Source organism: Diceros bicornis, chromosome 36 (assembly GCF_020826845.1).
Source record: "Diceros bicornis minor isolate mBicDic1 chromosome 36, mDicBic1.mat.cur, whole genome shotgun sequence".
NCBI classification, from domain to species: domain Eukaryota; kingdom Metazoa; phylum Chordata; class Mammalia; order Perissodactyla; family Rhinocerotidae; genus Diceros; species Diceros bicornis.
This window is the reverse complement of record NC_080775.1, coordinates 5,524,450-5,596,538: the sequence shown is the minus strand read 5'-3', so window position 1 is coordinate 5,596,538 and position 72,089 is coordinate 5,524,450. Positions and strand designations below refer to the sequence as shown.

General features: G+C 38.4%; 1 protein-coding gene and 2 pseudogenes across 1 annotated transcript; all 3 read left to right on the top strand.

Annotated features, from left to right (window-relative positions):
• The first annotated feature begins 6,285 nt into the window (after positions 1–6,285).
• Positions 6,286–15,599, top strand: LOC131398884 (aldo-keto reductase family 1 member C23-like protein; annotated as a pseudogene).
• Positions 15,600–29,961: 14,362 nt separating this feature from the next.
• On the top strand, positions 29,962–47,866 carry LOC131398715 (aldo-keto reductase family 1 member C15-like). The gene is made up of 9 exons (XM_058532349.1): positions 29,962–30,045; positions 35,936–36,103; positions 36,998–37,114; positions 38,492–38,569; positions 39,364–39,486; positions 41,366–41,475; positions 43,522–43,687; positions 45,569–45,651; positions 47,824–47,866. Exons 1-9 carry the CDS (start codon positions 29,962–29,964, stop codon positions 47,864–47,866), a joined length of 972 nt encoding a protein of 323 aa, XP_058388332.1.
• An 18,446-nt stretch (positions 47,867–66,312) lies between these two features.
• LOC131398717 (aldo-keto reductase family 1 member C23-like protein) overlaps positions 66,313–72,089 on the top strand; it is a 20,532-nt pseudogene continuing 14,755 nt past the window's right edge.

Genomic DNA, 72,089 nt, shown 5'->3' with positions numbered 1-72,089 from the left:
GCTTCCAAGTCTTGGTTATTGTGAATAATGCTGCAATGAACACAGGGGTGCATGTACCTTTACTCATTGGTGTTTTCCTGTTCTTTGGGTAAATACTCAGCAGTGGAATAGCTGGATTGTATGGTAGTTCTATCCTTAATTTTTTGAGGACTCTCCATACTGTTTTCTATAGTGGCTGCACCACTTTGCACTCCCACCAGCAGTGTATGAGAGTTCCCTTCTCTCCACATCCTCTCCAACACTTATTGTTTCTTGTATTGTTAATTATAGCCATTCTGATGAGTGTGAGGTGATATCTCATTGTAGTTTTGATTTGCATTTCCCTGATAGTTAATGACATTGAACATCTTTTCATATGCCTGTTGGGCATCTGTATATCTTCTTTGGAGAAATGTCTGTTCAGATCTTTTGCCCATTTTTTACTTGGTTTGTTAGTTTTGTTATTGTTGAGATGTATGAGTTCTTTATATATTTTGGAGATTAACCCCTTATCAGATATACGGTTTGCAAATATAGTCTCCCAATTGTTATGTTGAGTTTTCTTTTTGTTGATGGTTTCCTTTGCTCTGCAGAAGCTTTTTAGTATGATGTAGTCCAGTTTGTTCATTTCTTCTATTGTTTCTCTTGCCTGGTCTGACACGGTACTTGAAAATATGTTGATAAGACCAGTGTTGAAGAGCGTATTTCCTATGTTTTCTTCTAGAAGTTTCATGGTTTCAGGTCTTACATTCAAGTCTTTAATCCATTTTTTGAGTGAAGATTGTAACTTAAATGCGGTTGTTCTGCCAAATATTATTTAAGTCATCAGGGACATGTGAAGGACTCCAGGTGACTACCTTGCAGGTATTGATTTGGCTACCATGTTTTACTCCATACCTGTATCCATTTGCCCTCCTGTTGGAAGGCACTCAATCAACCTTCTTCCAGCCTCCCATGGGTACTCAGTAGCCTTGCAATGTCACAAAACCTCTGCCACTGGGACTGAAAAAGTTAAATAATATCACATTTTGGCATTACATGGACAATATCTTTTTGTGGGAACTTGCTTTAGAACAGGTGACCAAGGACTTCAGTCTCACAAGTCATTTATAAAATAGAGGATGGGCCATTGCCCCTCACAAAATTCAAGGGCCTTCCCAACTGGTCAGATTCTTTGGGTAACTTTATGTGGCCCTCTGTAGGGCAAACAATTACCAAGGCCACCAAGTAACTTTCGTTACTTAGGGCATCTTATTTTTTGTGACACTTATCTCTTTATTTCATCCTCTTTGGCAGTTAAGGTTTAGATTGCTTACAGACACTAGTTACATCTTAACTATGATACTCTATAGAGTCTCTATTCTTTTTTTTCCCCCCAGAGGCCCCAGTAGATAGTTGTATGTCATAGTTGCACATCCTTCTAGTTGCTGTATGTAGGACGTGGCTTCAGCATGGCCAGAGAAGCGGTGTGTCAGTGAGTGCCCGGGATCCGAACTCGGGCCGCCAGTAGCAGAGCGCGCACACTCAACCGCTAAGCCATGGGGCCGGCCCTGCTTAGACTACCTTGAACCTGAAAACAAGCACAACAGCTCCTGGTCTTGTTCATCTTCAGAAACAACACACTTCCTTCTTGTCAATTTTAGCACACCAATTTCTCAGATTACTAGAGAGTCTGCTTCCTTCCAGTGGGGGGACTGCAGCAGTGTGCCTTGGGTTAACACACAAGATGTCCAGCAGGCTTGGTCCCAGGTTCCAACTTTCCACTGAGGCCTTGGCTACCACCACAATGCTTCCTGGAATTTATTGACCAAGCATGGCCCTAAGGGGTTTTTGGAGCAAACGGCTACCATAAGGTACCTTGAGGAGACACTTTAGAAAACAGATACTTGAGCCTACTGGGATCTTGTAGACTGAGGTTCTGTGCTCCAGTTAGTGGCCTGAGAACACAGATTCCTCTCTGCCAAGGAGAAGAGACCCTTCGTGTGGGCAGCCTGGCCTAGACACAGAGCCTCCTTGGTTAAATGTCAATAGCTCCTTCAGGACTGGACCAAACTCCAGGAGAAGTTCGCTCAGGCCTTCACCTAAAACCATGGAGTAAATGAAGATGCCCATGCTGCCTGTCCCATTGGCAAAACGAGCAGCCCCTTGGGACAAGGACAGTGATGTGATTACATAGAATAGAGCTCACGGGCCATTGGTGCCATTCCAATCAACTGTAGCACATCCCTGACTGGGATGGGACAGAGGGCTCTGCTCAGTTGGCATGGTTGAACTCTATCCATTTGGCTCTTCCAAATGTGCTGAAGGATCTACCTGAGGTCCGTGTTTTTACTTATTCATGGGCAGCTGTTAACAGTCTTGGTAAATGGCCTGGAAAATTGTAAAATCTTAATATATTATTACAAAGGAAACCACTTTAAGTAGTCCACGTTTGGCAGGCATTGGTGGATTTTCTCTACCCATTTAGGCTATGCATATCTTCATTTTCACCATGTATGATTGGTACAAGGACAGATTAAGAGGTGAAAGAGCCAGGAGACCTCACCTAGCACTGATATGCTTAAAGGAGAAATGTAGAGAGAATCAGTGGAGTCTGATTTACTTCAATTTAATTTATTACTTACCCTAATTTGAATATGTAATCTTCTATGGGAACTGAAATGATTAAAAGGAGATAAAAAAGACTCAGTGATAACAATTATTGGTGAATAAATAACTTCATGGATTGAGGCGTAGTCAACACTACAGAGTAAGAGAATTGATCGAGATGGACAGAATTAAAGTTAAGATTTCAGAAATGAAGCAGTTCTAAAAAGTAAACTTGGGAGTAGTTACCTCATGTAGTGTAGGTACAGGTAGAAACTCTTCAGGAGTTGAGGGTGTCAGAACACTGAGAAGCTTAAGTTGTCTGCATGAACAAAGATGATGTTGACATATCCTTGGAGGGAATTATAAACTTTATAAACATATAACACTATAAAGGCAACGAAGGAAGTGTATGAAGAAGTGGGTAAGATAGTAGAGTCAAGATGATGTCAGTGTTAGAATAACAGTCACCTACTTCTCTCGTTCTAAGGAATTTAACATCCCTTATGAAATGTGCTATCATCTGACCATTCCCTGTTCTAACGTTTCCCTCAGTCACACTACATTCTGAGTATTAGGTTCTGAATAAACATAAGAAGGAAGCACTGGTTGGAATGAGGTCCTAATATTACCAATTACGAATATGGTTCCATAGCACTGGGGTGTAGAGTGTGAGTAGGGGTGCTTTGCTTAGTTCGTGCAGGCTTTGTGTCTCAGACCTTGGCACTGACAATGATAAAGGCAGAGCAGCTTCCCACTAGTTCCCCCAAAGCCACATCTGTTCTCGTTCAAAGGTTGTAGTTCAGGACACTGAACTTATTACTTTATTTTCATTAAAGCTGTAATCAGAAATTCTATCTATTCTATTTTATTAGAAATTATACCTAATATTATTCATTCTAACTCTTGTACATAGTTAACTGATGTCCATGATTCATAAGGCAGTCCTAAAATATCCTCTTGTCTATGTATAATGCTGGAAACTTAATTATCAATATAGCTAACTAGGAGCAAATCTGTTCTATTCACACTATCATTCCATAGAAAATAAAGAGAATAGTAACTATGATCTTTCTTTCATTTCAGAAATTTAGTAAAAGAACAACCACCATCCCATCTCAGTGCATGGTCAACTGACCATGACTCAGGTTTGTGAAGGTGTACAGAAAAATATAAATAATTTTAATATTAATCCAGACACTTTCAAAGTATATACTTCAAAACTACAATCAGCATAGTTTCTGTCGGTTTAGGACCTCATCCCAACTAGTGCTTCCTTCCCATGTTTATTCAGAAGCTGATTCTCTGAATGCAATGTGACCAGAGCAATGGTTAGAACAGAGTTATGGTTAGACGATAGCCCAATGCATTGGGAATGTTGAATTCCTTAAAAAAGAGAAACAGAGAACTCCAGACTGCTACTAGCAGCACTATAATTCCCTTTAAGTTTGTCTGGATATTAAAATTTAACAACATTCTGACAGGACACCTGCCTTTTGAATGAGTGACTTAAGTGAGACAGATGGGAGGGGAGTCGAATCAGAGGGCTGACTATGGAAGAAAATTCAGCAAGTGAAATTCAGATAACATCCGCAATCAGAGGGGGCACAAGGGAAGGTTGGGCTCTGGAATACCAACTAGTATATCCTTGATCTCAATGTCATCAATTTGTGGTCTCTGTAATTCAGATCATGGAGCAAATAATCTCTCCGCCTCAGTCTCTCTCACTTCTCCTTCTGGGATTCTGGTAATGCTTACATTAGTCCACCTGATGGTGTCCTACAAGAACTTTAGGGTCTGTTCACATTGCTTCATTTGTTTTCATCCTATTCCTTAGGCTCCATAATTTCTATACTGTTTTGATATTGTAATTTTATTATTATATGATTTACCTGGTTTCCTTTAGTTGTCAATTTTTTTCCTTTAGCAATTTAAGTATATATAAGACAATTGTTTTAATACTTTGGCTACTAGTCCAAAGCCTATGCTTGTTCAGGAACACTTTCTGCCAATTTATTTTCTTCTTTTTAGTGGATAATTTTTTTTTGTATGTGTGTTTTATTAGGCATTTGAAATAACAGTCACCTTTCCCACTCTTTGCAGTTTTATTCTATGTCCTGACAATCCTTCACCCATTAACTTGAAATGATCCTAGCTTTTGGATCAGATAAACAGGAAAGTTCAATGTCTATTCAGGTCTTTTCTGAGCATGCATCTTGCCTGGCTTGTGTGTGGCTTTTTTTTTTACCCTGAATAAATGGCTGCTTTTGGAATGCCTTAACATCACAAAAGTTAACAACACAGCCTCTACTCAGGGCTTTATATGGTCTCATTTATGTCCTCACTCTTAATTTCTTGCCTCTGGAATCTGTGCATCTGTAGTCATCCTTCAGCTGTAAAGAGCCATTCCAGCTGCTTTTCAGTTCAAGATTTGAGTTTGGTGAAAAAGATAGCAATCTTTCAGGAAGCCCCAAAGAGGTTAGAACATTGAAAATAAGATCTTCTCTGATCATTTTTGTTTGAGAGAGTAACTGGGAACTGGGCTAATGCCTCTTACAGACCAAGACTTCACTGTACCAGGCAGGGGGAGGAGCAAAGGTGAGTAAAATCATGACAAAATTTCCTACTACTTTGAATCTTGCTTTTTCCTACCTAGATGTTCACTTTATTGAGGTAGATCTTTGTTTGATTCGTTTCCACTGTGCCGATAAGATTATTTTAGCTAGTTTATTGTTGTTTATTTATGTTTCCATGGAAGAACTTAGAGCTTCTTATTCCACCATTTTGTTGACATCACTCTATGTCTTTAATTTTCAGTGGCTTCATAATATTCTATTGGAACAATTCATCATAATTTCCCATGTTTATTATAGTTTAAGTTGTCCAACTTTTTCTTTCATGAGTACTGTTCAGTAAGATAATAAATTATACAAAATATTCATCAGTTTTTTTGTAGTTACTAAATGATAGTTTGCTGAATGTTAAAGATATAAACTAAAAGATATAAACTCTCTAAGATTCTATTTGCTTACTGCAAATGATATCCAAGAAGTGTTAATAATTAATACTACAATAATAAATTTTCTGGAGTGTCTTTTTTTGTCACCCTTTGGAGAACTGCACCCTTGTTAGAACTGGATATTGTTTGAATAAAGCAACAACAAAAGAAACAAAAATAATTTTGCTGATGGGAAAGGTAAAAAGGCAAATTTTCTTTCAATGTGAAGTTTTAATTTTTCAGTGAGGGTCAGTTTTTTGAACAATGATCATTAATCATTCCTCTAACTTGTGTGTGTGTGTGTGTGTGTGGTGTAAGATAGTTAATTGTTTCAAATGATGTGTGATCAGGAAGGGCATCATCATGGCAAAAACAAAAAAGAGACAGATATCTGGAGGTTTCCAGTCTAACATATGGTAAATAGTTGTTCAGCCAATCTCTTCTAATAATTTACTAATGTATGTGGATCCTAAATAAAAAATTTATTTTGAAAGAAATCCCTATGCAATAATTCATTACGTTTACTCAATGATAATAAACAAAGTAGTTAACTGGTTCCAATTCTCTTCTCACTCCATAGGTTACTGCTTTAACCCTCCTCCTCCTACAATCCATTTGCTAATAGTTGGCCAGTAAAGTTGACTGTTACCCTCCTGTTATTCACACAAACTGTGGAGGCAGAAGAATAAAACAGAGGCTGCTTAGACAAGGAGCAACAGGCAATGGATCCTAAATGTTGGCACATGGAATTCAATGATGGTCACTTCATTCATGTACTGGGATTTGGCACCTATACACACGAAGAGGTAGCAATAGTGGTCTTGTGCTTGAGAATTTGAAAGAAAATAGACCTAGCATGAATCTAAGCCAACCTGTGTTGTCAAGTCACTGAGTTCCTCTGTGACTCTGGGAGGTTCTCTTCATCCTTGTAACCAGTCTAGAACCATTCCTTGTATAAAGAGACAAAGTGGCAAGTGTTCACTTTACATTTGGATGTGACCATGTGGTCACCTACAGATTATACTGGGCTTTCCTTTAGTTTCCATCTATTTCTCAGGTTAGCAAAAGAAAGGAAACTCAGCAGTCAAGAACACTATCAGCTGCATTGCTTTGAGTGTGATTGCACGGGAGTGGTTTCTCAGTCTATTTCTGCAATTCAAGAAATCTTTCTTCCCACCAAGAAGAAATGATTCAGAGAAATATTTGTGGTAAAAGATCCTGGAGATGAGATGAATGGAAAATTATGGGCGAGAGTTACTGTTCTATGGGGTTGCCTGCATGGTGCCAGCAATAAATACTTCATCTGTAGTTCTTGGCAATTTATCCCAAACGAAGGGGAATCCCAATTGTATTTCCAAATGAAGAATACAATATCATTTGAGGGAATAAGCTACAGTCTTCCAGGCTAGGTTTCAATTTTTGGTTCTTGTCACTACTTTCAGTTGAAGCAAATAGGTAGCACTGGACCTTGAACATAAGAGGGAGCAAGATGGACAAATCAGTAGACTGGAAGCCAGAAGTTTGCCTTCCAATTATGTCTTTAGACTATTTAGTTGTATGAAAAAGGACTAGTACTTAAATTTTGAGCCTCACTTTCTCATCTGTAAAACAGAAGTGATATTTCAAAGAGAAATTTTGAGAGATATTAGATGACTGTTTACATTTTAGCTCAAATTTGGATGAAGGAGAAGGAATGGTCAAAGATACCACTGAAACTTATGCTTCAGTAAACCTTTGAACATTCCAGCACCTAAGGAAAAAGCATGACCAATAAAGGGCAGTTAGACAAAATATCTAGTTCCTAGCTATATCATTGCGAAAATAAAGCTTCTGAAATACATAAAAACAAATGGAATATTACTCATCCCTAAAACAGAAGGAAATCCTGCCATTTGCAACCACTTGGATGAAGCTGGAGGGCATTAAGTTAAGTGAAATAAACCAATACTGTACAGACAGAGAAGGATCAATACTGTATGATCCCACTTTTATATGTAATGTAAAATATCAAACTCATAAAAGAAGAGAGGAGAAGGATGCTGACCTGAGGCTGGAGGAGAGGGCAATGGGAAAAATGGGAGGATGTTGGTTAAAAGGAACAAACTTTCAGTTATAAGATGAATAAATTCTGGAGAACTAGTGTCAGCACGGTAAGTATAGTTAATAGTAATGTATTATAATCTTGAGGTTTGCTAAGGTAGTAGATCTTAAGTATTCTCACCACACACAGAACAAAGTTGAGTATGTGAGGTGATGGATATGTTAATTACCTTAACTTTGGTAATCATTTCACAATGTATACATATATGAAAATATCACGTTGTATAACTTAAATATATACTTTTTTAATTCCAATTTTTATTTAGTGTATTCTGTGTGGCCACCCTGTTACAGGACTCTTAAAATCTTTCACCTTGTTTCTTGAGACTTGGTTCCATGTACCTTTTCCCTTTGTTGCTTTTGCTTAGTAAACTCTCACAATATAAATCATATCCATGACTACAACTAGATGCTTAGTCCTATGAGTTCTTTTAGCAAACCATCAAATCTTGGGTGGTCTTGGGGACCTTTGATCCTTGTGATCAACAAGTGATTGCCCAGGATTTAAAGGGTTCCTGAGATGCCTAACTTTTATTACTTATCAGGAAAGACCCAGGCAAACTGCCATGGGTTGATCACCACACATTCAGAACTAACCTAAGACATGAGGAAAAGTTGATTCTTGGCAAGGACAAAGTTTGTGCCTTAGCTTTCTCTCAATCATATGGATATCAAACTACTACCTTTGGTTGCTCATCTGAGTTCTTAAGAGCAAAGCTTTAGAGTTCACGAAATTAGCTACAGATGCTGGGATTTTCTGTATTGATTCCTCACATTTGTAAAATAATGAAAAGGAGGTTGGACCAGCCATCCAAAGCAAAATTGAAGATGACACTATGAAGAGAGAAGACATATTCTACACTTCAAAGGTGCTGTGTATTTGGGGTGTGTGTGTGTACAATTGAGTAAATGTGATTGTGTTGTAGATGACAATTATATGATAGGATCAGTAGTTGTTTGGTGAATTGTGCTTATCGGTAGAACTTTTTCACACATATTCACATATTAAATCTAGTATCAAAAATGATGGTAGCTTTCTCATCATTGCTTTGTTCAAATTTTATGATTTTAACATAAAGCCAATTTACTTTTCTGATCCTCAGACAATATCAGTGTGATTTAGCATTGACTACTGAATCAGAGATAACTGTGATCAGTTTATAGCTTTTTGTGTCATCTGAGTGACTTACTAAAATTTCTTAACATTCTGTATCTCAATTCTCACCTCCATCAATAAGAGAGCAATATAACAGGCACTTTGAGTTTAAACAAAATATAGCTAAACTGTTTTGAATCCTATTCAGCACATATTAATATGTTCAAACCATTTTTTCCCTACAGTTATCTACACAAAAGAGATGCCTAATATTCTCCATAAGATTGAACATTTGATAGAATTAGGCTATGTTTATGAACTGTTTTGTAAACTCCATCAAACGTAATTCAGATAATGGGCATGGTTATTATTTGCTAACACATTTCATCTCTTGGGTTATTTCCTTCCATTGTTAATTGATGTGCCAATGATAAATGCAAACAAATAATATAGTTTCTATGGTTAAGTCAGATTAAAAGGGAACGCAATAATTTTCCTCTGTGGTCATCAGTTTCCAGCCAGCAGAAAAATGTCAAATTCTTTGGTGAAACAAGAAAAGCAAAACTGACTGAAGTATTAATCCAACACAACTTACATTCTGTATTATCTGCAGGCTTGGGTCAGTATCCTTCAACCAGATTTGGTCTGATCAGCCTTGGAAAAGGCTCTAAAGAAACTTCAACGGGACTATGTCAATCTCTATGTTATTGATTTTCCAATGGCTCTGAAGGTTGGCAATTTGCGTGGTGACATCTGTTTTACTTCTTGTGTTAGAATGTCTATTGGATTGCATAGATGTCTGAATCAAGTGTTTTTCTTATAAGAATGTAGAGCTTATTACACTAAAGAAGAATCCTCAAAATGGTAATTCCTGATTATATTTTTATTGACTTTTTATAAATCCTTAATTTCATTTCCTGGCCTCCAAGAGAAGAGTTCAACAATCTCAAATCCTCTGCCTCAAAAACTTGAGGAAATAAAAATAGGCATGTTCCTGAGTCTCTTGGGGATGTCACAAACACAGATTTTCATTCAGCTGTGGTGAGCAATGAAATTACCTTACACTTGTGCATAATGAGTTGATCTCCTCTCTCACCATTTCAAGTGGAAAGCAGATTTAGTGGTGCTCCCTCTAGCGTGGTCTAAAACTAGCAGCCTTCATAGGGACTTGTGAGAACTTGCCTATACCGTTGGGTATTTCACAATGATATTTTGTAGGCTATACTTAGCCAGTAAGGACTGTGTTATGTAGAATTCTTGATTTTAGTTCTAGAAATATACTCAAGATGTCCTATGCAAAAGACTTTATTGGACTATGTAAATATGATGTCCAAGCCAGAGATAGATACAAGGATTTGGAATAGTCTTCAGAAATGTCCATTTTTCTTTGCATTATTATGGATTTGCTTTATTCTTGTCTCAACATTTTTTGTTGCTGGCAAACATGGCCTTGGGGCTGTTCAACGCTCAAGATCATTAACACTTGAGAGAGTCTCTGGGTCTTCCATCATCTGTATTAATCCTAAAGAGAGCCCCATTTGACCCTGTTTGTTTCATGTGTCTGCCCTTGGACCATCAAAAGATCAGAGGGATAAGGATCTCTGATCGTCTAGCCTGGGTCAAGATTGCAATAGTTATTTCGGAAATAAGGCCAGGTAACTTACTGTCATTCCCAGTGCTAGGAAGGACTTTTGCAAAAGGAAAGTATAGGGGTTAGAGAAAGATATATAAGTCACTGTGAGTCCCAATTAGGACCTAGGAAAATGGTATTTATTAAAACATATAATACGTGTAAGAGATTAGAGGAAGCCTGTGTCCTAAAGACGTTCCTTGCAACTCCATATGCAAATCACCTGAAAATATTTGTATCTAGAATGTTGCACCACCTAACTCATGGAGGTTTAGTGTCCTGGCCCTAGATGTACCTGGAAGCCTGGATAAGTGTGGAGAAATTATTTTGTGACACTACTAAAATGACTGCTTCTGTTCCAGCCTGAGGAGGAACTTGTCCCAAAAGATGAACATGGAAAAGTCATATTTGACACAGTGGATCTGTGTGCCACATGGGAGGTGAGAAGATAGAGGAGGAAGCCAAGAACGGGGGAATCTGGTTCATTTGTTCCTCTTGTGACAATAGACTATGGATTATCACATTCAACAATTCATGAACTTTAAAAGTGCTGGTATGCTGTATTGGTGCGGAGGAAATCATTACTGACACGTTTATAGAGAGAAATGGAGAAGAAGAATTTGGTACAATGAAGATAGACATCTCTTTCCTTCAATGTGTAATACTCTCTCGCATTTTCCAAGAAGAAGATAGTAACTTTTATTCTTGCTCTCACTACATTCTTCCCCTGTTTAATTTACCACTTTTTCTCTCCTTGGTAATCATGTCAATTGGCTTCATTGTCATTTCTTGACAATTGCTTCTTTTAATAGATGAATTCCACATTTATTCCTGATCTATAGCCATTGGTAGAAATGATTCTTCACCACCCCTTCCTCCACAGGCCATAGAGAAGTGTAAGGATGCAGGACCGACCAAGTCCATCAGGGTATCCAACTTGAACCGCAGGCAGTTGGAGAAGATCCTGAACAAGCCAGGGCTCGAGTACAAACCCATCTGCAACCAGGTGAGCACCCTTGGCCTCCTCTCCTTTCTTTTCTCATCTTCATCTCCTTCTCGCATTACTGTCAGATGTCCATTTGGCCTCCCTTCCTATTCATCCTACCCTTGCAGAACAGAAGATTCTAGAGAGCAGAGCCTCTGTGTAGAAGGGTTGTAATAGAAGCCATAATTGTATCTCTGTTTTGTAAAGACTTCATGAAAAGAATGATAAGAACTTAGTATTAAATTATGTGTAAGAATTTAGGGAAAGTAAAGGAGGTTATGGAAGGCTGGAATAGTTACCAAACCTTATATGCAAGGTGACATTTACCTGAGCTGTAAAGGATGGCCAGAGATTGGATGGGTGACAGTGATTTGGATAGAATTTTGCACCGAAAAGAAGGCCATGAAAACATAGAATGGATACTATATAAAGAAATAGTAAAAAATAAGATAAGGTTAGTGTTAGGGCTTTTTGTGGGGTTTGGATGCCTGAATCTTTTGTCTTGATATCTCTGCTTTCAGGGACTTTTGAGTAATAAGCATAAATACAAGAAAAATTAACTGGAGACTATGAAAGTCATCCAGGTTAGTAGGATGAAGTGACTGGTTTCTGTTGATACTAATGGTGGATGGAACAAACACTCAGGAACATTTAGCAGCAACATAGAGCTGACTTTGTGATTTACTCAGTCTTAATCTTGTTCTCCTCACTGATTTCTACCTTTAAATTAACAGTTTAGACACATGATTCTGTGTCTTCTTCTGAACGCCTACTTTTTTTAAAATTCTATTTTGTTTTCTTTCTGTTAAGAACACTTAATATGAGATTTACCCTCTTAACACATTTTTAAATATACAATACAGTACAATATTGTTAACTATGTAGATAATATCATACAGCAGATCTCTAGAACTTATTCATCTTGCGTATTTAAGACTTCATGTCCACAGTTAACAACAACCAATTTCTCTCTCCTCCCAGCTGCTGGCGACCACCATTCTGCTCATTGATTCTATGCGTTTGACTATTTTAGATTGCTTATATAACTGATATCATGTAGTGCTTATCCTTCTGTGAATGTCTTATTTCACTTACTGTCATGTCCTGAAGGTACCACTTCTAGTCAGGAAGTAAGAGTCTTAATTGAAAAACGTAGCTTATAAAATTCAAGACTTTGACATACAGTGATATAGCACTATGATTTTTAATTATAAATGTTAAAAAATTCGTGAGATTCTAGTATTCGTTTTACTCCTAACTTTTAGTATGAAAAATTTCAGGCATTCAGAAAAGTTGAGTATGATAGAGAGCATCCGTATTTTCCCCCCTACATCCAAAATTTTTCATACTTTGTCATTGGAAAAAATATATATATGTATGCAGATCTGTCTGCATGCATATATGTGATATTTTGCTGACCCTCTTCAAAGTAAGCTGTAGAAATGACAATTAACCCCTACAGACCTCAGACAGCTTACGATGTAGTATCCAAACCATAATTAAACTTCCATGTGGTTTTCCCAATGTCTTTTGTAGATTCTTCTCTAAGCAGAAGCTGATTATGGTCTACATATTACTTTGACTCATGTTTCTTAAGCTCCCTTAACCTAGAGTGATCACTCAAGATTTTTTATACCATGAGCTCCAGATAGGTTAATGTTTAATACTCTGGATTTATCCTATTGTTATCTTGTCATATTAATTAACTTGTTTCTCTATTCCCAGGTTCTGTAAATTAGAATTTGGATATGAATGCTGTATTACATTAAAGTTAAACACTTTTGGCCAGAAAAAGCCCTTTGCTTGCTTGTGTCCCTAAAATTGCACTCCGCTAGGATGCCTGTCATGACAAGTTGTGCAATATGAGAGATGTTAGTTTTGTTTTCTTCTTCAAGCTAATGGTAGCCAGGTCTTTTCTTTGTAAATGTGTATTTTCCCATTTTACATTACCTAGCAAACTGTAGAGTGATGATTGCCATCAGGGGAAGTCACGTTGCCCACAAATTTTCACATAATATGTTGAGTATCCATCAATGATTTTACCCTGAATTAGTCCTTCCACTGGGATTTGTAAATAATTATTTTCAATTTTAAACACTCTTTAATTTTCTCACTTGACATTTATTACTGTAAAAGGAACATTCCCTCATCAACTCAGGATAAAATACAATTGATCTTATAAAGCAAGGTAAAAGCTTAGTTCCTTCCCTTTAATTATCAAAGTTCTGAGAAAGCTGTTACTGTAATATCACCATCAGTGTGCACAAATATTTTTGTTCTCTTTCTTTCTCTCTCTAATCGCTATGGACTAATGGATTTTTATGGACTCTATGTGTTATAATTGCTTTTACTCATTATTCCATTTGATGCTCAAATGTACCCAAATGTCACCAGTGGGATCCCTATCACACTGGTTCTTTTGTCCTTTAGACATCCCTTCCTGAGTCTTTGTGTAATTTGTTGCTTTCTGGCACAATTTGATGTGCCAGTTCTTTTCCTGTTCCAAATCTGGAATTAGCTGTGTCTCCTGTAGTATACAACAGTATTGAGTAACCAAAACCTGGTTCATAGAGTTGCTTGTTCTCAAGAATCTTAATTTCTTTTCTTTTGTTACCCTTTCACAGAACAGAGATACAACATTTACCTTTTAAAATTCGTTACTTGATTTGATATTTCCAGTTTAAATTGAATATTACACATGTTTTATTCAGCTTTTTTCCCTTTTAATCTTTCTCTTTCATATTAGTATTGCTTTTTCATATAATCTGACACTTTTCTATCTTTTCGTTGTAGGTCACCCTTATCTCAACCAGAGCAAAGTGTTGGATTTCTGCAAATCAAAAGATGTTGCCCTGGTTCCCTATGGTGCTTTGGAACCTAACATCTAAAAGGATGGTAATGAAGACAACAAAGAGTTTACCTAAAACTTCCTTTTGATGAAATATTTTTATTCATACCATACTCATTTTTTTGGAATTAACTGTCAACCAGCTTGGGGAAAGAGGGGAGGGATGGAAGAAATCCTTCTGCTTTATCATACCGTCAATTAGCCAATGCTTCTACATTATATATGTCTGATTGGAGATTAGTCAATAGCAAATGTCTGCACTAAAATCTGTATGTGATCCAAAAATTGAGATGAAAAACCTAAGCTTGTCATGGTTTAGGTATCTGTTAACTAATTAACATATTTATAGTAATACACTCTGTATGCCTCACTTATTTTATGTCTAAAATCTGGATAATAAAAGGTAACTCCCGGGTTTATCCTGGTAGAAAAATTTACAATCTGAAGCATTTTTATAAACTACTATAGGAACATTGCACAGTATCTGTAATTACAAAGTGAATAGTTCTCTTTTGGGGACTACTCAATTTTAATCATTATATTAGAAAAGTTAAGACAGAAAATATCCCAGTTTTTCTTCTCTTTCTCCTTTCATACTCCTGTTCTCACTTGAAGCAATGATCACAGAATTAAAAAAAAAAAACACTGAGAAGTAAAAGAGAAAAAATCCATGAGTTTGGAAGCATTGGTCTCAGCGCGAGCATGCATCAAAATGACCTGGGGGCTTTGTAAACAAAGACAGTTTGGTGCCACACCTGAGTTTCAGAATCAGGTGATTTTGGGTGAAGCCATGGAATTTGCCTTCCTAACAAGGTGCCACATGATACTGATGCTGCGGGTCCAGGGACCGCCTTTTGAGCAGCACTGGTGTAGACTGGACATACCTGGTCTGTTTGGGAAGACTCCTAACAAACTGAATACTTGTTTCAGGTCTTCAGCATTTCTGCATTTCCTTTCAGATAAACCAGAGCTCCCCAGTTCTCTTGGACAATACAGCTTTTTGTGCCATGGCAAAAAAGTATGAGCAAACTTCAGCACTGATTATCCTTTGCTACCAGCTACAGCATAAGGTTGTGGTCCTGGCCAAGGGTTACGATGAGAACCAGATGAAAGAGAACATGAAGGTGATGAGTGAGGCTGTGGGCACAGGACTCTTAAACAATATACTTCACCTTTGTTCATCTTCCCAAGGCTCTCAAGACATCTTTGGGACCAGATGAGTTACCTGTGATTTCCCACGCATGTATGGCTTATGTGTATACCTACCAGTTTGCTCCTACTGTGGCAATAGGTGAGGCAGCATCGCTGGATGGAATTCAGATTGGGCAGAAAACAGAGATTTTAGTACATGCATTAAGTCTGCAATGTACTCTGTAGCCCTGTGCAATTAAATCTCATTTTCTTTATTCTAAAACGAGGGAATTTGGTTATGTGATTTTCTTAGTCCATTTGGGTTACTATAACAAAATATTATAGACCTGGTGGTTTATAATCAACAGAAATTTATTTATCACAGTTCTAGAGGTTGAAAATCTGAGCAGGGTTGCAGCATGGTTGAGTGAGGTCTCTTTTCTGAGTCACAGACTTCTCATTGTATCTTAAGATGTTAGAAGAGGGAAGGGAGCTCTTTCAGTTCTCCGTCATGAGGGCGTTAACCTCATTCAAGAGGGCTCCATTATCATGACCTAGTCACCACTCGAGGACTGCACTGTCTAATACCATCATAGTGAGGGTTAGGCTTCCAGCATATGATTTTGGGGGCACACAAATAGTCAGCCTGTAGCAGTAATCTTCAGTCTCCAAATCACTGTGGTTTTAGTATGCATTTCCTTGAATACTAATGTAGTTTCATTTTTTATGTATTTATTCTCCTTGAGTTTCTGCTTTTGTGAAGTGCCTGCTCAAGTCTCTGTCCATTTTCATTAAGTTGTTTGTTTTTTTAATGTGTAGAGGACCATTGTTTTACCATTAGCTATAGCTCCATAACAAACTATCCCCCATTTACAGGTTTACTACAAAAGCCATTTATTTAGCTCATGATTCTGTGGTTTGACAATCAGCCCGGCCTCAACAAAAATGTTCTGTTCTTGGCTGGGCTCTCTCATGTATCTGTGGTTAAATGCATAACAACCAGGCAGCTCTGCTTTAAGAGGTTGATTTGGCTGTCGTCAGAGGTGTGCGTCCTCTCTTCCGTATAATTTTTCATATAGTTGGCTAGACTATAGCCAACTAGCCTGTTATTCATCTCATCACAGTTGTAGGATTTCAAGGCAATGAGTGGATACTTGCAAAGCCTTTTCATGTCTAGGCTCTGAATGGACTCACCACTGCTTCTGGAAAATTTTATTGTCCCATGCAAGCTAGAGTCCAGGCCATACTCAAGGGGTAGAGAATCTTACAAAAATTGTTTTTGCCTTTTCATTCAAATTTCGTCTCTAATACATCTTGAATTTATTTTTTAATACGATGTGAAAATTGGCCCAATATACCTGTGTTTAAATGCAAATCTAGCTGTCTGTATTTTCCTACACATTTTCATTGTCATTTCTGTCATACCTCAAATGCCCCTCAGTCCATTTTTGGCCTCTGTCTCTATTCAACTACGCACATTTTTTTACTGTCTAATTATAGCGGAAAATAAGTCTTGCTTTTCAGAATGGAAAAATTATTTATTCATTCCTTTTTCTTTTTGAAAAATGTCTTGTCTATTCTAGACTAGTTCTTTTATGTAAAATATAGTATGACTTATCAACATCCACGAAAAATAAGTGCGAAAGTCTTTGGTTCACATTGTATTGAAACTGTTGATAAATTTGGAGAAAACTGAATTCTTTACAATATTGAGACTTCCAATCCATGATTGTGATATGATTTTTTAATTACTTGCTTGTTCTTTATGTATTTTAACATATTTCATAAGCTTCTCCACAAAGGCATTTACATATGTTTTTGTTAGATTTATTTTTAGATAACTAGTAAGTTTGATATCCTTTTGACGACTCTTTCCTAAGTTTTTATTGTGAAGATTTTCAAATGTACTGAAACGTTGAAAGAATAATGAACTACATGCTTGATTTAGGTTCACCAATTGTGAAATTGTTGACATTTTGCCACCTATTTATCTGCATATCAATCTATTTATCTATCACCTATCTATTTGTGTATCTTCTGTATCTATCACTATTGTGGACTATTACTACGGATTTATTTGGTTAATCCAATTAGTCATTAATAGCATTCTTTTTGATGCTTAAAGTGTGCCATATTTAGATAGTGATCTCCTTCTCAAGCCAGTCATTGTGTGTTTTGAACATGATTTCATTAGTATTTGGACAATAATTGGTTTAAATTATCTTGAAAAAATTTTTTCACATTGTAACTGTTCATTGATGGTATAGAGAAATCCATCTGTATTCATCAAAATTACTAAATTATATTACGTATTTTTAAAATTTATCTCTAAGAGTGACATCAGTAACATGGAGGTGTGAGCTGTTCCCTCTGTCTCTCCCTCTTTGTTTTTTTTCTATTTTTTTTTAATTTTTTGTTTATTGCAGTAACATTGGTTTATAACATTGTAAAAATTTCAGGTGTACATCATTGTACTTCTATTTCTGCATGGACTACATCATGTTCACCACCAAAATACTAATTACAACCCATCACCACACACATGTACTGAATTATCCCTTTCACCCTCCTCCCTCCCCCCTTCCCCTCTGGTAACCACCAATCCAATCTCTGTCCCTATGTGTTTGTTTATTGTTGTTATTATCTACTACTTAATGAAGGAAATCATACGGTATTTGGCCTTCTCCCTCTGACTTATTTCACTTTGCATTATACCCTCAATGTCCATCCATGTTGTCACAAATGGCTGGATTTCGTCGTTTCTTATGGCTGAGTAGTATTCCATTGTGTATATATACCACAGCTTCTTTATCCATTCGTCCTTTGATGGGCACTTAGGTTGCTTCCAAGTCTTGGCTATTGTGAATAAGGCTGCAATGAACACAGGGGTGCATGTACCTTTGCAAATTGGTGTTTTCAAGTTCTTTGGATAAATACCCAACAGTGGAATAGCTGGATCATATGGTAGTTCTATCCATGATTTTTTGAGGAATCTCCATACTGTTTTCCATAGTGGCTGCACCAGTTTGCACTCCCACCAGCAGTGTATGAGAGTTCCCTTCTCTCCACATCCTCTCCAACACATGTTGTTTCCTGTCTTGTTAATTATAGCCATTCTGACGGGCGTCAGGTGATATCTCATTGTAGTTTTGATTTGCATTTCCCTGATAGTTAGTGATTTTGAACATCTTTTCATGTGTCTGTTGGCCATCTGTATATCTTCTTTGGAGAAATGTCTGTTCAGGTCTTTTGCCCATTTTTTAATTGGGTTGGTAGTTTTTTTGTTGTTGAGATGCATGAGTTCTTTATATATTTTGGAGATTAAGCCCTTATCAGATGTATGGTTTGCAAATATCTTCTCCCAATTGTTAGGTTGTCTTTTCGTTTTGTTGATGGTTTCCTTTGCTGTGCAGAAGCTTTTTAGTTTGATGTAGTCCCATTTGTTTATTTTTTCTATTGCTTCTCTTGCCCGGTCAGATGTGGTGTTTGAAAAGATGTTGCTAAGACCGATGTCGAAGAGCGTACTGCCTATGTTTTCTTCTAGAACTTTCACAGTTTCAGGTCTTACATTCAAGTCTTTAATCCATTTGAAGTTAATTTTTGTGTATGGTGTAAGGTAAGGATCTACTTTCATTTTTTTGCATATGGCTATCCAGTTTTCCCAACACCATTTGTTGAAGAGACTTTCTTTTCCCCATTGTATGTTCTTGGCTCCTTTGTCAAAGATTAGCTGTCCATAGATGTGTGGGTTTATTTCTGGGCTTTCGATTCTATTCCATTGATCTGTGTGTCTGTTTTTGTGCCAGTACCATGCTGTTTTGGTTACTACAGCTTTGTAGTATATTTTGAAATCAGGGAGTGTGATACCTCCAGCTTTGTTCTTTTTTCTTAGGATTCCATTAGCTATTCGGGGTCTTTTGTTGTTCCATATGAATTTTAGGATTCTTTGTTCTATTTCTGTGAAAAATGTTGTTGGAACTTTGATAGGGATTGCAGTGAATCTATAGATGGCTTTAGGAAGTAGGGACATCTTAACTATGTTAATTCTTCCAATCCAAGAGCACGGAATATCTTTCCATTTCTTTGTGTCTTCTTCAATTTCTTTCAGAAATGTTTTATAGTTTTCTGTGTACAGATCTTTCACCTCTTTGGTTAAGTTTATTCCTAGGTATTTTATTCTTTTTGTTGCAATTGTAAATGGGATGGTATTCTTAATTTCTCTTTCTGCTACTTCGTTGTTAGTGTACAGAAATGCAACTGATTTTAGTATGTTGATTTTGTATCCTGCAACTTTACCATATTCTTTTATTACTTCTAAAAGTTTTCTGGTGGATTCTTTAGGGTTTTCTATATATAAAATCATGTCATCTGCAAATAGTGACAGTTTCACTTCTTCCTTTCCAATTTGGATCCCTTTTATTTCTTTCTCTTGCCTGATTGCTCTGGCTAGGACTTCCAGTACTATGTTAAATAGGAGTGGTGACAGTGAGCATCCTTGTCTGGTTCCTGTTCTTAGAGGGATAGCTTTCAGTTTTTCACCATTGAGGATGATATTAGCTGTGGGTTTCTCATATATGGTCTTTATTATGTTGAGGTACTTTCCTTTTCTACCCATTTTATTCAGAGTTTTTATCATAAATGGATGCTGTATCTTGTCAAATGCTTTCTCTGCATCTATTGAGATGATCATGTGATTTTTGTTCTTCATTTTATTAATGTGGTGTATTACGTTGATTGATTTGCGAATGTTAAACCATCCCTGCATACCTGGAAGAAATCCCACTTGATCATGGTGTATAATCTTTTTAACGTATTGTTGTATACGATTTGCTAGTATTTCTTTGAGGATTTTCGCATCGATGTTCATCAGTGATATTGGTCTGTAATTTTCTTTTTTTTGTGTTGTCCTTGTCTGGTTTTGGTATCAGGGTAATGTCAGCTTCGTAGAATGAGTTAGGGAGCTTCCCCCCCTCCTCAATATTTTGGAAGAGTTTGAGAAGGATAGGTATTAAGTCTTCTTTGAATGTTTGGTAGAATTCACCAGGGAAGCCGTCTGGTCTTGGACTTTTATTTTTGGGGAGGTTTTTGATTACAGTTTCGATCTCCTTACTGGTGATTGGTCTATTCAAATTCTCTACTTCTTCTTGATCCAGTTTTGGAAGGTTGTATGATTCTAAGAATTTATCCATTTCTTTCAGATTGGTGAATTGGTTGGCATATAGTTTTTCATAGTATTCTATTATAATCTTTTGTATTTCTGAGGTGTCTGTTGTAACCTCTCCTCTTTCATTTCTGATTTTACTTATTTGTGCCTTCTCTCTTTTTTTCTTGGTGAGTCTACCTAAAGGTTTGTCTATTTTGTTCATCTTTTCAAAGAACTAACTCTTGGTTTTATTAATCTTTTCTATTGTTTTTTTGGTCTCTATTTCATTTATTTCTGCTATGATTTTTATTATTTCCCTTCTTCTACTGATTTTGGGCTTTGTTTCTTCTTCTTTTTCCAGTTCCTTTAGGTGCATTGTTAGATTGTTTATTTGAGATTTTTCTTGTTTGTTGAGATAGGCCTGTATCGCTATAAACTTCCCTCTTGGAACCGCTTTTGCTATATCCCATAAATTCTGGCATGTCGTATTTTCATTTTCATTTGTCTCCAGGTATTTTTTGATTTCTTCTTTGATTTCTTCGTTAACCCAGTCGTTGTTCAGTAGCATTTTGTTTAATCTCCACGTATTTGTGGCTTTTCTGATTTTCTTTCTATAGTTGATTTCTAGTTTCATACCATTGTGGTCAGAAAAGATGCTTGGTATTATTTCAATCTTCTTAAATTTATGGAGACTTGTTTTGTGGCCTAATATGTGATCAATCCTGGAGAATGTTCCATGTGCAATTGAAAAGAACGTGTATTCTTCGGTTTTTGGATGGAATGCTCTGTATATATCTACTAGGTCCATCTGTTCTAAGGTGTCGTTTAAGGCCAATGTTTCCTTATTGATCTTCTGTTTGGATGATCTATCCGTTGGTGTAAGTGGAGTGTTCAAGTCCCCTACTATTATTGTGTTACTGTCTATTTCTGTTTTTATGTCTGTTAATAATTGCTTTATATATTTAGGTGCACCTACATTGGGTGTGTAGATATTTACAAGTGTTATATCCTCTTGTTGGATTGTTCCCTTGATCATTATGTAATGCCCTTCTTTGTCTCTTTTTGCAGTTTTTGTTTTAAAGTCTATTTCGTCTGATATGAGTACTGCTACCCCAGCTTTCTTTTCATTGCCATTTGCATGGAGTATCTTTTTCCATCCCTTCACTTTCAGTTTGTGAGTGTCTTTAGGTCTGAAGTGTGTCTCTTGTACGCAGCATATATATGGGTCTTGTTTTTTTTATCCAGTCAGCCACCATATGCCTTTTAATTGGAACATTTATTCCATTCACGTTTAAAGTAGCTATTGATAAGTATGTACTTACTGCCATTTTTTAACTTTTTTTTTCTCAGTCTTTTAGTAGTTCTTCTCTGTTCCTTTCTTCTTCTATGCAGAATTGATGGTCACTTTAGTTTGACCTCTGTCTGAAAGGTGTACTCTTTAACTCCCCTCCTCCCTCATGTTTTTGATATCATATCTAACCTCTTTGTTGTGCATTTGTATCCATTACCTTCTAATCATGGAAATAGATAATTTTTCCTATTTGTGGTCTTTTCTTTTCCCCTTAAATCAGTCCCTTTATCATTTCTTGTAACACTTGTTTCTTGGTGACAAACTCCTTTAATTTTTGCTTATCTGGGAAAATTTTGATCTCTCCTTCCATTTTGAATGATAACCTTGCTGGGTAGAGTATTCTTGGCTGTAAGTTTTTTCCTTTTAGCACTTTAAATATATCGTGCCATTCTCTTCTAGCCTGTAAGGTTTCTGCTGAGAAGTCAGCTGATAGCCTTATGGGGTTTCCTTTGTATGTAACTTGACATTCTCTTGCGGCTTTTAGGATTCTCTCTTTATCTTTAATTCTGGACATTTTGATTATGATGTGTCTTGGTGTGGGCCTCTTTGTGTTTATCTTGTTTGGGGCTCTCTGTGCTTCCTGTACCTGGATGTCTGTTTCCTTCCTTAGGTTAGGGAAGTTTTCATCTATTATTTCTTGAAATAGATTCTCTGACCCCTTGTCTCGTTCTTCTCCTTCCGGGACACCTATAACATGGATGTTAGTGCGCTTGATGTTGTCCCAGAGGTCCCTTAGACTGTCCTCAGTCGTTTTAATTCTTTTCTCTTTTACCTGTTCACCTCGGGTAATTTCTTCTAGTCTTTCGTCCAGCTCACAGGTCCGTTCTTCTGTATCCTCTACTCTGCTTTTGAGTCCCTCTAATGAATTTTTCATTTCCAGTATTGTATTCTTCATTTCTGATAGGTTCTTTTTTATGTCTTCCATTTCTTTGTTGACATTCTCACTGAGTTCATCTATTCTTCTCCCCAGATCAGTGAGCATCCTTAACACTCTTAGTTTGAACTCTCTGTCAGGTAGGTTGCTCATTTCTGTTTCACTTAGTTCCTTTTCTGGGGTTTTGTCCTGTTCCCTTACTTGGAATGTATTCTTTTGCCTCTTCATTTTGCCTCTTTCCCTGTGCTTGTGTCTACGTATTAGGTAGGTCAGCTACGTCTCCTGCTCTTGGATATGTGACCTTATGTAAGTGATGCCTTAGGAGGCTTCCAGTGTGCTTCCCTCAGTTCTCAATGTTCCAGGGGTGGCCCCTATGTGGGCTACATATGTCCTTCTATTGTGGCCTGTTAGCTCTCCCTATAGGTGCCCAGGGAGGCTGAGTTATGTTCCTGGCCAGCTGTTGTAATGCTCAGCTGCTTGTAGTTGTTGTGGGTCCCTCAGTCTCTTTATCAGGTGTGGGGAGCCCCAGCACAGTTGGCTGCCAGTTCTAATAGCACATTTGTGTTGCAGTATTTCTTTTAAGTGAGTAGGCCCCCAGTGTTGCAGGTTGTTAGGCTCAGGGCCTTAGAATTGCTGTAAACCTCTAGCCTATTAGGTCTCTTGTCAGCTCTCTGAGGATTGCAGCTGGGTGGGGCTGCCCTCAGGCACAGGAGCACCCAATTGTTTCAGGCTTTGGAAGGTGGGGCAAACCTCCTATGTGGGTCTTTGAGAAGCAGAAGTCTTCTGCAGCTGACAAGCCCTGTTGCCCACAGGTCCACACACACAGTCAACACAGTCCTGCCCCGTTTGAGCGCCCTGACCTCCCCAAGCGGACCCAGTCTCTCCACGGCGGGAGCCCCACACACTCTGCCACCACCCCACACTCTCCAGCCGCTCTTTGTGCAAACCCTGCCCCGCTCAAGTCAGCTCAGTTGCCAGGTTGCAGAGAATCCAGTCACCAATCTATGCAGGCCCACACGTTGCCTGAGGGTTTGTTGTTGGGTGGGGCCAGTCTCTAGGGTGGGCTGCCTGCCCTGGCTGAGCTGGATTAAATTGGTGCTCTAGCGGGTGGAGCAGACCCTGGGCTAGCAGGTCTCAGGGAAAACTCCAATGGCGTCTGTGTCAGCACGCTCACACCAGGCCACAACAATGGCCGCCGCCAATGTCCCAGTCCCTGGAGAGGTCTCACCCCTCACCGAGATGCACTCAGGGCCTATTAGGTGAGTCTCTTGTCATCAAAGCACTGTGCACCTTTCTTTCTGGTGATTTTAGGATGCTTTCTGGAATGGGTGAGTTTGTGCGCGGGCCCTTTAAGAGCCAGTTTTAGTTTCTTTGTGAAACGGGTTTTCTGGGGGTGCTCCCCAATGCTTTAGTAGCAGGCAAAGTCAGATATTATGCCGCTGGTCTCGATTGTGCTGGGTCCACAAAATGCCCACAGCGGGGGCGCTCCCCGGCTCAGGACCCCGCGCCTCCATGGAGGCTGCGAACCTGTGAGCTGCTCCCGGCGGCCGTGAAGCTGGCGGCTTGTGAAAGCGGTGTTTTTCCTTTCCGGAAGGGAGTCTCTGCCTCTTCTACCCCAGTTAGGACTGTCCGTTGTTGCAGGAGTTCTTCTTATCCAGTTTTCAGTTCTGTCTCAGGGGTAATTTTTCCACGAGTAGTTGTAAATTGGCTGTGTCCACGGGAGGAGGTGAGTTCAGAGTCTGCCTACGCCGCCATCTTGACTCCGCCCTCTCTGTCTCTCCCTCTTTGAACTACAACTAAACGGACATTCATTGATGAGTGGAGGATACCTACAAAGCACAACAGGATGCCGGAGAGACTCATGCAGCAATACCTCTGAAGATGGATAGACTACCTCAAGGTATGTGGTGGATATAGGTGAGCACTCTATGGCGCCCTAGGCAGCCCTGTGCACACACGTGACCACTCTCCCAAAAGGAGCAGAAATAGTACTGCTGAGGCCCCCAAGGTTAGCAGTGTATCTCAGTGAGACTGTGGAGACAGGTGACATCAGCCCTGAGACCCCACATGATCACTTTCCTGTCCAGTGTGAGAGCCCACAGTGCCACCATAGTCGAAGGGAGTGGACCAGGTTTGGACCACATTGGGAGGTCTCTCTCAACAAGCACAGAAGCTGGCATGACTGGAGTAAGAGGGGGCAGCTGATCTGAGTGCCCAGGGGAATGATTTCTTGGCTGCCATAAATGCCCATAGTACCACTGTGACCCCAAAGAGGGGAATGCATCTTGGAGCAACTGTGGGAGCAGGCAGTGGCAGCCCTGAGTCACCGTATGATTACTTTCCCAACTGATGGGAGAGCCCACAGGGCCGGGCTCAGACCCTGTGAGGAAGCCCCACCCACCAACCACAGAGCCTGGGGCAACCCTAAGAAAAGGCAGCAGCAGATCTATGTGTGGAGGTGAACACATTCTTGGCTGGTGCAAGCACCCATAATACCCCACAACTTCCAGCAGACAGAATGGGATCAGAAACACAGTTCTTGCTTCCCTCCAGTGGTAGCAGGTGGAATCTGCAACCTAATACCACCACAAGTGCCCCAGCAAAAGATTAGTTCATCAGACACCATGGGAAACTACAGCAACAATACAGAGCAGAAGGAGAATGACAAATCTACAGAAACCAAACCTGAAATCACAGAAATTTACAAAGGATTCAAAATAACTGTCAAAAAGGAACTCAATGAAAAACAAAAAAAGAAACTCAATGAGTTACAAAACTCAGAAAGATGGTTCAAAGAGCTTGGGAATATAATCAATGAAAAGAAGGGATACTCTACCAGAAAGATTGAAACTATAAAAGAAAATCAAGCAGACATTCTAGATATGAGGAAGACAATTAATGAAATAGAAAATAATCTAGAATCTTTAAAAAATAGAGGTGAAGTTATGGAGGAAAGAATCAGTGATTTAGAGGATAGAAATATAGAATTGCTTCAAGTGGAGGAAGAGAGAACAATTTTTTTTTAAATGAAGGAATTATTTGAGAAATATCTAACACAATTAGATAAAACAATAAAAGGATTATAGGTATTCCAGAGGGATAAAGGAACAGAGAGCTAGTTCAAAGAAATAATAGCTGAGAATTTCCGAAACCTGAGGGAGCAACCAGGCTTACAAATACACAAAACAAATAGAACTCCTAATTATATCAATGCTAAAAGACCTTCGCCAAGGTATATAGTAGTAAAACTGGCAAAAGTCAAGAACAAAGAAAAAATATTAAGGGCAGCAAGGCAGAAGAAAATAACCTGCAAAGGAACCACTGTAAGGCATTCAGCAGCTTTCCCAACAGAAACCTTACAGGCTAGGAGAAAATGGAATGATATATTCAAAAGACAAAATCTTTCAGCCAAAAATACTCTATCCAGCAAAATTATCCTTCAGATATGATGGAGAAATAAAAGCCTTCCCAGATAAACAAAAGTTGAGGGAGTTCCTCACCACCAGACCTGCCTTACAAGAAATGAACCCATCCTACCTGAAACAAAAAGGCTAAGGTTTACAAAGCTTTGAGCAAGGAGATAAATGAAGAGACAAAATAAGGAAATTGCAGCTGTCTATCAGAACATGATTGTTGCTAATTCTGCTTTAGAGGCTTAGTGGAATTCACTAGTGAAGTAATGTTGTTGTGGGCTTTTCTTTGTTGGGAGGTTTTTGATTTCTTATACAATTCTCTTAATAGTTGTAGGTCTAATCAGGTTTTCTATTCTTTCATGATTCAGTCTTTGTAGGAATTTTCCATTTCATCAGAATATCTCAATTTCTTGGCCTACAATTCTTCACAGTATTCTCTTTTATATTTCCTTGTTGATCTTCTGTCTGGTTGTTTTGTCCGTTATTGAACGTGGTGAATTTAAGTTTCCAACTAGTTTTGTAGTGGTATCTATTTCTCCCTTCACTTCTGTCAATGTGGGTTTCATATATTTTGGAGCTCTGATTTTTGGCATATAAATGTTTATAATTGTCCTATATTCTTGGTGGATTGACTGTTTTATCAATATATAATATCCTTTTTGTCTCGTCACAAATTATCTTAAATTTCTTTTACCTCTTACTAGTAAAGCCACAACAGCTGTCTTTTGGTTACTACATACATGGAATATCTTTTACCATCTTTCCCTTTCAGATGATTTGTGTCCTTAGATCCAAAGTGGGTTTCTTATATAGAACTAATGCTTCACCCTGTTTTTTTTTTTTTAATCCTTTCTATCAATCTATATATTTTGTTTGGGGGTGTTTATTTACAGTTAAAGGAATTACTGATAGAGAAAGACCTACATATTTAGTTTTTTTTTAATATGACTTAAGTCTCTTATTTCCTCCATTACTACTTTGTTTTGTGTTTAGATGATTTTTGTTTAGATGATGTGTTTTGACACCCTTCTTATTTTCAATTGTGTAACATCTATTGTTATTTTCTTTTTGGTTACCATGAGGATTACAGATAAGATTATAAAGTTAAAATAATCTTTTTTGAATTGATACCAATTTAACTGCAAGGCCATACAAAAACTCTACTCCTGTACAGCTCTAATACTCTCTCCCAATTTATGTTATTGATGACACTAATTTCCTCTTTATGCATTGTGTACATATTAACATAGATGCATGATTATTCTCATGCATCATCTCTAAAATTCTCGTAGAAATCAAAAAGTAAATTTACAAACCAAAATTATGAAAGTACATGATTTTATATTTGCCCATATATTTACCTTTAGTGGAGGTCTTTATATCTCCATATGGCTTTGAGTTACAGTCTAGTGTCCTTCATTGAACATGACTGACTCCCTTAACATATCTTATAGGGCAGTTCTAATGGTGATTAACTCTTTCAGCAGATGTTTATATGAGATTATCTTAATTATACCCTAAATTTTGAAAGACACTTAGATCTGATATAGAATTCTTGGTTGACAGTTTTTTTTTCTTTTGGCACTTTAAACATATTAACCCACAGCCATTTGTCCTCCAATATTTCTTTTTTTTTTTTTGTGAGGAAGATCAGCCCTGAGCTAACATCTGCCAATCCTCCTCTTTTTTGCTGAGGAAGACTGGCCCTGGGCTAACATCTATACCCATCTTCCTCCACTTTATATGGGATGCCACCACAGCATGGCTTGAAAAGCGGTGTGTCAGTGCGCACCCGGGATCTGAACCGGCGAACCTCGGGCCACCACAGTGGAGCACACGCACTTAACCGCTTGGGCCAGCCCCTCTATCTCTTTTTTGATATTATCAGTTTATGATATATGATTTACAAGATTTCCTTTAGTTCTTTGTCAAATTTTTGCTCAGCAATGTCAGCATATATACGATAGTTGTTTTAAAACTCATTGTCTATTAAGTCCAATGCTTGTGCTTCTTTAGGAACAGTTTCTCCTAAATTATTTTCTTCTGTTTAATGGATCATGTTTTCTTTCTCTCTTTCTCTCTCTCTTTTTTTTTTTTTTTTGGTATGATTACTGTGTGTTTAATTGGACATTTGAAAAAACAGCCACTTGGCTCACTCTTTGAAAATTTGTTCTATGACCTGACAATCTTTCTCTTGTTAGCTTGACATGCTCCTAATCTTGGGAAATGCCTAATATGAATGCTGAACATCTGTTCTGTGCTTTTCTGACCATGCTTCTCACCTTGCCTGTGTTTCGCTTTTTTAACTCTTCTGAATAGACGGTTGCTTTTTGAATGTCTTAATATCCCCCAAATTCAAACCCACTTCTCTTCAGGGCTTGATATGGTCTATTCTATGTCTCCACCCTCAATCTGTTACTCCTGGTATCAATACATTTATTGTCCTCCTTCAAATATAAGGAGCTATTCCTTCAGCTTTTCCGTTCAAGCTTACAGTTAGGTGAAACAGACAGCAGTCTTTCAGGCAGCCCCAAAATAGCTTAGAACATTGCAAATAAGATCTTCTCTGATCACTCTGGTTTGAGAGAGGTAACTGGGAACTGGACTAATGCTTCTTACAGACCAAGCCTGCACTGTGCCAGGCAGGAGGAGGAGGGGCAGGGGTGGGGATAAAAGCATGATGAAATTTCCTACCACTTTGAATCTGGCTTTTTCCTAGCTGAGTATTCACTTTGTTGCTGTAGATCTTTGTTTGATTGTTTTCCAGACATCCTATAAAGTTATTTCAGCTAGTTTATGGTGGTTTCCTTATGTTTCCATGGGGGAACTCAGAGATTCCTAGACCTCCGTTTTGCTAACATCATTCTATGAGTTGAATTTTAAATAGCTTCATAATATTCCTTGGTGGAAATGTGTCTTAATTTCCCTTACTCCTCCCAAGTTACTATAATTTAAGTTGTTCACAGTTTTTTTCTCATTAAACTATTGAGTAAGATAATAAACTATATAAAATATTCATCATTTTTTTGGTAGTTACATCATGATAGTTTTCTAAAATTTATATAACTAGGTTAAATATGTAAAGACTCTAAGGTTCTATTTGCATGCTGCAAATGATGTCCAAAAATTGTTAATAATTAATACTCAAATAATCACTTTGCCAGAATGTCTTTTTTGGCATCCTTTTCAAGACTACACTGTTGTTGGGAGTGGATATTCTTCTTATAAACAAAAGAAAAAGAAAAAAAATAATTTTGCTGATGGGAATGGTAAAAAGCCAACCTTTCTTTCAGTTCCAAGTTTTGATTCTTTATTGAGGGTCACCTTTTTGAAAAATGTACATTAATCGTTCCACTGAAGAGTGTGTGTGTGTGTATGCATGCGTATGTGTGTGTGTGGTGTAAGATATTTAATTGTTTTAAATTATTTCTGATCAAGAAGGGGCATCATCATGGCAAAAACAAAAAAGACATTGGTATGTGAATGTTTCTAGTCTAATATTTGGTCAATAATTTTCAGCACTCTTGTAATACTTTACTAATGTATGTAGATCCTAAATAAAACATTTATTTTGTAAGAAATTAATGATTTATTTATCACTATATAATAATTCACTGAGTTTACTCTTTGATAAAAACAAAACAAAACTAGTTAACTTGTTTCCAATTCTCTTCTTACTCCATAGGTTACTGCTTAACCTTGCTCCTCCTACAATCCATTTGCTAACAGTTGGATTTTGGACTTGGATGTTACCTTCCTGTTATTCAAATAACGTTTGAAGGCAGAAGAATAAAGCAGAATCTGCTTAGACAGAGGAGCAACAGGCAATGGATCCCAAATGTTGGCGTGTGAAACTAAATGATGGCCACTTCATTCCTGTACTAGGATTTGGCACCTATGCACCTGAAGAGGTAACAATGGTGGTCTTGGGTTTGAGTATTCAAAAGAAAATGGACCTAGCATGAGTGGAAACTGACTCAGTTGTCAAATCATTGAGTTGCTGGGTGACTCTGGGAGGTTCACTTAATTTTTGTAACAAGGCTAGAACCAAACCTTATACAAAGAGACAAAGTAGTCAGTGTTTGCTGTGCATCAGGGTCTGACCCTATGATTACCTATAGATTATTCTGAGTTTTCCTCCAGTTTCCATCTATTTCCTAGGTTGGAAAAAGAGAGTAAAGTCAGCAGTCAAAGAACACTGACTATCAGCTGCCTTACTTTGAGGGTGATTGCAGGGCAGTGGTTTATCTTTATATCTGGAATTCAGGAGATCTGTCCTCCCACAAAAAGCCATGATCAAGAGAAATATTTGTGGTAAAAGGTCCTGGATATGAAGTGACCCCACAGCTGTTCTGCTGTGGGGTAGCCTGCTAAGCGCCGGGCACTATATACTCCACCTGTAGTTTCCCTTGTTCTTCTCCTCCTGTTTGGGAATTTATCCTGAGTGGAAAACATAATATCTTTTTGGAGAATAAGCTACAGTCTCCAGAGCAAGGTTTCAAATCTTATTCTTTGTTAATTTGTTTTCCATTGAAGCAAATAGATAGAGTTGGACCTTGGACATAAGACGGAGAAAAGTGAACAAGTCACTAGACTGGAAGCCAGAATTTGCTTTCCAATTTTGTCTTTAGCCTATTTACTTGTATGACAAGGAACTAGTACTTAAACTTTGAGTCTCACGTTCTCATCTATAAAACAGAAGGAAATATTCAAAGAGACATTTTGGAGACAGATGACAGGACTTTTTCCCTTTGTAGTGCCAAGTGGGATGAGGGGGAGGAAAGGGTCAAGGATACCTCCAAAGCTTCAGCCTCTATAAAATTCTGAATTCCCCCACATCTAAGGAAAGAGTATGACCAGCAGAGAGCAGTAAGGCCAAGTGTCTAATTCCTTGCATTACCATTGAAAAAAGAAAGTTTCTGAAATCCTTTATAACTAAGAAAATATTGTTCAGCCTAAAAACAGAAGAAATCCTGCCATTTGCAACCACTTGGAAGAACCTGGAGCACATCATTCAAAGTGAAATAAGCCAGATACACAAAGACAAATACTGCATGATCCCACTTATAAATGGAATTTAAAACAGTCAAACTCATAGAAGCAGAGAATAGTGGTGTGGTGACCAGGGGTTGTGGGAGGGAGTGGTGGGCAAAATGGGGAGATGATGGTCAAAGGGTACAACATTTCACTTGTAAGATGAATAAGTTCTGGAGAACTAATGTACTGCATGGTGACTATAGTTAATAATAATGTATCATATTCTTGAGATTTGCTAAGAGAGTAGATCTTAAGTGTTCTCAGCACACACAAAAATTTATCTATGTGATGTGTTGGATATGTTAATTAGCTCAATTGTGGTAATAATTTCACGTTGTATACATATATGAAAACATCTCTCTATATACCTAAAATATATATGTTTTAAATTTATATACTACTTTTATTTATCGTGTTCTCTGTGACTACACTCATAGAGGATTCTTTCAAGCTTTGACCTTGTTTCTTCAGACTTCATTCCATGTACATTTTCCCTTTATTGATTTTGCTTTGTAACCTCTCACAATATAAATCATATCCATGACTACAACTATATGATGAATGCTGTGAGCTCTTTCAACAAATCACTTAACACAGAGGTGGTCTTATGGACTTATTATGCTAGTGATCAACCAGTGATCGCCTGGGATTGAACAGGTCTATGGGATAACCAACTTTTAGTCCTTACCAGGGAAAACCCAGGCAAATTGGCATAGGTTCATCACCACACATGCAGAACTACCCGAAGACATGAGGGAAAGATGATTATCAGGAGGATAAAAATTTTTCCCTTAGCTATATTTCAATCATGCGGAAATCCAGCTACTACCGTTGTTTGCTCATCTATGTTCCTAAAAACAAAACTATAGAGGTCACCACATTAGCTATAGATGCTGAGTTCCACTATATTGATTCTCCTTTTAGTTAAAATAATGAAAAGGAGGTTGGAGGGACCATCTGGAGCAAAATTGGAGATGGCACTATGAGGAGAGAAGACATATTCTACACTTCAAAGGTGCTGTGTGTATGTGCCCTTGCATGACCATGATTGTGTGAATATGACAATTATATGATTGGGCCAGTAGTTGTTTCATGAATTGTGCTTATTGGTACAACTTTTTCCAAATATATTCATGTATTAATTCTAGGATCAAAAAATGATGATGGCCTTCTCATTATTGCTTTGTTAAGATTTTATGAATTAAAGTCGTCACTCTTCTTTTCTGACCCTCAGACCATTTCAGTGTGATTTAGCATGGACTACTAAATCAGTCAGAACTGTGATCATATTATAGCTTCCTTATCATCTGGGTGACTTACTACAATTTCTTAACATTCTGAATCTCAATCCTCCCCTCTGTCAATAAGAGAGAGCCTCCATTTCACCCTCTCTAAATTTTCACTAAGTGGGATGACAAGTGGTTGACTCCGGGGATTCAGAGGATGAGTATTTTGAGGGTGGATTATCATTATTATTATCTGGGTTACTTAACACTATTGAATGTTTAGCATGTATTTAAAGTAATTTCTATGTATTATCTTTAATTCCTCAACAACTGTCCCAGGTAAACTATTATTCTTATTTCTTACATGAGTCAAATCTAGGATCATGGTCACTTTTCTCTTTGTTAGAAACTCCTGATGGGCAGTGGTCACAGAAGGAAAGGACAAGTAATGTTACTACTTTCTAGCAGCTTTGCTGTAGGTTTCTCAGGGCCGGAAGTATTTGCCAAAGATTTGCCAAAGGTTTCCGTCATTGAAAGCTTTTTCCGTATCAGAAGCCACTATTATTCAAAAAGTTAGGTATTAGAAAGGAAAACTTCGGAGGCATAAAGTAACAACGGAGACAGAATTGTGCTTCTCGTCAAATGCATTCTTCACACATCCGTGTGGTCGAGTGCAATGCACTTAAAGTGTCAAGGTCTAGTTATGGTGAAGCAGGGGCAGCTATGGGGTTGCTTGGGAGGGAGTGCCCACACAAATGATGGAGACCAATACACTCCATCTTGGTAGAGCTATGACACGAAATATCAATAGCTAATAACTGTTAGGGCCAGTTTGTTTGCAATGACATAATTGTCCGTTGTATCCACCATTATAGCTTAAGCATAGGGTATGTCTTATCTATGTTATGTCCAACATTTATTACTATTGTTAAAGACAGAAAAGGACTACAGCAAACAGAACAAATAGGCCATGTTACATGGGATCCTATTGTGATAAATCCAACTTTCTGTAGCCCTTACATAGTAATGTCTGAGGGACTTGGAAAGGAGATGACTACTCATACATAGAATGCTGTCAGTCTCAGTAAAGATGAATTGCTGCTTCCATTCCCAGTTAGATGGAGAGTTTAACATAGTCAACTTGTCACCCAGGGGTTAGCTTGTCTCCTCAAGGAACGGTACTTAACGAAGACTCAGTGTCAGTCTCTGCTGGTGCTGACAGATTAGCCATCTCAAAATAGTGGGATCTCAAACATCCAAGGTGAGAAAAAGCCCGTGCAGTTGCACCATGCATAGTCTTAATCTCTTCCACCATGGCTATACCATTCATGGGCCCATTGCTTAAGTACTGGAATGGTTAAGTATAGAGGCTAAGTAGCATCCAGTGGACAAGACATCCTCTTTACCTAATTATTGAGAGCCTCTCCTGAAGACTCTGGTGGTGATAGAAATCCCCCAGGCAGAGTGGTAGGTGCTTACAGCTGGAAGTCTAGGTCTGTGTACATGGATATGTTGAGTGTCAAGCAGATATAGTAGAATGACTTCTGTGCTTCTCACAGGGATGAACTCCATACAGTACATTTATCATTTAATCCTCTTCACAATTCCCTGAAAATTAACTATTATTTTCCCTTTAATCCAATGGGAAAATTTTATTATTAAATTTTTTTCAGCTTTATTGAGGTAAAACTGACAAATAAAATTCTAAGATTAAAGCGTATGATATTTCCATAATTAAAGTGTATGGCAAGATGATGTGTACATGTATACATTGTGAAAAGATTCCCCTCATCAGGTTTAACACATTCATAACTTCATATCTTTACCTTTGCTTTTTTTGGGGGGCCGAACATTTAAATTCTATTCTCTTAGCGAACTTCAATTATACAGAAAAGTGTTATCAACTATAGTCAGCAGGGTATACATCAGATCCTCAGACACTATTTACTTTATAGCTGAAAGTTTGTACCATTTTACCAACCTCTCCCCTTTTCCCCCAACATCTAGCCCCTGGCAACCACTTTTCTACTCTCTGTTTCTATGAACTCAATTTTGTTTTCCAATTGTGCCCCTCTGTATTTGCCTTCCTCTGTCTGGCTTATTTCGCTTAGTATAACACCCTCCAGCTTCATCCACATTGTTTTAAATGACAAGCTTTCCATCTTGTTCAAAGCAGAATAATATTCCATTGTATGTACACACCATGTATTCTTTATCCATTCATCCATCAATGGACACACAGGTTGTTTTCATACTTTGGCTATTGGGAATAATGCTGAAATGAACACAGGAGGACAGATATATCTTTGAGATAATGATTTTGTTTCCTCTAGAAAAATACCCAGAAGTGGAATTGCTGGATCATATGGTAATTCTATCGTTAATTACTTGAGGCACCTCCACAGTGTTTTCGTCAGAGGCTGCATCAATCTACATTCCCACCAACAGTGCACAAGGGTTCCCTTTACTCCACATCATTGCTAACATTTGCTATCTTTGGTCTTTTGATAATAGCCATCCTAACATGTGTGAGGTGATATCTCCTTGTGGTTTTGCTTTACATTTCCCTGATGATTAGTGATGCTGAGCATCTTTTTTGGTGCCCATTGCCCACTTGTATGTCTTCTTTGGAAAAATGTCTATTCAGGTCCTGTGCCCATTTTGAAATTGGATTATTTATTTTTTTTTTTTGCTATTGATTGTTTGGGTTTCTTGTATACTTAACATATTAACCCCTTATCAGATATGTGGTTTGCAAATATTTTCTCCCATTCCATAAGTGGCTGTTTAATTTTCTTGATGGTTTCCTTTTCTGTGCAGAAGCTTTTTATTTTGATGTGGTCCCAACTGTTCAGTTTTGCATTTATTGCCTTTGCTTTTGGTGTCAAATCCAAAATAAGATTTCCAAGAGCAAAGTCAAGGAGCTTACTGCTACATATTCTTTCAGGAGTTTTAAGCATGTGTCTTCTGTTAATGATTAAATCCCCAGCGCTTCAGAGTCTAGCACGATGTCAGGAAAACAGGAGGCACTGAATAATTGCTTGTTGCATAAATGTTGAATGAGAGCACCTGGGGGATGAAGTATAAAATAACAATCATGAATGACTTTAAGAGCTCAGTTGGTTAGAAACTGGATGGAGCATGTACCAGTTTTATGCACAAATTTCCAATTCTTAGATAAAAATAGCTTCTGACAACTGTATCTATATCTATATCTATGTCTACATCTATATCTTTAAAAGTTTTTCCAGGTGTCAGAGATTTTCCTGTTATTTACTTCCTTACAATGAATTGTTTATTGACTGAGAGTTGATTTCCCTTGTTCTACGGAGAAGATATTTCACTAAGTCATTTTAGACTGGAGGTCATATTGGAGATTAGTCTGTGCCCCCAGAAGACAGGTTTGTTTCCAAGGCTTGCACCATCAAACAGATGGACAGGAGAAATGGAAAAACAGCAGGTGCAATGCTATGAAGTAAATAAATTGCTTCTCTCTAAGTTGGATGGATTTCCGACCCTCTTTGTTCATATTTTATAGGTTCCTAAGAGCAAGGCTGAAGAGGCCACCAAAATAGCTATTGATGTAGGTTTCCGTCACATCGACTCGGCACATCTCTATCAAAATGAGGAGGAGATTGGCAAGGCCCTTCTAGAGAAGATGGTGGATGGTACTGTGAAGAGAGAGGACATATTCTACACCACCAAGGTGCTGTGGGTGGAGTGACGAGAGGTCGTTGTCAGATCAGATATGTTATTTTGAAAAAACAAAAAAGAACTTTGGTGTTGTTTTGCATAATTTATTTATCTCCTAACACTGTAGAGGACCATTATAGAAAAATAGAAAACAGAAAAGGCTTGCTTTTCCCCGAAATGTATTAAGGGTGAGACCTGGTTGCTCAAACTCTCTGAACATCAGCCAGCATTCATATGTGAAGCACAAGTAATGATAGTTTTCTTCTTTATCTGTTGTATGAATTGACTGAACCACTATGGAATGAGTCTACTCCTTTTAATCGTCAGTAGATTCCCTAAGGACATTTTCAAGTGAGGCTCACATATAATTCAGAAAAGGGAGCAAGACTAGGAAGTACTTGTTTCAAGTCAGCATTGTGTTTACTGAAATATGTAAAATTTTCTGAAGTGGGAAACTCTGCTTCCAATGTCAAGAGAGCTGAGGTCTCTACAGAATAATCTTACGTATGTCGACATAAGTGATAATGAATTCTTAGAAAGCGGGCCTCTCAACAGAACTGTTTCCAGGTGTTTATTATACAAGACAGTAGGTTCCATTTCCCCTGGCCTGACATTTCTTGGCTCTCCTTCCAGAGATGACATTTCTCATCTTTGAAACATTTAGGTTGCTTTTCCTGGGCCATCTAAGTATTATTCATAGTTTTCTTAGAGTCATTCAAATAAATCTCCATTCCCATTAAGGATCTCATTTATACTACATCACATAAATTTAGCCCAAGCACATCTTATTTTTAGACCACCACAGTGGTTTGTTACTCACTTCTCAGTCTTTTAACAGTGAGATTTAATTTGGGTCCTCAAATGTGTGAAATCATAAGCCATTTTTTATTTATTTTGGTCACTGCAGCTTTGGGCTACTTTCCTTCACCCAGAATTGGTTCGACCAGCCCTGGAAAGATCATTGAAGAAACTTGGTCTGGACTACGTAGATCTCTTTATCATTCATGTGCCAATTGCTATGAAGGTGTGCTTTTGTTTTTCCTTCTTATGCCCAAGGGTATTCCAGCACCACTGTTGCACTTCCATTCTCTCATTACAGCTGGGTTTTCTGGGTTCTTACTGAGAGAGGTAGGTTTTGAGTGTGGTGGATAGAATTGCTAAATGATTTACAAGTCTCCTTGACAGTTGTGTCACTTCACTCTCAAATTTATTTTTCCTCATCCCGAAGCCTTCAGAAGCACTGAAATTCAATGATCTCAGTGTCTCTACCTCAAAGAGTTGAGGACACCACCTTACATGTCTGATTGACATGCTGCTGTCTGTAGTCTCTTAGTGATTAGGGTCCTCAAGAATGTTGAGTTACAACAGACTGCAGAGATACAATGGGAAATTCCCACCACTTTAGGGGGAGAGTCACCCCCATATGGACCTCTCAGTCACAATCAAGAGTGAGACACCCTGGGATGGTCCATTTTACACAACTGGGATCCTTTGGGCTTTGCTGATCCAAAGGATCAGTCACAGTGGATGTTCACTGAGCACACCTGGTATCCTCACTATCTCTGAGTTGCATTATCATAAGCTGGAGATAAAACACATTCCTCAATAGTAAAGGGAAGTCCTGTCATCCAAACCAATGTGTCCCTGGGAAATGAAATCAATTCCAACCGTGGGGGAGAATTCATTCTTAGTGAGGTTCAGGGGTTTGTGTGAAGAGAAGGGTAGAGGTAATTGGGGGAGAGGCACTTTGCTACAGTCTCTCAGGTGCTGCTGTCTGTAGTCTCTTACTAATGAGGGTCCTCGATAATGCTGAATTACAACAGACTGAAGAGATACAATAAGAAATCCTCATCTCTTTAGGTGGAGAGTCCCTCCTAAATGGACCTCTCAGTCCCAATAAAGAATGAGGTACCATGGGACGGTCCATATTACACAACTGGGCTCCTTTGGGCTTTGCTTATGCAACCTCCCGTCATAGTGGATGTCCACTGAGCACATCTGGTATCCTAACTATCTCTGAGTTGGGTTATCATAAACTGGAACTAAAACACATAGCTCAAAAGTAAAGGTAAGTCCTTTCATCCAAACCAGCCTGTCCCTGGGAAGTAAAACCAATTCCAACCAAAGGAGAATTCATTCGTAATGCAGTTCAGGGGTGTGTGTGGATAGGAGGGTGGAAGTAATACGGGGAGAGGCACTTTGCTACAGTGTCTCAGGTGCTGTTGATCTTCCTTCTCCCACGTCTTATCTTACACAACACACACACACACACACACACACATATACACACAAACACTCTGTATAGCCTCTCGAAGGTTTTATGACCAAGCTCCTTAGGCACATGGAAGGTCATTCTTTAAAAAAAATCTCTTCTTCATTCTCTCCCCCATCTGCGTTCCAGCCTGGGGAGGAGCTTATACCAAAGGATGCCAGTGGGGAAGTTATTTTAGATATAGTGGACCTTCGTGACACATGGGAGGTAAGTACTGCCACTGAAATGAAAGGGACACTGTGTGACAAGGCATAAATTACTGGATTGGGAGTCTGGCCCCATCAACAGTCTGTCCTCAGCCATATCACTGCCCATTCTCTGTACAGTGGTGTTCTCATCAGTAAAGGAAGGGACCTGAATGGGATGACCTCTAAGGGTTATTTTTCCTCTAAACTTCTATAGTTCAAAGTAGGAGTTTCTTTGCCCCACCTATCAAGTTCAGCCTGGGAGCCTTATAAGGGGATGATCAGAGCAAACTCAAGAAGAGTTAGAACTCCATCCCAAGTCAGTCTTCCTTACCCCCATGGAGGGAAGGAAGGCTGTGTCTGACTTACAGAATGGTGGACTGCAGAAGGAGAGTGAAATTTGCCCTTATGTAGCCCTTCAGACCATGTATTCTACCATTCTAGGAAAAAGGAAGCAGCCAAAACCTCTAATAGTGAAACTTGAGAGTTTCTCTCTGCTGTTGACCCTGGTGCGATATGTTAAAGAACTATTAGATGCCTAACTGGAAGATAGGCACATCGAATGAGATGAGGAGTGGAATTGAAAGCATCTTCATTTCAATTTATCATCCTTGGTGTTCATGTAATAGAAGCAAGGAGACAAAGTATGTGTGCCTAGCAATAAAGGTCTTTAGGAAAAAATGTATCCAAGTGATAAAACAGGTTCAGTAAAATTGTGATATATGTGAAACTGATTTGCAGTTTTTAAAACATTCAGTGTAAAATGAAAGGAACAAACTAAACGAAAGTTATATCACACATGTCCCTCCTTCCCAGGCCCTGGAGAAGTGTAAAGATGCAGGTTTAACCAAATCCATCGGAGTGTCCAATTTCAATCACAAACAGCTGGAGATGATCCTGAACAAGCCAGGGCTCAAGTACAAGCCCGTCTGCAACCAGGTGAGCCCGGTGCCACTGGGGCTTCCTTGTTTTCTGCTCTTCACACCCTCTTCCTTAAGTACTGGCCCCAAGTTACTGTCTTGGTGTCAGCTGTATAATGATAGTTCCTTTTACTGCCATAGGAAATACCAAAGAAGGAACGGGTTGAGTGGCATGGGAAGAGTATTCGTTCAATTCTTCAGAGATGGGTGTGAGGTTCCTATGAGACATTCAAGTAGAGATTCTGAGTTGGCAGATGGCAATACTGGTCTAGAGCTCAGGAAGGCGATCAGGGCTACAGGTACCAATCTTGGAGTCATTGTTTTATGGATGGTAATTAAACTCACAGAAGTGGATTTGCTCTCCTGGAAAAGTTCACAGAATGAACAGGAAGAGGGCAGAAAAGTCAATGTTTAAGGATCAGGCAAAGAGGCACTGGTTAAGAGACTGAAGAGGAGTTCCCAGAGAAGGAGAGAGAAAATGAGGAGAGTGTGGTGTCAGGAAAGCCAAAGAAGAGGGATGAATGTTTGCAGGAGCCAAAGGGTGGCTCCTGCTGAGGAGCAGCCAATCCCAACAGGGATGGAAACAGTTATTGGATTTAATGGCATGGACCTTATGGAAACCTTGCAGGAGCAGTTACAGAGAAGTGAGAGAAAAAACCAGAGAGAAAAGCAAAGGAGTGGAAAGTGAGGAAATGGAGAAATCATAATGAAATAAATAATTTCTAAAATTAACAATGAATGCTGCCAATTTTTAAGTACTGTGACATTGTAAAGTTGTATTGCTGTTTTGTAAAACAGTGAAAATTGTGCAAGAAACCATTCAAATATCTATACTCTTTGTCCTACTTATTTCATTTCTAAAAATCTATTTGTAGAAAATAACTCAAAATATGTTAAACTATATCCCTCCTCCTTCTCCTCTTCTTCCTCCTCCCATATTTTTCATTTCTCTTTTTCTCTTTCTTTCTTTTCCTGTGTTTCTTTTCCTTTCCTCCTTCCTTCCTTCCTTCCTTCATCTCTTTCTTTCGTCCTTCCTTCCTTTCTCTCATTTCTTCCTCCCTGTCTTTCTTCTTCTTGTTCTTCTTATTCTTCTTGTCCTTGTTCTTCCTCTTCCTCTTCTTCCTCTTCCTCTTCTTCTTCTCCTCCTCCTTCTCCTCCTCCTTCTCCTCCTTCTCCCTTCCCCTTCCCCTTCTCCTTCTCCTTCTTCTTCTTCTTATTCCTCTTTCTCCTTTAATTTATTTGTGAAAGAAACAAAGCCTTTTTTCCTTTAACTTTTCCCACACAGTTGATGTTACTGATTGATCCCCGTGATACAGTTTGACATGGTACTCTGTCTTTGTACCCCTGTAACTGGAGGTTACATCTAAGACTTCATCACTTATATATATATGTCATTGCGAATTTATGAATTTTATGTTTTCCCATCCAATATAGTTACTGTACTTGTTGATGATCAAATTGTAATCATTTTATTGATTCTTCAAGTGAGCTCCTGAGTCCTTTGACACGTCTCATTGTCTTTCCTATCTTCTTCACTTTCTAGAGTGTAAGATGTTCTAGGGTCCATGTGTAGCATTTTTGCCCAGACCTGGATTCAACCATTTTTCTAAGAAATCTTGATTTCTTTCAGTGCAAAATGGCAATTAGAGGCCACAACCTGTTGTACTTGTCTTCAGTCATTTTAAACACTAATAAAAATGTAAGAAGGGAATTATTTTATCATCTCTGAAAACCAACAGCATTGGAAGGTATTTCAGAAGGTGCATGGAAAAAGGTGTCAATCTGAAAAATACAGTAACAATATTAATGTAGTGTTAGATAATCCTTCCAAGGACTTTTCATATTTACATATTATTGGCTCATGGATTCTGATACCTTTTGTTCTTGGCAACTTACAGGTGGAATGTCACCCTTACCTCAACCAGAGCAAACTGCTGGAATTCTGCAAGTCCAAGGACATTGTCGTAGTTGCCTACAGTGCCCTGGGGTCCCATAGAGACCCAATCTGGTAATGATAATATTAGTGATAACCTAAGTCAGCAACTCTATTCACGGAAGAAACTCTTTTTTAACTTAAGTTTTAACATTTTGTTATGGAAGAATTCAAACATATACAAGTGAACACAATAGTGGAGTGATCAATGGATGAATGGATAAAGAAGATGTGGTATTTATACACAATGGAATACCACTCAGCCATGAAAATGATGAAATCTTGCCATTTGTAACAACATGGATGGACCTTGAGGGTAATACGCTAAGAAAGGTAATCAGATGGAGAATATCAAATACCATATGATATCACTCATAAATAGAAGATAACAACAACAGCAAACAAACGCATAAAGACATTGGATTGGTGGTTACCAGAGAAGAAGAGTTGAGGGAGAGGGTGAAATGGGTGAAAGGGCACATGTGTACAATGATGTATGGTAATTAGTCTTTTGTTGCTGAATCTGATGTACTCTACACAGAAATCGAAGTATCATTATACATCATTATGTATCCCTGAAATTTATACAATGTTCTGAACCAGTTTTATCTAAATAAAATAAAAGAGTGCCATGAATTCCCAGGTACCATCCCTGAACTTCAATCATCACCAACATTCTTTCATTCTACTTCCTCTGTCCACCCGCCTGCTGGGAACTCCACTCCAAATATTATTATTATTTTTTTTAAATTTATTTTTTGTTTATTGTGGTAACATTGGTTTACAACATCGCATAAATTTCAGGTCTACATCATTATACTTCCATGTCTGCACAGATTAAATCATGTTCTCATGTTCACCACCCAAATACTAATTAAAATCCATCACCACACACATGTGCCTAATTATCCCTTTCACCCTCCTCCCTCCCCTCTTCCCCTCTGGTAACCACCAATCCAATCTCTGTCTCTATGTGTTTGTTTGTTGTGTTGTTATCTACTACTTAAGGAGTGAGATCATACAGTATTTGACCTTCTCCCTCTGACTTATTTCACTTTGCATAATACCCTCAATGTCCATCCATGTTGTCACAAATGGCTGGATTTCATCGTTTCTTAAGGCTGAGGAGTATTCCATTGTGTATATATAGCACATCTTTTTTATCCATTCATCCCTTGGTGGGCACTTAGGTTGCTTCCAAGTCTTGGCTATTGTGAATAACCCTGCAATGAACACACGGGTGCATGTATCTTTATGCATTGATATTTTCCTGTTCTTTGGATAAATACCCAGCAGTGGAATAGGTGGGTTGTTTTTTAATGTGATTTAATGGTAAAATTTACACAGCTTGTCATGCATAAATCTTAGCTGTTGAATTTTGACAAATGGATATACTGTATACTGACCCCTATCATGGTACAGAAAGTTTCTATTTCCCAACAAATTTGCTTTGTGTCCTTTCCAGACAATTCTTCCTCACCCCAACACAGCCATCTTTCTGGTTTCTTTTCTCAGCTTAGATTAAGTTAGTATCTTCTTTACTTCACAAGTAAAAGAAGTCATAGAGTATATATTCTTTTGTTTCCAGCTTCTTTGGCTCAGCATAACATCTATGAGATTTATTCACATTGTTACAGGTATCTAGTTCATTCCTTTTTTACTACTGAGTAATGTTCCATTGTATGGATATAAATACCACAGTCGTTTCTCCATTCACTTGTTGATGGAAATATTAGTTGCTTCCAGTTTGGTGCAATTATGAATGAATCTCTACCATTATTCATGCAACTCTTTTTTTTTGCTGAAGAAGATAGCCCTGAGCCAACATCTGTGCTAGTCTTCATCTATTCTGTAGGTGAGACACTGCCAGATCACAGTTGGTGAGCGGAGTAGGTCTGTGCATGGGATTCAAACATGTGAACCTGGGCTGCTGAAGATTCGAACTCTGTGGAACATTAAACACTTGGCCATGGGGCTGGGCCTATGAAACTCTTTTTTAATCATACCATATTGTACCTACTTATCTCAATTATCAGAGGAATTTGAGGAAAATAACTCTCTAAATTTTCATTCCTACGCTGTTCAAATGTTTTGTTTTTTTTTTTTGATTTTTGTTTTCAGGGTGGAAAAGGATAGTCCATATCTATTGGAGGATCCAATCTTGAATGTCATTGCCAAGAAACACAATCGAAACCCAGGCCAGATCGTCTTGCGCTACCAGCTACAGCGGGGGGTGGTGGTCCTAGCCAAGAGCTTCAATGAGAAGAGAATCAAAGAGAACTTCCAGGTACAGGTCGAATAGTGTATCCAGAGTGAGGGGCAAGTACTGCCTTGGGGGCCATCTCTCATGGCTTTCAGCACCCACGCATGTTCATTCATTCCCATGCATCATTCCCAATGGGGTCAGCTTGGAAAGGTGGAAAGAAAGAGCACTGGCCTCAGAGTCCTAAGTTTTATGGACTCTAGGCCTGGCTTTGCTGCTTCCTAGCTGTGTGACACTGAGAAGATTTCATCTTTGTTTTTTTTTTTTTTTTTTTTAATCAGTTGTAGGAGTCCTTCCATGCACTAAAACTCTTTTAAAACCCTGGTTCCACTTCCTCAACTTTTCTACTTGATGACCCAATATTTGTAAGTCAATATCAAACCAAATAGCATTAGCTGCTTTGTTGAATCACCAGGACATCCCAGCACAGTTGTTGACCACCATAGGTCTAGGTACGGCTCTATTAGTGAGTTTTTCCTTATTAAACTAAAATTGTTCATCTATATGTCACTGTACTCTTTTGATTGTGTGATTCTAAATATAGTGACTCCTTCTGGGTCATCTTTTAGCATGTTTCCCCAGCAGAGCTCCTGGCACATCAGAAACTAGATCTAAGTTTATAGACAGGCTAAATTAACAAACAAATGAGTAAAGTTTCTCCCTCATACATCTCCTGGTCCTTTAGATTAATCAGTGGTCTTCAACTTATTTTGTTGCGAGCCTCATGCGAATTGTTAAAAACTACATGAGCTCTATCCCATTTTAAGGTCACAGGTAAAAACTTCATCATGAGTTTAATATATGCAAAAGATGACATTGGACCATGTTGTTTATAATGTATTTGCTCTAAAACCTTGAAGCTGTTGGTTAGTTCATTCAATTTATTAGAATATCGAATACAGAAATCTAAATCTCATTGTTAAACCAGTCAGAAAATAATCCCATTTTATTTTTTAATTTAGCTCAACCTGTTAATACATATACCCATGACAACCAAATCACTTCTGGAGTATATTTTAAAGATGAATGACAGGGGGACAGATACATAGATAGATAGATAGATAGATAGATAGTTAGATACATAGATAGATAAAAAGAAAGAAAGAGAAGACACTGAGTTCTCCATGAAGTTGTCCCAAGGATGAAATGATGGCCTTCCCATTTTCATATTTCTTACCAAAGATTTGTCTGCTTTGCTATTAATGGAGTCTCCATTAGGGGCTATGTATCATCAGGTAAAAACAAATCTGGACTTAAGTAAGAGAGACTTTATTCAAAAGGGAGAACTCTCTGAATGTAAGATCTGTAAGTATCTCAAAGATCAATTTGAAAGAGTTTTATTTTATAGGGAAGAGTAAAAACCCCTAGAGAGAGATGGTGTTTGTGGTTAGCATGAGCAGGTGGTGTTGTCCAACAGTTAATCCAGGAAAGCTTTTACCGAGGGCCACAGATTCTTGGAGAGGCCTGCATGGGAGGTTGCTCTTACTTCCAACACTTGCTTAAGTTCAAGGCTGTCAAACTCTAGGGTCTGGTGGGGAAGGAAAAACCTGCCCTAAGTTTGGCCAAGTCAGCAAGTATTTTGTCCATATTGTCCAACTGTCTCTTTGTTTGGAAAAAGTGGAATATTTTCCTTTCTGTTACAATAAATTCACTTGGAAAGATTTGGGATTGATGAGTTGTGAGCCTTTCTTTTGTGAAGTGGAGAGAGAAGGAGAAGAAGTGGGGAAGGAGAGGTGGAGAACACATGCAGAAGAGTTCTGAGGCTAGTACACCCAGAAGCTGGTGACAGGGAAGGCTTCCCTGGACACTCTGCTTGGCTCTGTCCAGCTGTAAAGTCCTCAAGTTCCCAGTTGGAAGCCAGCTGCCTTGGGGGAGAGTTAAATGTGATTCTTTCCTTCATTTCAGGTTTTTGACTTTGAATTGACTCCAGAAGACATGAAAGCAATTGATGGCCTCAACAGAAATTTCCGATATGACAAAATGCTATTGTAAGTGCCCTGTAGATTGTTTTTCACAGGTTGTTTTCTGTAGCGTGTAGGTTATCAGAGGAAGTAAGCTTCCCCAAATCAGGAAGACGGGCCTGAGTTCCACTGTAGGAGTAAAACAGGAGCTTCCTGTAGACTCAGACCAGAGGTGACTCCAGGGCTCAGTCTCTGTCACAACATAAACGAGAGCAGAGCCCAGGACAGACCATAAGTAAAACTGCCAAAGTTTATATCATGGTGAACTCACTATTTTGTGACTCTAGTCACTGTGTCTGGTAAGCTTCCACACAGGGCTGACTTACCCGCTCAACATGGACAGCTCAGGGCCTATAGCCCACTTACTTTTAGGGCCTATAAAATGATTCATATTTACTTCTTTTTAAAATCAGGAGAAAAATGATTATATTAAAAATGCCTGTATAATAATGAATCCAGCCTGGATTCTATTCATTTTTATCGTAACACAATAGTGAAATGTAATGTTAATATTTTTGACAAGGGAAGGGCCCCAGGGAGGCAAAAGTGCATAGGTGCTGGGAAAGTCAGACCATGGCCCTGCTTCCACTTCCTCTCCTAAGTGTCCAATATCATTTCTCCTTAACGGACATTCCTGTTCCAAGACACCATGCATTTCTTCTGAATTCATCTCTCAATTGGCCTGTTTTCCCATCACAACTCCAATTTCCTAAGCCATGTCATCTCATCAAACTGAATTATAGGGGCCAGCCCCGTGGCTAAGTGGTTAAGTGCACGTGCTCCGCTACTTGCAGCCTGGGGTCGGATCCAGACGTGCACTGACGCACTGTTTGTCCGGCCATGCTGAGGCGGCATCCCACATACAGCAACTAGAAAGATGTGCAACTATGACATACAACTATATACTGGGCCTTTTGGGACAAAAAGGGGGAAAAAAAAAGGAGGAGGACTGACAATAGATATTAGCTCAGGGCCGTTCTTCCCCAGCAAAAAGAGGAGGATTGGCATGGATGTTAGCTCAGGGCTGATCTTCCTCACACACACACACAAAATTGAATTATAAATGGATCTTGAATTTAATTGACCCTAACGTTAGTGATTGATGTGTCCCCAATGGCACACACCAACATGAGATCCTCTGGATTTCTCTGTTTCTTGAGTCAAGGCTTACTCCAGGGAGGCCTTTGTCCCGCAGCAGACTACCTGCTGGGAGCCTCCACTTGCTTTGACTTGGACTTGGTTACAAACACAGGATTCCAGTTGTTCAGTTCCTGCAGGAGCATCTCAGGATGAAGAGAAAGAAGACTCATTGAATTAAGAAGTTTGGAAGAGAGTTTAGACATAAGGGGAATAAAATTTTAGTTAGAAAATAAAAGTTTAGTTCTAAAAGAAAGATCTCAAAATTCTCCTTCTTGTTTGTAAAACTATATCATGATTCTGAGTAAGTAACTTTTCCATTCCCAAAGGCTTTTAAATAGAAGCATATGATCTCCTTCATTAGGCTGTGAATGCCTAGTCTCACTCTTCTTTGTGGTCCTATGTTAACAGCACAGCTCCTGGCCCGTAGAATTGCTCAGAATGCACTCTTTAATGAAATTGAATAGAAAAGGACAAATGTAATAAGGAAAATAATAATATGGAAAAGTAAGAAAACAACAGTAATACTAATGATTGAATAACAAGTATTCTCATAAATCCTAAATTCAGAAAACAGTAATGACATTTTGTAGGCGTGGTTATGTAGGTGTACATGTTGTCTCTTGAGTAGACTAGAAGTTCTTTAATGGAGGGACCCTGAATTGTTGAGGGTTCTTTGTACATATACATTGAATGAATGCATGAAAAAGAACAGCAAAATCATTATTGTGATCATTCTCATTGGCTAGAGACAAAAGTTGCACAGGGGCTGAAATGGCTACAAAATCTTAGCCATAGTTCTCACTTCAATAAATGCAAATTCTAATCTAAATCAAACTACATGTCACATTGGCACTTATATTCCATGGGGATGTGGGAATTAGGCATGCAGGTGGGGTTTGCACATGGACAGGGAGTCTGCATGTGTGTGTGTCAGAGTAGAAGGAGGGACATGGTAGTAAAACTAGTTTTCAGCCCATCCTGACACCATCCTCAGAGAAACTCTCTCTTTGACCGTGTGAAAACAGAGTTAAGGCATTAATATCCCTCCTTCTCTTTCAGTGCTGTTGATCACCCTTATTATCCATTTTCTGAAGAATATTGACTGGGAGATACCCACTATGAAATCTACCAGAATTTCCTGCTCCTAAGGGTGTAGAGAGGATTTCTGTACTTGGTGGAGGTGATTCAAAGCAGCGTCTCGTTTCAGGCTGCTGGCCTAGTTTTTTCAGTTTCATTTATTTTTTTTTTTATTTTATGAAAAAATAAAGACTTCAAAACAAGGATGTTTGCTTTTCCTTATTAAAATAATTTATACAAATTATAGCAAACTTGGAAAATAAAAGGGAAAAATAGAAAGCAAAAATAACTCGTAATTAGCTCATTTAAAAATCCTTGAACTCTCAGTGCATTTTCCTTCATTATTTTCCTATAGAAATCTGAGATTGTATGTTTATTTAAAATATTGAAATAATCTTCAATATATAGATTGTGTACTTTGTTTTTTACCTTAATGTAAGTATTTCCCAAGCTATCAAATATTATTAAAAATTCAGTATGATATTTTGCTTGTTGTGAAACATTACCTCCTATTAATTTCTTTAATGTCTTAATCATCTGCTTATGTTGTGGCATTTTGATTAGTTCTTGTATATTTTGCCATTGATTAATTTATTCATTCAGCAAAATCCTTACTGAACATCGTTCATGTGCTAGAAATTGTTTTATCAGTGAATAAAATAGACAAGAATTAAATTAAAATGAGAAATGTCTTGAGATTACAGGCTAGTGGAGGAAGAAGACCATGAAGTAAATAGGGAGCACTGAGCTGTTAGAAATGCATAAGTGCCTGTGGGGAAATAATTCTGCACAGTCTCACATTTCTGTACACCTGATAAACAGAGACACCGAGTACCCTGCATTCCACATTTTGTGTTCAGGAGGTTTCTCCACCGAATAGCCTTGGAAGGTAGAGACAGTGACTCCCTCCAAAGAAACTGAAGGTATGTTTACTGTCCAGGAATATAAACAAAATATCTCCGTGAAGAGAAAGGGCCGGGATGCTCAGTGCTTGCTATAATCCATATGAGTTCCCTAGATACAGGTTTTCCTCCTGTGAGTCAACGTGCAAGTTCAAGTGTCATGCGGGCCCTTTCACTTCATCCTGTGGAAATGCAGGCTCAAGAACCTAGTACAGCAAACCTTAACAAGGGAAACATTTTCAGGATATATCCATGTATCAAATCCTCACTTTATAAACCTTAAACTTACACAAACTTATATGTCAACTGTATTTCAATAAAACTGGAAAAAATGCTGTTACTGTCACTACAGCTATTGCAGTGAGTTATAAACTATCCTTTTTCTCTGACTGAAAAGTTTCATGACTTCTACAAGCGTCCATGAAACTGTGGCAAATTAATTTTTTAATTTTATATATATATTTTTTACTTTTTTGTTTATTGCAGTAACATTGGTTTATAACATTGTAAAAATTTCAGGTGTACATCATTGTACTTCTATTTCTGCATAGATTACATCATGTTCACCACCAAAATACTAATTACAACCCATCACCACACACATGTACCGAATTATCCCTTTCACCCTCCTCCCTCCCCTCTTCCCCTCTGGTAACCACCAATCCAATCTCTGTCCCTATGTGTTTGTTTATTGTTGTTATTATCTACTACTTAATGAAGGAAATCATACGGTATTTGGCCTTCTCCCTCTGACTTATTTCACTTTGCATTATACCCTCAATGTCCATCCATGATGTCACAAATGGCTGGATTTAATCGTTTCTTATGGCTGAGTAGTATTCCATTGTGTATATATACCACAGCTTCTTTATCCATTTGTCCCTTGATGGGCACTTAGGTTGCTTCCAAGTCTTGGCTATTGTGAATAACGCTGCAATGAAAACATGGGTGCATGTACCTTTGCAAATTGGTGTTTTCAAGTTCTTTGGATAAATACCCAGCAGTGGAAGAGCTGGATCATATGGTAGTTCTATCCTTGATTTTTTGAGGAATCTCCATACTGTTTTCCATAGTGGCTGCACCAGTTTGCACTCCCACCATCAGTGTATGAGAGTTCTCTTCTCTCCACATCCTCTCCAACACATGTTGTTTCCTGTCTTGTTAATTATAGCCATTCTGACGGGCGTGAGGTGATATCTCATTGTAGTTTTGATTTGCATTTCCCTGTTAGTGATTTTGAACATCTTTTCATGTGTCTGTTGGCCATCTGTATATCTTCTTTGGAGAAATGTCTGCTCAGGTCTTTTGCCCATTTTTTAATTGGGTTGGTAGTTTTTTTGTTGGTAAGATGCATGAGTTCTTTATATATTTTGGAGATTAAGCCCTTATCAGAAGTATGGTTTGCAAATATCTTCTCCCAATTGTTAGGCTGTCTTTTCATTTTGTTGATGGTTTCCTCTGCTGTGCAGAAACTTTTTAGTTTGATGTAGTCCCATTTGTTTATTTTTTCTATTGTTTCTCTGGCCCGGTCCGACGTGGTGTTTGAGAAGATGTTGCTAAGACTGGTGTCGAAGAGCGTACTGCCTATGTTTTCTTCTAGAACTTTCACAGTTTCAGGTCTTACATTCAAGTCTTTAATCCATTTGGAGTTAAATTTTGTGTATGGTGTAAGGTAAGGGTCTACTTTCATTTTTTTGCATGTGGCTATCCAGTTTTCCCAACACCATTTGTTGAAGAGACTTTCTTTTCCCCATTGTATGTTCTTGGCAACTTTGTCAAAGATTAGCTGTCCATAGATGTGTGGGTTTATTTCTGGACTTTCGATTCTATTCCATTGATCTGTATGTCTGTTTTTGTGCCAGTACCATGCTGTTTTGGTTACTACAGCTGTGTAGTATATTTTGAAATCAGGGAGTGTGATACCTCCAGCTTTGTTCTTTTTTCTCAGGATTCCTTTAGCTATTCGGGGTCTTTTGTTGTTTCATATAAATTTTAGGATTCTTTGTTCTATTTCTGTGAAAAATGTTGTTGGAACTTTGATAGGGATTGCATTGAATCTATAGATGGCTTTAGGAAGTATGGACATCTTAACTATGTTAATTCTTCCGATCCAAGAGCACGGAATATCTTTCCATTTCTTTGTGTCTTCTTCAATTTCTTTCAGAAATGTTTTATAGATTTCAGTGTGCAGATCTTTCACCTCTTTGGTTAAGTTTATTCCTAGGTATTTTATTCTTTTTGTTGCAATTGTAAATGGGATGGTATTCTTAATTTCTCTTTCTGCTACTTCGTTTTTAGTGTACAGAAATGCAACTGATTTTTGTATGTTGATTTTGTATCCTGCAACTTTACCATATTCGTTTATTACTTCTAAAAATTTTCTGGTGGATTCTTTAGGGTTTTCTATATATAAAATCATGTCATCTGCAAATAGTGACAGTTTCACTTCTTCCTTTCCAATGTGGATCCCTTTTATTTCTTTCTCTTGCCTGATTGCTCTGGCTAGGACTTCCAGTACTATGTTAAATAGGAGTGGTGACAACGGGCATCCTTGTCTGGTTCCTGTTCTTACAGGGATACCTTTCAGTTTTTCACCATTGAGGATGATATTAGCTGTGGGTTTCTCATATATGGTCTTTATTATGTTGAGGTACTTTCCTTCTATACCCATTTTATTCATAGTTTTTATCATAAATGGATGCTGGATCTTGTCAAATGCTTTGTCTGCATTTATTGAGATGATCATGTGATTTTTATTCTTCATTTTATTAATGTGGTGTATTACGTTGATTGATTTGCGAATGTTAAACCATCCCTGCATACCTGGAATAAATCCCACTTGATCATGGTGTATAATCATTTTAACGTATTGTTGTATGCGATTTGCTAGTATTTTGTTGAGGATTTTTGCATCGATGTTCATCAGCGATATTGGCCTGTAATTTTCTTTTTTTTTGTGTTGTCCTTGTCTGGTTTTGGTATCAGGGTAATGTCAGCTTCGTAGAATGAGTTAAGGAGCTTCCCCCCCTCCTCAATTTTTTGGAAGAGTTTGAGAAGGATAGGTATTAAGTCTTCTTTGAATGTTTGGTAGAATTCACCAGGGAAGCCGTCTGGTCCTGGACTTTTACTTTTGGGGAGGTTTGTGATTACTGTTTCGATCTCCTTACTGGTGATTGGTCTATTCAAATTCTCTCCTTCTTCTTGATCCAGTTTTGGAAGGTTGTATGAGTCTAAGAATTTATCCATTTCTTCCAGATTGTCGAATTGGTTGGCATATAGCTTTTCATAGTATTCTCTTATAATCTTTTGTATTTCTGAGGTGTCTGTTGTAACCTCTCCTCTTTCATTTCTGATTTTACTTATTTGTGCCTTCTCTCTTTTTTTCTTGGTGAGTCTACTTAAAGGTTTGTCAATTTTGTTGATCATTTCAAAGAACCAGCTCTTGGTTTTATTAATTTTTTCTATTGTTTTTTTGGTCTCTATTTCATCTATTTCTGCTATGATTTTCATTATTTCCCTTCTTCTACTGATTTTGGGCTTTGTTTGTTCTTCTTTTTCCAGTTCTTTCAGGTGCATTGTTAGATTGTTTATTTGAGATTTTTCTTGTTTGTTGAGATAGGCCTGTATCGCTATAAACTTCCCTCTTAGAACCGCTTTTGCTGTATCCCATAAATTCTGGCATGTCGTATTTTCATTTTCATTTGTCTCCAGGTTTTTTTGATTTCTTCTTTGATTTCTTCGTTAACCCAGTCGTTGTTCAGTAGCATTTTGTTTAATCTCCACGTATTTGTGGCTTTTCTGATTTTCTTCCTATAGTTGATTTCTAGTTTCATACCGTTGTGGTCAGAAAAGATGCATGGTATTATTTCAATCTTCTTAAATTTATGGAGACTTGTTTTGTGGCCTAATATGTAATCAATCCTGGAGAATGTTCCATGTGCCTTTGAAAAGAACTTGTATTCTTCGGTTTTTGGATGGAATGCTCTGTATATATCTACTAGGTCCGTCTGTTGTAGAGTGTCGTTTAAAGCCAATGTTTCCTTATTGATCTTCTGTTTGGATGATCTATTCGTTGGTGTAAATGGAGTGTTCAAGTCCTCTACTATTATTGTGTTACTGTCTATTTCTGTTTTTAAGTCTGTTAATAATTGCTTTATATATTTAGGTGCACCTACATTGGGTGTGTAGATATTTACAAGTGTTATATCCTCTTGTTGGATTGTTCCCTTGATCATTATGTAATGCCCTTATTTGTCCCTTTTTGCAGTTTTTGTTTTAAAGTCTATTTCGTCTGATATGAGTACTGCTACCCCAGCTTTCTTTTCATTGCCATTTGCATGGAGTATCTTTTTCCATCCCTTCACTTTCAGTTTGTGAGTGTCTTTAGGTCTGAAGTGTGTCTCTTGTATGCAGCATATATATGGGTCTTGTTTTTTTTATCCAGTCAGCCACCATATGCCTTTTAATTGGAACATTTATTCCATTCACGTTTAAAGTAGCTATTGATAAGTATGTACTTACTGCCATTTTTTAACTTTTTTTATTTCTCAGTCTTTTAGTAGTTCTTCTCTGTTCCTTTCTTCTTCTATGCAGAATTGATGGTCACTTTAGTTTGACCTCTGTCTGAAAGGTGTACTCTTTAACTCCCCTCCTCCCTCATGTTTTTGATATCATATCTAACCTCTTTGTTGTGCATTTGTATCCATTACCTTCTAATCATGGAAATAGATAATTTTTCCTATTTGTGGTCTTTTCTTTTCCCCTTAAATCAGTCCCTTTATCATTTCTTGTAACACTTGTTTCTTGGTGACAAACTCCTTTAATTTTTGCTTATCTGGGAAAATTTTGATCTCTCCTTCCATTTTGAATGATAACCTTGCTGGGTAGAGTATTCTTGGCTGTAAGTTTTTTCCTTTTAGCACTTTAAATATATCATGCCATTCTCTTCTAGCCTGTAAGGTTTCTGCTGAGAAGTCAGCTAATAGCCTTATGGGGTTTCCTTTGTACGTAACTTGACATTCTCTTGCGGCTTTTAGGATTCTCTCTTTATCTTTAATTCTGGACATTTTGATTATGATGTGTCTTGGTGTGGGCCTCTTTGTGTTTATCTTGTTTGGGGCTCTCTGTGCTTCCTGTACCTGGATGTCTGTTTCCTTCCTTAGGTTAGGGAAGTTTTCATCTATTATTTCTTGAAATAGATTCTCTGACCCCTTGTCTCGTTCTTCTCCTTCCGGGACACCTTTAACACGGATGTTAGTGCGCTTGATGTTGTCCCAGAGGTCCCTTAGACTGTCCTCAGTCGTTTTAATTCTTTTCTCTTTTACCTGTTCACCTCGGGTAATTTCTTCTAGTCTTTCGTCCAGCTCACAGGTCCGTTCTTCTGTATCCTCTACTCTGCTTTTGAGTCCCTCTAATGAATTTTTCATTTCCAGTATTGTATTCTTCATTTCTGATTGGTTCTTTTTTATGTCTTCCATTTCTTTGTTGACATTCTCACTGAGTTCATCTATTCTTCTCCCCAGATCAGTGAGCATCCTTAACACTCTTAGTTTGAACTCTCTGTCAGGTAGGTTGCTCATTTCTGTTTCACTTAGTTCCTTTTCTGGGGTTTTGTCCTGTTCCTTTACTTGGAATGTATTCTTTTGCCTCTTCATTTTTCCTCTTTCCCTGTGCTTGTGTCTACGTATTAAGTAGGTCAGCTACGTCTCCTGCTCTTGGATAGGTGACTTTATGTAAGTGATGCCTTAGGAGGCTTCCAGTGTGCTTCCCTCAGTTCTCAATGTTCCAGGGGTGACCCCTATGTGGGCTACATGTATCCTTCTGCTGTGGCCTGTTTGCTCTCCCTGTAGGCGCCCAGGGAGGCTGAGTTATGCTCCTGGCCAGCTGTTGTAATGCTCAGCTGCTTGTAGTTGTTGTGGGCCCTTCAGTCTCTTTATCAGGTGTGGGGAGCCCCAGCACAGTTGGCTGCAAGTTCCAATACCACATTTGTGTTGCAGTATTTCTTTTAAGTGAGTAGGCCCCCAGTGTGGCAGATTGTTAGGCTCAGGGCCTTACAATTGCTGTAAGCCTCTAGCCTATTAGGTCTCTTGTCAGCTCGCTGAGGATTGCAGCTTGGTGGGGCTGGCCTCAGGCACAGGAGCACCCAATTGTTTCAGGTTTTGGAAGGTGGAGCAAACCTCCTATGTGGGTCTTTGAGAAGCACAAGTCTTCTGCAGCTGAGAAGCCCTGTTGCCCACAGGTCCACACACACAGTCAACACAGTCCTGCCCCGTGTGAGCGCCCCGACCTCCCCAAGCGGACCCAGTCTCTCCACGGCAAGAACCCCACACACTCTGCCACCGCCCCACACTCTCCACCCGCTCCTTGTGCACACCCTGCCCCGCTCAAGTCGGCTCAGTTGCCAGGCTGCAGAGAATCCAGTCACCAATCTATGCAGGCCCAAAGTTGCCTGAGGGCTTGTTGTTGGGTGGGGCCAGTCTCTAGGGTGGGCTGCCTGCCCTGGCTGAGCTGGATTAAATCAGTGCTCTATTGGGTGGGGCAGACCCTGGGCTAGCAGGCCTCAGGGAGAACTCCAATGGTGTCTGTGTCAGCACGCCCACACCAGGCCACAACAATGCCCTAGTCCCTGGAGAGGTCTCACCCCTCACCGAGATGCACTCAGGGCCTATTAGGTGAGTCTCTTGTCACCAAAGCACTGTACACCTTTCTTTCTGGTGATTTTAGGATGCTTCCTGAAACGGGTGAGTTTGCGCGCGGGCCCTTTAAGAGCCAGTTTTAGTTTCTTTGTGAACCGGGTTTTCTGGGGGTGCTCCCCAGTGTTTTAATAGCAGGCACAGTCAGATATTATGCCGCTGGTCTCGATTGTGCTGGGTCCACAATATGCCCACAGCGGGGGCGCTCCTCGGCTCAGGGCCCCTCGCCTCAAGGGAGGCTGCGTACCTGTGAGCTGCTCCCGGCGGCCGTGAAGCTGGCGGCTTGTGAAGGCGGCGTTTTTCCTCTCCAGAAGGGAGTCTCTGCCTCTTCCACCTCAGTTAGGATTGTCCGTTGTTGCAAGAGTTCCTCTCATCCAGTTTTCAGTTCTGTCTCAGGGGTAATTTTTCCACGAGTACTTGTAAATTGGCTGTATCCACGGGTCGAGGTGAGTTCGGAGTCTGCTTACGCCGCCATCTTGACTCTGCCTCCTGTGGCAAATTAATTTGTTAACTTGAGTCAGGTTAAAATCTTAGATTCTTCCTGATGCTTGACAGAATATATGCAGAAAAATTAAGCAGGCATGAAAAGAGATAGTGGTGGGCAGTGGGAGCATTAGGTGCTATTTTAAACAGGACGATGAGAGAAGTCTTCACTGAGAAGGTGTTTGAGCAGATATTTGAATGAGACAACAGAGTGAGCTATGTGGATGTGTGGGAGAGTATTCCTGGACATGGAATAGAAAATGCTAAGGCCAAGAAGAAAGAGTGTTCCTATAATACTTAAGTGACAGCAAGTAGGCTGATGTTGGTGATGTTTAGTGAGCAAGGGAGATAGTAGTAAAAGATAAGGTCCAGATTTGCAATAAGGTGTTGGTTATGTCATGCTGGCTTTTGAAAGACTTAAAAATTTTTTATGATAGAAATGGAGAATGATTACATAGTAGCTACATGAGCTGACATGTTTTAAAGGCATCAGTCTGGATGTTATGTTGAGAAGAAAAAAGGGCAGAAAACCCTCTATTAGGGCTCTTTACAAAAATTCATGTGAGAGATGATATTGGCTTGGACAATCATATGATTAGTGAACGTGGTCAGAAATTCTTAAGAAGAGGGATGTATTTTAAAAGTAGAGTTAAGAAGAATTTCTAACATTTTGAATATAAGGGAAAAGGAAAATATTGAGTCAAAGTAGACTTCAGACATTTTGAGATAAGGAATTGTAAGGAAGGAGTTGCCATTTGCTGAGATGGAGATGATGAGGAGGAGCAAATTTTTGTGGGAAGATGATGAATTTAACTTTAGACGTGTATGTTTGACAGCCTATTAGGTATCCAGGTGAAGATGTTGTGTAGACAGTGGAACACAAAAGTCTACAGGGAGAGGACACGTCTAGACCAAAGATAAAAATTTGGGATTGGAAAGAATATGGTTGTCATTTTAAAGCCACAAAGGCAACTGATCAGAAATTAGATGAGTGAGTGTGGACATAGAAGAGAAGAGCCATGAGGGATCCCATCATTAAGAAGTTGTTTAAAAAAGTCAAAGAATCAACAAGGAAGGTTGTGAAGGATGGGTAGTGAGCTATAAGGGAAAGCAGGAGATTGTTTTGTCTTGGAAGACAAATGAAGTATTTCAAGGAGAAGAGTCAAATGCTACAAACACGACAAGTAAGATAACTGAAAACTGACCATTGTATTGGAATCTAACATTCAGAAAGTAGTGTGATCAGAGCATTAGTTGGAACAGGGAAGCGTTACACAATAGCCCATCACACTGGGGATGTTAAACCCTTAGAAAGAGAGAAGCACGTAAGTGTTCTTTTAAGGCTGACATTATCTTAACACAAGTATCTTACCCATTTCTCAGTACACTCCCTTCATGGTTTTGGTTTACAATTCCTTCCCAGGATATGTTGACATCATCCTTGTTCATGCAGACAACTCAAGCTTCTCAGTGTTCTGATGTACTCAACGTCTAAGAGTTTCTACTTGTACCTACAGTACATGAGGTAACTACTCCCATGTTTACTTCTTAGAACAGCTTAATCTATGAAATCTTAACTTTGACAAATTCCACCCAGTTCAATTTTCATACTCTGGTTTCTACTACACCTCAACCCATTAGGTTCCTGATTCATCATGAACTGTAGTCACTGAGTCTCCTATTCCCCTTCTAATCCTTTCAGTTCCCATAGAAGTTTACATACACTAATTGCAATAAATTGAAATTGCAATAAATTGAAATCTAATCAGACATCACTCATTCTCTCTACATTTCTCCTTTAAGCACACTGGTGCTGGGTGAGGCCTCTTAGCTTTTTCACCTCTTAGTCCCTCCTGGTGCCAATCATACAGGGCAAATGTCTCCACAACTAAAACAATGGCTCTGCTTTTATTTGTGTGGACCCTTTTATCTGAAGCTGAGACCCACACCCATCAGAGATTTGTATTTGTTTGACCATAGTACAGCGTAGGTATACATATGTTTTAAAAGCTCCTGGGGCAGATCTAAGTGTGGCCAAGATCTGAAATGTCTAATCTAAAGACCGTCAGGTTCTCACTGTGATTACAGTGGTCAAGGTGTTTGCATTCCAAACACACATTGTACTCCAAATGGTTTGTTTAGGTCACACATGTTCACTCCATTGCCCTTGATATGTAATCACCTTGCGAAGAGGACCGTGACCCACTCCTGGCCAGTGACACATAGGAGGAACTGGGCTGCAGGGCTTCTAAGAGGGGTTCCCTCACTTCTTAACACGGGCAGTCTCTCTCCTTCGACTGGATATGCCCTATTGAGATGTGATGTCTGAAATTGCAGCACTGTCTTCACCCATCCCAAGGATGATGTCAATACACAGATGAAGGAAGAACCAAGAGAGTATTGTAGAAGATCTGGACCTCCTGTGGCTCACCCAGAGGTGGCCCTTCCTCTTGACTTCTTATTATGGAGGTAACACATTCCTGTGGCGTTTAAGCCAATTTGAGATAGGTTTTCATGACCCAGTTGTATTCTAACCAAATCATCCATAGAAGTTAATAATTTTCTCTTTACAACTCCCTGCACTGTGTACCAGCCAGAGGTTTCACAATCTGTGGAAATTGCTGAGTCATCCTCTGAGAGGAGGAGCCCCAGTGGATTCCAAGGGTTTGATGATAGAACTGTGAAAATTTTATTAAAATGAAAAGATGACACAGAAGAGACAGTGATCCCCAAAAGAGTTTCAGCTTCTCCTTCACTCATCTTCAGGTTCCATTCAGGGCACATTTTGCTCTTCAGACAGAACCCCTCTGACACAATAGTGAGTGAAGTAGATTTTACTTCATAGTCTATGGGTTATGAATCTCATCAAACACCATAATTCAAACTTTGTGAATATCTCCTTAAACATCTCTGTTTTTCCCCAAAATTCCTCCCAGGGCAACAACAGTGCCTCAGATCCCCTCTCCACCCTCCATCCCTTCCATCTCTTCCCATATAGAGCGTCTACCATCCCCTGCCTTTTCCAAAGCAATGAAGTCTTACCTTTGGCTTGCATAGCCCCTTAGACCCACACACCACACCCATAAGCCTGTCTCAAGCTCAAGTATACTCTATTTTTGTTCCCATAGAATACTATATGACCCCACTCTCCTCCCAGAGAATTCATTAGACAAAACAGGTCACTTCCTGGGGACAAGTACTACTGGCAGCATAATTAAAAAAAAGTCAATATCCTCTTTGCTGAGCAAATATTTGATGTTCTCTGTACACTGATATTTCTCTTGTATGGAATGAGTAAGGAGAAAATCAAGCAATTATTGACTGGTGAACACGAACAATACCTATTTATAACTCCCCTCTTCTCCCTCTCCTCCAGGACTGGGAAATCCTGAGGTCTCTTGACATACTGTTTTCTTCTTCAGCCTCATTGTATAAACTGGGGAAAATTTGAATCTCCACCAACTCCACTAACCCAGACTGGTCAAGGACAAGCCCCAGTGGACCAGCCAGTTCCTCCAGTGAAATTAGGGAGGCTGGATGATTCTAACTGGTCATTGGTTGAATAGGGGAAAGTCCAGGCTGGTCCCTCTGTGATACATAATCTATCCTACAAGTTAGAGCCTGCCCTAACCTTCCCAAAGGAAAAGCACACCAAGAGTCAGGCCCTGTCTGTCCTTCCCTCTATGTGGCTGGGTCTGGTGAAGGCAGAAGTCACTGTGTCCCAGGCTTTCCCTCTTGCTTCCAGTCTCCACAAGATGCCTTTCCTTCCCACAACCAACACAACTTCTCGAAGTCTTAGCTGTCCCTGCTTGTTCTTTATCTGCACAAGTGGGACCAGCATGTTATGGAGGGGGTGACATTAGTGCCTGATAGCCATGGTCCTACTGTTTGTAATGAACCCCTCCATATGGCAACAAACTAGAGAGTGTAGCTCCTGGCTTGCTCAAGGAGTCCTCAGTGGCAGTGAACTTGGTTCTTCTGGTATTTCCCTAAACACAGTCTCCTCCAGTCCAAGCCCAACTGGAGCCAAATCCCCATAGAGGTCTTGTTACCCACAGGTAGCCTTGGTTACTTCCCTGGTTGTTTACTTCTAAATCCCCAGGTGGGCCCAGGAATCTGAACTTTTATAAAAGCTTCAGAGGTGGGTTGAATGTAGCTATTTTGTAGACTGGTGTTTGGAAAGTCCTTTTAAAGTTGTTGAGTAGTTTATGTTTTTTTTTGTTTTTTTTGAAACATCTAATAATGCCTACGAGGTATGTTTTATAAAGCATTCTCTGAATCTCCTTTTTAAGGAATTTAACATCCCTGATGCAATGGGCTATTGTCTGACCATTCACTGTTCTAATATTTGTTTAGTTCACACTGCATTCTGAGTATTAGGTTCTAAAGTATCATAGGAAGGAAGCACTGGTTGGAATGAAGTCAAATTTTATTAATTCAGAGCAGGGTCCCATAGCACCAGGGTCAGGAGGTCAGTAGGGGTCCTTTTCTTAGTTGGTGCAGGCTGTGTGTCTCAGACCTCCACGCTGACAATGAGAATGGCAGAACAGCTTCCCACTAGTTCTCCAAAGGCACATCTGTTCTCTTTCAGAGTTTGTAGTTCAGGAAACTAAAATTCTTTCTTTATCTTCATTAAAGTTATAATCAGAAATTCTACCTATTCTATTCTATTAGAAATTTTACCTAATACTATTCTATTCTAACTCTTGCACATAGTTAACTGATATTCATTAATTATAAGGCAGCCCCAAAATATCATCTTGTCTATACTTAATGATGGAGACCCACTTATCAATATTGCTAACTAGGATAAAATCTGTTATACCCATACTATAATTCTACAGAAAATAAAGAGATTTGGAGCTTTGATCTTTCTTTCTTTTCATAAATTAATTAAAAGAACAACCACCATCCTTTCCTAAAACATGGAAAACTGACCGTGACTCAGGTCTGTGAAGGAGCAGAGAAAAATAGAAATAATTTTAATATTAATCCAGACATTTGCAACATGTATATCAACAGTATAATAAATATGGTGTTCACCACATTAGGATCTCATCCCCCCAGCACTTTCTTCTCTTTATTCAGAAGCTAATACTCAGAATGCAGTGTGACTGAAGTAAAGGTTATAACACAGTTATGGTCAGACAATAGACCATTGCATCAGAGGGTGTTGAATTCCTTAAAAAACAGAAACAGCTAACCCCAAACTGCTACTAGTAACACTATAGTTCCCCTTGAGTGTCTCTGGGTATTAAAATTAAGCAACATTCTGACAGAATACCAACCATTTGAATGAATGACTTCAGTGAGACAGACGGCAGGGGAGCTGAATAATCAGGAGGGCGACTAAGGAAGAAAATTCTGCAGGTTAAGTTCAAATAACATCCACAATCAGAGAGGGTACAAGGAAAGGTCAGGCTATGGAATACTAACTAGTATATTCTTGATCTCAGTGTCACCAATTTGTGGTCTGTATAATTGAGATCACGGATCATAAATCCTGAATCTTCCCAAGTTGAGGTAGTCACTGGAGCCAACCAGTTCTGGACAACCTCCTACTGATCATGAATGATCCTTGGAACTGCTAACCTGGTGACTCTCAGGGGGGTCATTACATGTGGGTACAAGAGTTCTACTGTGAGAAGAGAGGAGCTATACCTGGCTGTTGGGATATGGAGGGAAACCATTGAATGTGTACATTGCTTTGATTAACATTGCCATCCCAATATTAAGTCTTTCATTTATGAACCTGATTATCTTTCCATGTATTTGTCTCTTCTTTAGTTTATTTAAGCAAGTTTTCTAATTTTTACTGTACAAGTCTTTTGCCTCCTTAGTTAAGTTACTCCTAATTATTTTATTCATTTTCATACTATTATAAATGGAATTGTTTTTATAAATTTCCCCCAAAGATTGTTCATTGTTAGTGCATAGAAATGTAATTGATTTTTCTGTGTTGATTTTGTATCCCACACCCTAGCTGAGATCATTTATTAGTTCCAACCGTTTGCTGTTTGATCTTTAGGATTTTCTACATATAAGATCTTGTCATTTTGGAACAGAGATAATTTTACATTTTGCTTCCCATTTTGGATGCATGTTATTTCTTTTTCTTGTCTTTACTGTAACCAGAACTTCCAACACTATGCTGACTATGAGTGGAAAAGCAGGTAAATTTTTCATTTTATTGTTCTTAATAGAAAATGCTTTCTCTCTTTCCCTCTTCAGTATGTTGGTTGAGGTTTTTTCACATATGGGCTTCATTATGTTGAAGAAGATTCTTTCTCTTTCAAGTTTGTTGAGCGTTTTTTATGAGGAAACTGTGTTGAGTTTTCTCAAGCGCTTTTTCCACCTCAGCTGAGATGATCATGTGGTTTCTGCTTCATCCTGTTAATATGGTGCATGGCATTTACTAATTTTTGTATGTTGAACAACCTTTTCATTCCGCGAATGAATCCCACTTTGTCCTGGTGTAAAATTTTTAGTATGCTACCGAATTCAGTTTCTAACGTGTTTTTTTGAGAATTTTTACTTCTCAAACCTTATGGAATATTTGTCTTTAATTTATTTTCTCATAGTATCTCTGTCTGGCTTTGTATCCGGGTAGTGCTGACCTCTTATAATGAGTTAGAAAGTGTTCCCTCTTCTTCAATTTTCTGCAAGAGTTAAGAATAATTGTCTTAATTTTGCTTTAATGCTTAGTGGAGTTCACTAGTGAAGCAATCTGGTCCTGGGCTTTTCTTTGTTGGGAGATTTTTGATTACTGAATCAATATACTTAAGAGTTATAGGACTACTCAGCTTTTCTATTTCTTTGTGATTCAGTCTTTCAAGGGTATGTATTTCTAAGAATTTTCCATTTCATCAAGATTTCTCAATTTGTACACCTACTGTTGTTCACAGTACTCTCTTTTCTATTTTCTTGTTTATCTTCTGTATCGTAGTATTATCCATTATTCAAAGTGGGATATTGAAGTCTCCAATTAGTTTTGTAGTGGTGTCTATTGCTCTCACCAATTAAGTCAATCTGGTTTTGATATATTTTGGAGCACTGATGTTTGGTACATATATGTTTTTAATTGCTCTATGTTTTTTGTGGATTGACTCTTTTATCAATACATAAGAAAATTTTTTGGCTCTTGTAACAGTGTTGTCTTAAATCTTTTCTTCTCTGTTACTGGTACAACCACACCAGCTCTTTTTTGGTTGCCATACACGTGGAATATCTTTTACCATCTTTTCCTTTCAAACTATTGGTGTCCTTATATATAAAGTGAGTCTCTTACAGAGAACATACTTGACCTTGCTTTTTTTTAAATACATTCTGCCAATCTATACCCTTTGATTGGTGGTGTTTATTTACATGTAAAGTAATTACTGATGGGAAAAATTTACTTTTTATTTTTTTTCCTTTCTAACTTAAGTCCCTTATTTCCTCCATCACTACTTTCCTTTGTGTTTAGATGATTTTTGGTTGTGACATGTTTTGATTCCCTTCTTACTTTAAATTGTGTATATTCTATTATTATTTTCTATGTGGTTTTCATGGGGGTTACAGATAATATTGTAAAGTTGTAATAATCTATTTTGAATTGATATCAATTTAACTTCAATGCCATGCCAAAACTCTACTCTGATACAGTTCCATTCCCCTCTCCAAATTAATGTTATTGATGTCACTAATTTCATCTTTATACCTTGTCATATTAACATAGATATATAACTATTTTTATGCATTCTTCTTTTAAATGTTGTAGAAATGAAAATGTAAAGTTACAAACCAAAAGTGCACAATTTTATTTCTATCCATGTATTTACATCTACTGGAGTTCTTTACATCTTCATATGGTTTTGAGTTACTGTCTAGTGTCCTTCCATTTGAACTTGAATGATTCCCTATACATTTCTTGTAGGGCATTTCTAATGGTAATGAACTCTTTCAGCTTTTCTTTATCTGATATTGTCTTAATTATTCCCTCATTTTTGAAGGACATTTTTACCTGATAGATAACTCTTTGCTGATAGGTTCATTTTCTTTTCTATAGCTCTTTAAATACATCATCCTCCTGTCTTATATCTTCCAAGGTTTCTGATGAGAAATCTGTTGATAGTCTTATCCAGGATCCCTTGTGCCTGATGAGTCATGTTTCCTTTGCTGTTCAAGATAGTCTCTTGTCTTTGTTTATCAACAGTTTGAATATAATTTAGGTAAGTGTGGGTATTTTTGAATTTATCCTGCCTGTAACTCTTTGAGATTCTTGAATTCATTGATTATTCATGTCTTACATTCACCTTTGGGAGTTTTTGTTCATTATATCTTCAAATAATCTCTCTGTCCCATTCTTCCTCTCTTCCCCTTCTGAGACTCCAATAAAGTGTATATTAATTCACATGATGGTATCCTGTAAGTCCGTTAGGGTCTGTTCACATTTCTTCATTTTGCTTTTTCTGTTCCTTAGGCTCCATGTTTTCTATATCTTTTTTGATATTATCATTTTATTCTTATATGATTAACTTGATTTCCTTTAGTTCTCTGTGAAATTTTTCCTTTAGCAATTTCAGCATATATAAGACAGTTGTTTTAAAACACTTTATCTACTAAGTCCAATGCTTATACTTGTTCAGGTACCGTTCTTGTTATTTTTTTTTTCTTTTTAGTCAATAAAGGTATTTTTTTTTGTATGTTGTGTTGTGTGTTTGATTGCCATTAAAAAAAAACACCAACTCTCCCACTCTTCGCAGATTTATTCTGTGTTCTGACAATCTTTCACTTATTAGCTTGGCATGCTCCTAGTCGTGGAATCAGCCCGACACGAAAGCTGAAGGTCTATTCAGTTCTTTTCTGAGCATGCATCCTGCCAGGCCTGTGTGTTGCTTTTTTAATTCTGCTGAATACATGGCTGCTTTTGGAAAGTCTTAATGTCCCAAAAATATACACCCTAGATTCTCCTCAGAGCTTTATGTGGTCTATTATATGTCTCCAATCTTAACGCAGTCCCCTTGGCATCTATGAATTTATAGAGCCCCTATAGCAATAATGAGCCATTCCAGCTACTTTTCAGTTCAAGCTTAGCGTTAGGCAAAACAGACAGCAGTCTTTCAGGCAGCCCTCAAATAGGTTATAACATTGCAAATAAGATCTTCAATGTTGACTCTTGTTTGAGAGAGATAACAGGCAACTGGGCTGATGCCTCTTACAGACCAAGTGCACTGTGCCAGGCAGGGGGAGGGACAAGGGTGAGTAAATACATGATGAAATTTCCTACCACTTTGAATCTGGCTTTTTCCTAACTGGGTGTTCACTTTGTTGCTGTAGATCTTTCACTGTTTTCCAGAGCTCCTATAAGGTCATTTCAGCTAGTTTCTGGTTGTTTCCTTATATTGCCAGGGGAGAACTTAGATCTTCTTATTCCACCATTTTGCTGACATCACTCTATGTGTTAAATTTTAAATGGTTTCATAATATTCCACTGTATCAATGCACCACAATTTCCATAATTCCTACCAAATTTATTGTAATTCACGTTGTTTCAAGTTTCTTCTTTAGTGAATATTGTTGAGCAAGATAATAAATTATATAATATATTCATCATTTTTTTGTTAGTTACATCATGATAGGTTTCTAAAAGTTATATAAATGGATGAAAGATGTAAACAGTCTAAGATTCTGTTTTCATACTGCAATTGATATCCAAAAACTGTTAATTATTAGTACTCCAATAATCACCTTGCCAAAATGTTTTTTTTGAGTACACTTTTCAGGATTGCACCCTTGTTAGGATGAGATATTCTTTCATAAAGCAAAGAAAAAAGAAAAAAATATAACTTTGCTTATGGCAAAGGTAAAAAAGGCAAATTTTCTGTCAATTTGTAATTCTAATTCTCTACTGAAGTTCAACTTTTTAAAAAATGTTCATTAATTATTCCTCTAATTTGTATGTTTGTTTGTGTGTGTATATGTGTGTGTGTATGAAGTGAGATGCTTAATTTTTGCAAAGGATGTATGATTAAGGGGCTTCATCATGGAAAAACAAAAAAAGGAGATTACTATCTGGAGGGTTCTAGACTAACATATGGTCAATATTATTTCAGCAAATCTCTTGCAATAATTTACTAATTTTCTTGGATTCTGAATGAAAAATTTACTTGTGTAATAAATTAATGATTTCATTATCACTACATAACAGCTTAGTAAGATTCCTCTTCGATAAAACCAAACCAACAAGGTAAATGGTTCCAATTCTCTTCTCATTCTGTTTTAACCTTGCTCCTCCTACAATATCTTTGTTAACAGTTGGACTGTGGACTTGGGCATTACCCTCCTGTGATTCACATAACCAATGAGGGCAGAAGAATAAAACAGAGTCGGCTGATACAGAGGTCCTACAAGCAATGAATCCCAAAGATTGGCATGTGGAATTAAATGATGGACACTTCATTCCTGTGCTGGGATTTGGCACCTACTCACCTGAAGAGGTAACAATAGTGGTCTTGGAGTTGAGGATTCAAAAGAAAATAGACCTAGCATGAGTGGAAGCTGACTTGGGTTGTCAAGTCATTGAGTTCCTTGTGACTCTTGGAGGCTCACTTGGTTCTTGTAACCAGGCTAGAATCATTCCTTTTACAAAGAGGCAAAATACTCAGTGTTCACTCTGCATCAGGGTCTGACCATGTTGACACCTACAGATTATTCTGGTTTTCCTCCAATTTCCATCTATTTCCCAGGTTGGCAAAAGAGATGAAACTCAGCAGTGAAGAACATTGACTATCAGCTGCCTTGTTTTGAGAGTGATTGCATGGTAGTTGTTTATCTGTCTATTTCTGCAATTAAAAAATATTATCTCCCACCTAGAGGATGTGATCTGGAAAAATATTTGTGGTAAAATGTCCTGGAGATGAGGTGAATGACAAGTGATGGGAGAGAGTTGCTGTTCTGCTGCAGGGTAGTCAGATGAGTGCCAGGCAATAAATATTCCACCTCTAGTTTCCCTCGTTCTTCTCATCCTGCTTGGAAATTTATCTGTAATGGAAAATATGGTATCATTTGAGGGACTAAGTTACAGTCTTCCGGGACAAGATTTCAATTCTTTGTCTTTGTTATTACTTTCCATTGAAGCAAATAGATAGAGTTGGACCTTGGACATATGAGGGAGCAAAGAGGGCAAGTTACTAGAATGAAAGCCAGAAGTTTGCCTTCCAGTTTTGTCTTTATAAGAGTTATATGACAAGGGACTAGTACTTAATTGTTGAGTCTCACTAAGTTATCTAAAAAACAGAAGGAAACAGAAGAGACACTTTGGAGACAAGTGACAGGACTTGTTTACTTTGTAGTGGAAAATGGGATGAAGAGGAGGAAAGCGTCAAGGATATCACTGAAGCTTCACCTTTGGGAAACTTCTGAATGCCCCTAAACCTTAGGAAAGAGCATGACCAACAAAGGGCAGTTAGATCAAATATCTAGTTCCTAGCAACATCATTGAATAAAGAAAGCTTCTGAAATACTTAAAAAGAAATGGAATATTATTCAGTTCTAAAATAGAAGAAAATCATGCCATTTGTAACTACTTGTATGAACCTGGAGGACATTATGCTAAGTGAAGTAAGACAGACACAGGAAGGCAAATACTGCATGATCCCACTTTATAAGGAATCTAAAAATCAAACTCATAGAAGCAGAGAGTAGAGGAGTGGGGCTAGGGGAGGGGGCAGTGGGAAAAACTGGGAAATGTTCATCAAAGGGTACAAACTGTCAGTTATAAGATGAAATAAGTTCTGAATAAAGAATGTATGGCATAGTGACTATAGTCAATTATAGTGTACTACATTCTTGAGATTTCCTAAGGGAGGAGATCTAGATCTTAAGCATTCTCATTACACACACAAAGAAGTTAAGTATGTGATGTTATGGGTATTTTAATTGGATTCACTGTGGTAATCATTTCACTATGTGTTTGTGTACGAAATTGTAACATTGTACAACTTAAATATGCACTTTTAAAATATATATACAATTTTATTTAGCATGTTCTGTGTGACTACACTGGTAGAGGACACTCTGAATCTATCACCTTGTTTCTTGAGACTTCATTCCATGTACCTTTTGCCTTTGTTGATTTTGCTTAGTAACCTCTCACAATATAAATCATATCCATGACTACAAGTGTATGCTGCGTCTTATGAGTTCTTCCAGGAATCACCGAATCTAGAGGTGGTCTTGGAGACCTTAAGTGCTAGTGATCAACCAGTGATTGCCTGGGATTGAAGGAGTTATACAAATGCCAAACTTTTATTACTTGCCAGGAAAGACCGAAGCAAATTGCTATGGGTTCATCACCACACATGCAGAACAAACCTGAGGCATGAGGAAAAGTTGATTCTTAGGAAGGTCAAAGTTGTGTCTTAGTTGTCTCTCAATCATGTGGATATCTAGCTACTACTTTTGGTTATTCATCTAGGTTCCTAAGAGCAAAGCTATGGAGGCCATCAAATTAGCTATAGATGCTGGGTTCCGCCATATCGATTTTACTCATTCGTACAATAATGAACAACAGGTTGGACTGGCAATCCGAAGTAAAATTGAAGATGGCACTGTGAAGAGAGAAGACATACTCTACACTTCAAAGGTGCTGTCTATGTGGTGTGCGTGTGTGCACATGTGTGAACACGATTGTGTGGAGATGACAATTACGTGATAAGACCAGTAGTTGTTTGGTGAATTGTGCTTATTGGTACAACTTCCTTCACATATTCATGCACTAAATGTAGGGTTTAAAAGCGATGATGGCTTTCTCATCATTTCTTTGTTCAAATTTTTTTTTATTTTAAAGTGAAGTCACTTTACTTTTCTGATCCTTAGACCATATCAGTGTGACTTAGCATGGACTATTGAATCAGACAGAGCTATGATCAGATAATGTTTCTTTTTTTCTTTTTTTTTTGTGAGGAAGACCAGCCATGAGCTAACATCCGGTGCCAATCCTCCTGTTTTTTGCTGAGGAAGACTGGCCTTGGGCTAACATCCATGCCCGTCTTCCTCTACTTTATATGGGACGCCGCCACAGGATGGCTTAACAAGCAGTGCATCAGGGTGCACCTGGGATCTGAACTGGCGAACCCCACGCTGCAGCAGAGTGTGCGCACTTAACTGCTTGGGCCACCTGCCCTGCCCCAGTTAATAAATTTCTTTATCATCTGGGTGACTTACTAAAATTCCTTAATATTCTGAATTTCACTTCTCATCCCCACCAATAAGATAAGCAATATAAGAGGTCCTTTGTGTATTAAACAGGATATAGTGAAAGTGTCTTGAATTTCTTCCAGCATATATCAATATGTTCAAAGTTCTTTTTCCCTACAGTTATCTAAACAAAAGGGTTGCTACCTATCCCCCATAAGATTGAAGGTTTAATAGAATTAGACTAAGTTTGTGGACTGCTTTGTAAACTCCATCAAACAGAATTCATATAATAGACACGGTTATTATTTGATAACACTTTATATCTGTTTGGTCATTTCCTCCTATTGTTAGTAGATGTACCAATCATAAATCCAAACAAAATAATAGAGTTTCTATGGGTAAGTCAGATCAAAGGGAACCCAAGAAGGAAAAAAAATATTTGTCCTCTGTGCTCATCAATTTCCAACCAGTAGAAAAATTTCTAAATTTTAGGTGAATCAAGAAAAACAAAGCTGACTGAAGTATTAATCCAGCACAACTTCCATTCTTCAACCTCTGCAGATTTGGCTCACTTTCCTTCAACCAGAGTTGGTCCAAACAGCCTTGGAAAAGTCTCTGAAAAACCTTCAACTAGACTATGTTGATCTCTATATTATACATTCTCCAACGGCTCTGAAGGTTGGCAATTTGTCTGGTCACACATATTTTACTTCTTGTGTCAGAATGTCTATCAATTTGCCTGGATGTTTGAATTGAGATTTTCCTTAAAGGATGTAGAGATTATGACACTAGAGAAGAATCTACAAAATAATAATTCCCCATTAGCTTTTGATGTACTTTTTTGAGTCCTTAATTTCCATTCCATGTCTCCAAGACAAAAGCGTTCAACAATCTCAAATCCTCTGTCTCAAAAACTTGAGGAAATAAAAATAGGCATGTTTAACCCACAGTCTGATTATGACACCTGAGTCTCTTGGGGATGTCACAAGCACAGAGTTTCACGTACCTATGGTGAGCAATGAAACTCTCTTACACTTGGGCATGATGAGTTGATCTGCTCTCTCACCATTTCAAGTTGAAAGCAAATATGGTAGGGATCCTGTTAGGTGAGTCTAAAACTAGCAGACTTCATAGGGATTTGCAAGACCTTGCCTAAACCAGGCTATCTTCACAATGCAATTTTGTAGACTGCACTTAGCCATTAATGACAGTGTTATGTAGAAGTCTTGATTTTCAGTTATAGAAAGCTGCTCACGATATCCTATGCAGAAGAGTTTACTGGACTGTGTAAACGGGAAGCACAAGCCATGGATAGATTTACAGATTTGGAATAGTCTTCAGAAATATCTCCTTTTCCCTAACAGTTAATTTTGTATTACTATTGGTTTGCTTTACTTTTGTCACAACATATTCCATTAGTGGCAAATATGGCCTTGGCGCAGTTCAGGGCTCACGTTCATTAACACTTGAGAGGTTCTCTGTATCTTCCAGGATCCATGTTATTCCTTAAAAGAACCTCAGATGACCCTGTTTGGTTCATATGCCTGCACTTGGACCATCAAATGTTCAGAAGGATAAGGAAGTCTGGTTGTCAACCCGGGTCAAGATTGTAATAGTTATTCTGGAAATAAAGCCATGTATCTTACTCTCCTTCCTAATTCCAGGGACTCCTTTTGTAATAGGGAAGTATAACAGGCAGACAAGGGTAACATAAGTCACTAAGAGTCCCTTTAGGATCTAGGAAAGTGGTATGTCTTAAAACATTTAGTAAGTGTAAGAGATTAGAGGAAGCCTGTCTCCTAAAGAGCTTGCTTACAACTCCATATGCAAGTCACTTTGCTAATATTAGTACCTAGAATGTTGTACCACCTAACTCATGGAGGTTTAGTGTTCTGGCCATAGATGTACCTGGCAGTCTGGCTAAGTGCAGAGAAATTATTTTGTGACATCACTAAAATCACTGCTTCTCTTGCAGCCAGGGGAGGAAGTTTTTCCCGAGGATGAACATGGAAAACTAATATTCGACACAGTGGATCTCTGCCACATGGGAGGTGAGTGCTTGGAGGAGAGAGTACAGAGGAGGAAGTCAGAAGAAGGGGAATCTGGTTCATTTCTTTCACTTAAGAGAATGGGCAATGTACTTTCAGATTCACCAAACTTTAAAAGAGTTGGTATGCTGCAGTGCTGTGGAGGAAATCGTTACTGAAATGTTCATAGAGAGGAACAGACAAGAGAATTTGGGACAACGAGCATAGACATCTCTTTCCTTCAATGTATAATACTTTCTCACATATTTCTAAGAAGACAGCAATTATTATTCTTGCTGTCACTGCATTCTTTCCACGTTTAAGTTACTACTTTTTCTCTTCTTGATAGTCATACCAATGGCTTCATTGCCATTTCTTGACAGTTGCTCCTTTTGAGAGATTTTTCTTTCATTTATTCTTGATCTATAGCCAACTGCACAAATGATTCTTCACCACTCCTTCCTCCCCAGGCCATGGAGAAGTGTAAGGATGCAGGACTGACCAAGTCCATCGGGGTGTCCAACTTTAACCGCAGGCAGCTGGAGAAGATCCTGAACAAGCCAGAGGTCAAGTACAAGCCTGTCTGCAACCAGGTGAGCACCCTTGGCCTCCTCTCCTTTCTGTTCTTCATCTCCTTCTTCTTGCACTACTGCCAGATGTCTATTTGGCCTCCCCTTTTGTTCATCTTAAGTTTTTGAAACAGAGGATTCTAGAGAGCAGAGCCTCTGTCTAGATGAGTGTGAATAGAACACATAATTGTATCTCTGTTTTGTAAAATCTTAGTGAAAAAAGTAAAGTATCTGTTGTTCTAAATTGTTCATAAATCCTTAGAGGATGTAAAGAAAGTTATGGAGGGCTGAAATAGTTACCCAGACCTTAGAAGGAAGATGACATTTCTCCAAGCTTAAAAGGATCCAGAGATGGGATTGGTGAAATTGATTTGGAGGGAATTGTGTACAAAAGGA

Bases quoted from the DNA above. Each gene is read 5' to 3' on its own strand.
- LOC131398715 (XM_058532349.1), top strand. From the start codon at position 29,962: ATGGATCCCAAATGTTGGCGTGTGAAACTAAATGATGGCCACTTCATT. The intron at 41,476-43,521 runs GTAATGATAATA...TTTTGTTTTCAG, and splicing joins TCCCATAGAGACCCAATCTG to GGTGGAAAAGGATAGTCCAT. The intron at 43,688-45,568 runs GTACAGGTCGAA...CCTTCATTTCAG, and splicing joins GAATCAAAGAGAACTTCCAG to GTTTTTGACTTTGAATTGAC.